The 72,089-nt window shown below is 32.8% G+C and overlaps 5 protein-coding genes and 1 long non-coding RNA gene across 9 annotated transcripts; 3 read left to right on the top strand and 3 right to left on the bottom strand.

Annotated features, from left to right (window-relative positions):
• Positions 1–3,280: 3,280 nt before the first annotated feature.
• LOC132639829 (uncharacterized) lies at positions 3,281–4,231 on the bottom strand. The gene has a single exon (XM_060356230.1). It carries the CDS (start codon positions 4,229–4,231, stop codon positions 3,281–3,283), a length of 951 nt encoding a protein of 316 aa, XP_060212213.1.
• Positions 4,232–16,964: 12,733 nt separating this feature from the next.
• LOC132641599 (uncharacterized) lies at positions 16,965–19,555 on the top strand. Its single transcript, XM_060358640.1, has 5 exons — positions 16,965–17,323; positions 17,410–17,497; positions 17,592–17,662; positions 17,793–17,849; positions 18,882–19,555. Exons 1-5 carry the CDS (start codon positions 17,231–17,233, stop codon positions 19,131–19,133), a joined length of 561 nt encoding a protein of 186 aa, XP_060214623.1. The 5' UTR covers positions 16,965–17,230; the 3' UTR covers positions 19,134–19,555.
• Positions 19,556–27,389: 7,834 nt separating this feature from the next.
• Positions 27,390–27,845, top strand: LOC132639828 (uncharacterized). The gene has a single exon (XM_060356229.1). It carries the CDS (start codon positions 27,390–27,392, stop codon positions 27,843–27,845), a length of 456 nt encoding a protein of 151 aa, XP_060212212.1.
• Positions 27,846–43,057: 15,212 nt separating this feature from the next.
• Positions 43,058–43,914, top strand: LOC132641598 (uncharacterized). Its single transcript, XM_060358639.1, has one exon. It carries the CDS (start codon positions 43,327–43,329, stop codon positions 43,798–43,800), a length of 474 nt encoding a protein of 157 aa, XP_060214622.1. The 5' UTR covers positions 43,058–43,326; the 3' UTR covers positions 43,801–43,914.
• Positions 43,915–45,957: 2,043 nt separating this feature from the next.
• LOC132641597 (uncharacterized) lies at positions 45,958–54,975 on the bottom strand. Of its 4 annotated transcripts, none has more exons than XR_009582903.1 (6): positions 54,829–54,975; positions 54,339–54,391; positions 50,229–50,324; positions 50,110–50,145; positions 48,659–48,764; positions 45,958–46,691 (listed from the first exon to the last, which is right to left on the bottom strand). It is a non-coding gene; the product is annotated as an uncharacterized LOC132641597 (long non-coding RNA). The 4 variants fall into 4 exon arrangements; XR_009582904.1 differs by having other exon boundaries at positions 50,229–50,315; XR_009582902.1 differs by lacking the exons at positions 45,958–46,691; positions 48,659–48,764 and having other exon boundaries at positions 49,905–50,145.
• A 2,962-nt stretch (positions 54,976–57,937) lies between these two features.
• On the bottom strand, positions 57,938–65,125 carry LOC132641596 (protein WVD2-like 7). Its single transcript, XM_060358638.1, has 11 exons — positions 65,107–65,125; positions 64,712–64,794; positions 63,057–63,447; positions 62,141–62,649; positions 61,548–61,772; positions 61,023–61,084; positions 60,826–60,918; positions 60,647–60,743; positions 60,493–60,564; positions 59,897–60,004; positions 57,938–58,670 (listed from the first exon to the last, which is right to left on the bottom strand). The coding sequence occupies exons 2-11, from the start codon at positions 64,751–64,753 to the stop codon at positions 58,200–58,202; spliced, it is 2,070 nt and encodes a 689-aa protein (XP_060214621.1). The 5' UTR covers positions 64,754–64,794; positions 65,107–65,125; the 3' UTR covers positions 57,938–58,199.
• Positions 65,126–72,089: the final 6,964 nt, after the last annotated feature.

Below are 72,089 nucleotides of genomic sequence, written 5' to 3'. Positions count from 1 at the left end.
GTAATTAATGCAACTCCCAAAACATGAACATGTAAAATAGTGGCACTTGCTACCCATGGTATATCATGAATCATAACTTGCTTGTACATAGTGTTCATGAATCATAACTTGCTTGTACATGGTTTTCATGAGATAACTTGTCATAGTCTTGCAAAACATATTTTTGGTTCATGAGTAATAACAATAGTTCGTAATCATATATATATATATATATATATATATATATATACTTGACTTGAAAACATGCTTGTAACTTGCTGGATGAAATCATAAAGTTTCATATAAACATAATGAGAACGCATGAGGAGGAATTCATGATTCATGGATTAAGCTAGGATTCCTAATAACCGTAATGGAAGATTAGGAATACAATAACGAATATAGATACAAAATTCATGTACATAAATACGGGCTACCAATATGTTGGGTTTAATGACCTAGGATTTGAACTTCATGGATTTTAAGAAACGGATCATGGGGAAGAATGTAGAGATTCCCACATGTGGATGGAAGTTCAACATACCTTAATTGCTCCAAAACTTGAATTAAAGACTTGAATTTTGGAGAAGATTTCCTAAATCTTGATTCTTGAATCTTGAGATGGGTTTTCTTGAAAACCCTAGATTAGGAATGATAATTACTTGTTTAGATTACAAGGATATATGATTGAATTGAGTTGGGATAATTAGAGTGGGCTTACCTTGGTGTTCTTGATGATGGAAGAGAGTAGGAGGTTGTTCTAAGGTTTGAAGGAATGAAAAATAATTAGTTGAACTGATATGGACGAATATATACTGCCCTGTGAAATTGCAGTTTATGTCCTGAACAATGCTGGCCGTATTTTGAAATACGGACCGTATTTTGATTTACGGTCCGTATTTTGATTTACGGACTGTACTGCCTCTCTTCAGTAAAATGGTCATAACTCTTTGCACAGATATCCGTTTGACCCCCACAATATATCGTTGGAAAAGGTATTTCAAAGATCTACAAATTTCATCAAGGAAGTTTTCCCAAATTCCGAATACATTTTGAAATACGGGCCGTAAACTGAAATACGGTTCGTATTTAACCATGTGACATCAAAATGCCAAATTCCATAATGTTCAGAAATTCTTGGTTCCAGTTTACGATCACTGTTCATGGGCGTAAACTGAAATACGGTCACTATTCATGGGCGTAGACCACCATCTTACAACTGAACATGGAAATTCTAACTCTCACATTCTTTATCTGATTTTCTAAGCCTAGGATCATAATCAAAGTTTAAGTTAAAGGTACGTGGTGTTATAGGTTACTTCCTTTAAAGAAGATTTGGACAAAGTTGACCATATCATCCTTGATAATCTCCCAGCATTTCTGATAAAACATACCGCTGAAGCCATCTGGACCTGCTGAGCTAGTAGGGCTCATATCAAAAATAGCCTCCTTGATTTCCATTTCCTCTGGAAGCCTAGACAGTAGCAGGTTATCCTCTTCAGAGAAGCATTTGGTAATACATGAAACCACTGTTTCGTCCACTGTAGGCTCTGTTAAATTGAAAAAATTTATAAAATGTTTGACAGCAGCTTTGCCAATTTTTTCTTCATTATGAATCCACTTCCCTCTATGGTTTTGGATTCTATGAAGTTGTAGCCTTCTCCTTCTATGTTTAATGATATTATGAAAATATCTTGTGTTGGAGTCTCCTTTTTCGTACCACTTTATTTGAGCTTTTGTTTAAGAAGAGACTCTTGCATAGCCATCCAAGTGACATATTCTGCCTGTCCCTTATTTAACTCTGCCCTGGTTTCTTCAGTGTTGTCAAGTGTGTCCACATCTTCTAATCTCTGGACAGTTTCTTCCCATTCTACCACCTTTTGGAACACATCACCAATGACTTCTTTGGACCAAATACTTAGCTGCCTTCCTAAGTTCTTCAACTTTTGTTGTAGAATCCACATTGGGTTCCCCCTAATATGAATATCCCATTCCTTCTTTACTATATCATAGAAACCCGGTTGATCACTCCAAAAATTCAAAATTTTAAAATATTTGATGCCCTCATTCATATCATCATAACATTTAAGTAGTAGAGGTCTATGGTCGGACCCTGTCCTACTTAAATGCCTAACCACGCTATTTTGGAATTTGTGTAGCCAAATATCATTAAAAAGTACCCTGTCCAACCTCTTCCATATCCTTTTGCTTGGTCTTCTGTTGTTACACCAAGTATAGGTAGAGCCTACATAACTAGCATCCTCCATCCCACATCTGTTCATACAGTTAGCAAAATCCACACTCTTGTAAGCCCTGTAAGGTTTCCCCCCGCAGCTTTTCAGAAGCCTCCAAAATCACATTAAAATCCCCCCTATGCACCAAGCATTCTGCACCTGAGGAGTCAAGCTATCCAGATTATCCCACGGCTCTTCTCTTTCTGACGCAGTACACCTGGCATATATCGATGTAATATGGACCCCATTGGCCCCAGACCCATCATCCAGGTAAAGGGTGATTTGTTGATTTTCATTAGACGCCACAGTAGCATAAAGATGCAAAGACCAGAAACACCAGATCTGCCCTATATCATTGCTAATACAATGCTGAAAACCCAAGAATTTTTTGTATCCCTCAATCTTGTTTTTGTTGATAAAAGGTTCAAAGATAGCTACAAACTGAATGTTATTCAATGTTATCAACCTCTTCAGTCTGTGTATGGCCTTTTTTGACCTTACTCCTCTTATGTTCCAAAAGAGAGCACTGATCATTAAGATATTATGGAAGTTTTTGTTTGTGTCCTTCCTTTGGTCACATGGGCTGAACTTCTTTCACTTTTTTCCCTGGTCTTTCTTTGTTTGCCTCTCCCTCTCTTTACTAGAGAGAGATCACATTTTTGTAGAACTTCTTGTAGATGTTGTTTTCCTGGATCATCCGAATCCTCTTGTTCTGCATCTTCAATTGGGATTTTCCCAGAACTTGTGTCACATTTAGCCAGCCTGTTGTCTAAATCTTCTGCCAATTCTTCCTCCCCTTCAAGTTTTTGTTGTTCTTTATAATTGTTCATGTTGAGATCCACCACAAGATCAATACCTCTGTGGTTTATGACTTCAGTGTACCTGCTTAAAATTCCATTCCCATCCTCCTCCACTACCCCATCCTTGGTCTCTTGGCTTTCTATATGCTCCTCCTTTTCTATACTTTCCCTGTCCTCTCCAAATTCAATGTTAATCTGAAGACTTTGATCTAATTCCATGTGGTTGCCTTCTAAGCTTTGCTGCTCCTCATTATTGTTATCCATAGACTACTGTCCTGTTTCATACAATGATTGTCCGGCTGGTGTAATCTCCTCATTGTTGTTACTGGCTGTGTCGCCAATTTGTTCTGCCTCACTGTTTTGAGGTTCGTCTTGATCAATATTCTTCTCCACATTCTTCTTTTCCACGGGACTGTACTGTTTATGACCCTTCTGTTGTTCCTTGATCACCTTGAAGGTGACTTTGGTCTTCTTTTTTAGAGCCTTCTTAGTATTATGCTTTTTCTTCTTCCTCCTCTTTTGATTTATTCTAAATACCATACTTTCCTTTTCCTTCTCTTTACTGTCCGTATCTATTTCATTTGCTTCTTGCTCTTCTTCCTGTCCCCTATCATTGTTATATTCCTTGGTAATCTCCTCCGCCTCTGCATTTTCCATCACTGCCTTCTCCTTGCTGTTGCTGTTATTTCTCCAGTTTGTTACATTTCTTTCCTCCTTTTCCATCTGTTCATTCACTTTTCTACTTCCGGTCGTGTGTTTTCTCCCTTTTGTGCTTTCACTTGCTTTTTCTCGTTCCCCATTGTCTTCGCCCTCTATATGTTTTTCTTTTGCATCTTCCTTCTTCTTTTCAGCATGTCTACATTGTAGTATTGAATGTCCAAGTAGTTTGCAATGTCTACAATACTTTGGCACATTCTCATACTCAATTTTTTGAGTGAAGCCTTTTAATGGACTATCATCATCCTCTACTCCAATCCAGACTGAGTCGATTTTTGGTTTAGTCAAATCGATTTCAACTCTAACCTTAGCCATACTAGGTCTAGTCCTGTTTTCAGTAGCTAAATCCATTGAAAGAGGTGTACCAATTGTGCCTACTATTTGTTTCACATAATGCCATGAGTGACAGTGTATAGGAAGAGAAGGTAATAACACCCAAGTCGGTACTATGGGAGAATCCACATCCGGTCTAAAATCAGGGGTCCACTTCTCTAGCCACATAACTTGACCTTCGATTTCTATAGATCTTCTGTACCAAGTGTTTTAAAAATCTTCTTCATTGTTGAAATCAAGCATAACAATTCTAAAATTGAAGGCACTTATTTTGCAAGTACCTCTTACCGGAACTTTTTCAGCAAGCTTAGATCTGATTCTCTCAATTTAGGGCCTTGTCCTTAAGAATTTACCAACTATAGTTAGTCTATAGTCTTCAGCCATCACACCCTAGAAATCCTTTTTCTTGAAAATCACGGTCGGAATTCCATTGTGTCTGGAAAGTCTAACTTTGACTTCTGGATTCCCATAGCGTTTAAGAGTGGGGATGGGTGGTGTATTTGTTGGGGCTGTATTAAGAATTGCTCCTGCATAGCTGTTCATTTGTGGAATTGGGTTGTTCCCATTGCTCGTCGCAGTCTGCTGAACATTATTTTCCACTTGACGCGCCATCTCCGGCGCTGCCGGCGTCCCCATGGGTCGGAGCGTGAGGCTCAGGCGCTAAGAGAGAGAAAAAATATGCCCGTTATTGGAGAAACGTTTGGTGTTGTACGGAGAGAGTTTTTAAGGGGGCGGATTAGTGCTTCTGTTTTAGAAGTCAGATACCGCCTTCATTAAGCCACATGATTCCCGGCCTAAGTTTCCAAAATCTTCCTCTAGAACAAAAATATCATTGTATTCCGAGATGAGTTTTTTTTCTAGGTTCTCAAGAAAGGAGTTATATGTATAAGCATTAGAGGTTTGTATACCTTTAAGTCGAGCGAGAATCCTCCGTTTATTTTTGAAGATATCCCCAAAGGTGTGATCTTTCCGGTGCATGACATTCTCTCTAAAACTTCTAGTAGCTCTTTCAAGAGGGTTGTTTAGCCAACTACTTTTAACAACATTGACAAAATCAGGATGTCTTCCAATCGAAAGGGTTTTGCATGGGGAATATTTGGCTTAGGGATTAATTTAATAAGTATTGGGTTAGGGTCAGAATGTGTTTTTGGTAGGAGAATAACAGTGGCTTTAGGGTAAAATCCTAGCCATTGCTCATTACACAGGGCACGATCTAATCTTTCTATAATTAATCATTTATTCTTTTTCCTATGGTTTGACCATGTGAATTTGCATCCCTTAAAGCATAGGTCTAGGAGTTTACACGCATTTATTTTTTGCCAAAGAAAAGAGTTTCTTGATATGTTCGTTAGGTCAAAAGTGCATATTGTGACATTCAAATATAAGATTTTACTTGTGTTTTATCAAAGGAAAAACTAATTAACATTTATAAATTAAATTGAAAAGGTATAAGAAATAAAAGCGTAAAATATAGAAAAGCGGAGCATTTAGTGGTAGTTAATTTACTTCTAAGGTTGTTGAAGATAGTTGTGAGAGTAATAAGAGGGTAAGTTTTGTATTTTGATTTTACAAATATAACTACTCCCTCTGTTTCAATATACGTGAACCTTTTACTATTTGGGAGTCTACGAGGTGCTTCTTTTGACCACGTTTTTCTTACATTTTTTTCTAAATTATAAATTACCATGACTTATAGTACTTTTTATGTAATTTCTAAATATATAAATTTTAATTTTACAAACTTGAAAAATTATGTCAAAATTCACAGTCAAAGTTATAAAGTTTAACTCTCGTACTCCTAAAAGGCTCACATAAATTGAAACGGAGATCGCATTAGTTATATCAAAAGATTGAATTAATGCTAAACTCTAATAATTGGATAAGGAATTATGTTTGCTTTTGACTATGTCACTCAAAAGTTACGAGAGTTCACATTTGTGTAGCTAAGTCCAATTTAAACACTTTGATCCTTAATTGATTTTCTTAATTGTTATTCCTTTCCATTTTTTACTTGTTCATGTTTGATTTTGCACACCCGTTAACGAGTAATAAATAAAACGATAATTTTACCATATCAGCCTTAGTTATTATAAATCATATATAATTGTAATTTCGATCATTTTACCATATCAGCCTTAGTTATTATAAATCATGTATAATTGTAATTTAATCAAAAATACTTTAAAGGTTGTGCAACGACAAACAATTTCTTGATGTTTTCAAACTCAATAATTAATAATAAGGTAAAATAGATATGAAATGGTAAATTATCTCTTAATTTTTCAAACTGAATAAGTAAAAATGAATATCTATTTTTAATATACTGGATAAGTAAAAATGGATAGAGGGAATAACAATGAAGCATATTAAGCTAAGAAGGGAGTTATATCCATTTCTAAAACTCACGTTTCTATATAGTTAAAAAATAAAATCAGGGGTGTAATTTGGTCTTGGTTGAGTTTCATTTGATTAAGTTGTTGGACATATATGAATAGTGGGTTAAAATTGTAAGTCCAAACTTGGTGTTAAAGGTGGTGTTTTTTTTGTTAAGTTGTTAGAATGTTAAGAAAGCAAAACTATAACAAAGTTAAATAAATATTTATCAATTGCATTATAGTAAATATTTTTATGTATAAAATAAATTTTAAAAATGTATATTTATAATGTCGGATTGATTTGATCTCAGTTTGACCTTTTTTAGTTAATACCAAACCAAATCAATTATGTTTGGTTTTTTTGTCAATACCAAACTTAAGTAACCAATCACTAGTCGAGTTTTTTCAGTTTGACTCGATTTAATTATCGATTTGGTGTGGTTTGTCGGTTTTATTCATATAATGCCAGCGAGTATACATTGTGGTGATGGTTTTATATTGTGGTGATTGTTTGAGATATTCACGAATATGATTTGAGAGATTTGGGGAGATGATTTGGGAGTGTCGAAGATTTTCGGAAGAGAGAAAATAAATTCAAAATTTTTGAATTTATTTTAACGGGAGACTTTGATGGTTTGAGAGATTTACGGATATGATTTGGAAGATGATTTGGGAGAATGGAATATTTTCATAAAAGAGAGAATTTTTACAAGTTAGTGAATAGAAAGTTGTATCCCAAAACGCGAGAATGGGCCATCCCTTGCCAAAAGTTCGAACTATGACTATTTTACGCCATTTATCTATCCATGTTGATACCCGGTGCTGAATTTCATATATGTATATTCACAAACAACAACTTTTTGTTACTTAACGAAAATCCAAAAAATATACTAAAATTATATAACGATGATCTTGATATATAATATCCGGAAAAAAATATTTATGAAGAATTATATATGGAGCAACTTGTAGGGTTTTGTGGTTCTTGGCAATAAGAAGAAAATATCCAAACTCGTTAAGTCATTGTATGGATTAAAACAATTTTTTATTAGTGGAATGAGAAAATTAATATTATGATATTACCAAATGATTTTTAACTTAATGAAACTGATAAATATATTTATTTAAAATTCACAAAAAATTAGAAAAATACCAGTATGTCAACTTAATATCTCAACATTGACAGGTTAATGTTAGGACCGCTTAATAGCTGCATGTTAGAGTGCTGTTCTAATCTGTGCCACTCGTCGGAATGGCGAAGAAGGTGGTAGACAATAACGCCAGCCCAACAGAAAGGGAGAAAACAAATGTCAGTGTAAATAAGAACAAAAACCAAACCCAGATGATGGTGACGACAGTTGAACAAGATCCAGTCGCATGGCCTCGATTAACAAGCAAAGATCTGAAATCACTAGCTGGGGGTGCTACTGCAAGTGTAGTTACAACCCCATTGATTTTGAGCAGCGTGAAGAATAGGCTAGTTGACAAAACAGGGGAGGTGGTCGTTGGATCACAAATGCAAGAGGCTCAAAGGGAAATTGAACCAGGAGAAGACAAGGAATTCGTTATAGTGGGACATTCCACGACCATTGCAGCACTTGGGAGATTCATTGCTAATCAATGGAATTTTGCCTCAAAAACTAGTATATACTACCACAACGACGACTATTTTCTGATTCAATTCAAAAGCTTTGATGATAGAAACGAAATCCACTATACAGGTCCCCATATGCTAAATAACCGACCAATGATTGTTAAGCCATGGACCCCAGAATTTAACTTTGCTAATGAAGTACTAAAGAATATTCCACTTTGGGTGAAACTCCATAATTTGCCACTCAATTGCTGGAGCATGAACGCACTAAGTAGAATCGGAAGCATTTTGGGTACTCCTCTATATGCTGATGAATGCACATCTAAGAAGGATTGAATAACCTATGCGAGGATACTCATTGAAATGGATATTACAAAGGACCGGAGTTACCAAAGACAGTGAAGGTTATGGATTCCAACGGGAGATACTTTGCTCAACCTGTTGATCACGATTGGAAACCTATTTATTGTTGCGCTTGTCTAATGGTAGGGCGTGACTGCAAGTATGACAAGATGAAGCAGGTTATTGCACCTCCAAAGCAGATGAAAAGGGATTAGAAGTCTAAACCAGAACCTATGAAACCTGCTCCAATAATTGCTCAAGCAAATGAAGGGGGGAATGTCAAGGTTGCTGGACATGTTCAGGCTACTATGAATGTAGGGACACAAGTTGTGAACCTTTCACCACCGCAAGCAATCTCTTCTAAACCACAAGAGAAAGAGGCTAGTTGGAATGAAGTACCCAAGAAATCTGCTGCAAAAGGAACTCAAATACTGCAAAAACCACCAGTGAGATCCCTAAATGGTTTCAGTCCGTTAGCTGATAATATTGGAATAAATCCTCACATGGTGCAGAATGCACCAAGCAGTAGTGGCCATGGTGATCAGGTTAGAGAAAGTGAGGTCGGGATTCACCTACACGCTATCAATAAATCTAGTGACATGGAATGTGAGAGGCTTGAACCAAGCCTTCAAACATAGGGGTTTGAATAAGTTTATTACAGAGAATAAAGTAGGTATTATTGTTATAGTAGAACATAAAGTGCACCAAGCTTTGGCTGGAAAGTTGATCAAGAAGATTGTTAACGGATGGCAATGGTGCTCAAACTACAATTCTGTTGGCAGGGGCAGAATCTGGGTTCTATGGGATCCATCTTATATTGTATACACTGAAATTGCTAGTACTGAACAATTCATACATGGTTCTGTCTTGGTGAAAGATATGAATAGTAGATTCTTATTTACATCAGTGTATGGGTTGCACACTATTGAAGACAGAAAACCTTTATGGTGTGATCTAGGGAACTTGTCAACTATTATACAGGGCCCTTGGTTGATAATCGGTGATTTTAACACAATCACTCACACTCAAGACAGGATTAATGGTAGTGAGATGAAAGATCTGGAAGTTCCAGACTTCAGAAAGTTTATTTTTTATCATGCTCTCTCAGAACTATTAACTGATAGAAGACTGTATGCCTGGAGTAATGGCACTATATGCAGCAAAATAGATAGAGCTCTCATTAATGCTGAATGGATGCTTCATAGCCCATTTCTTAATGTTACTGCTAGAGAGCCTCTATTTTCAGATCATTCTCCAATGTGTTTGGAAATTGAGAGGCATCCTGAGAAAGTAGCTAGGCACTTTAAATTCTTTAATTGCCTTGCACGCCATGGTGATTTTCTGAAGGTTGTGGCTACTGGATGGAACACACAAGCAAGGGGAAACCTCATGGAAAGGGTATGGAGGAAATTAAAAGCTACCAAGAGGGAATTGAAACAACTTAATACCAAGGAGTTCAATGATATTGCATCCAAAGTTTAACTTGCAAAAGATCAGCTGCTAGAAATTCAAGAACAAATAAAAGATGGTCAACAACAACAATTACTTGAGCAGGAAAAGGAGTTAAGGAAATACTTTGAGAAGTGGACTAATATTGAAGAGAGTGTTATGCCACGAAAATCCAGAATTCAGTGGCTGAAACTTGGTGATTCCAACACTACATACTTTCATGCAAATTTGAAGATCATGGAAACATTGAATTATAAGATCAGATTGTTAGTAAATGCAGATGGGGAGAGTCTGACGTCTAAGAAAGACATTTAAGAGGAAATACTCAGTTTCTATAAAGGACTTCTGGGGACAAGTGCTGAGAAATTACCAACCATACTTCCTAATGTTCTAGAAGGGGATTATGTACTTAACAGTATACAACAACTCATGCTGATTGAACCTATCATTGATGAGGAAATCTGGCAAGCTACGAAAGATATAGATGATTTGAAAACACCAGGAATAGATGGATTCAATGCTATATTTTTCAAGAAAGCCTGAAGTATAGTTGGGGAGGATATGAGTGCAGCAACTATAGAGTTCTTTGACACACAACAGTTGTACAAGCCAATGAATTCTGCTAATGTCACACTTATACCTAAAACCAGAAATCTCACTACTATCAAGAATTTATAATTCTGGCATTGGAATTACAAAAGGAGAGATTTTGCTGTGAATGGAGGAATTAATCGATACGAAAGCTTGTTAATTTTACAATGTACGATATTGTACACTTTGATTTCGTGACATGAGTAAATCATCACTATAAGAAAGAAGACAATTGCCAATAATTTTTTTTGGTGTTGCCATAGATAGACTATTGTTGCAAAAAGTACTTTTGACAATAACTTTTTTTTTTGTTGCATAAAATTTTCCCAACGGTTGTTATTGCAACGACGTGCAACAACAAAAGCCAAAAGTACTTTTTGCAATAATAGTCAATACTATGACAACAAAATTAAATTGTTTTGCAACAAAAAAAGTTCATTTTTAAAAGATTCATCATGTCAACAATAAAACTAAGTTATTGCCAAACATTGAATTGTGCCAACTATATTATTTTTGTTGCCATAAATGCTATTGGCATGTACTTTCTTGTAGTACATTGAGCAGGCCCAACATGCTCTAAGGGGGAGAGACAACAGATCGTAAAATGCTAAAAACAATGGAAGTGCCAAACCACGCGTTATTAGTAGTTTCTATCAAAAACTTACACAATAATAGTCCGAAGATGATGAGACCCTATGTCCATGTTCGGAGGGAGGCAAATGAAGGTCACAAGCATACACGAGATTCGATAATCTGGAAAGTTTACATGAAGGAAACGGAGTTTCTTCTCCTGACAGATTCTATTCAAATAGTTTATGAAATATTTTAAGTAATTTATTTTGTTTAAAAAGTCCTTTTGAATGTACAAAAAAAAAATTACAAATAGAACAACACCCACCCACCCACGCACCCCACCCCACCCCAAAAAAAAAAGAGAAAAAAACAAACATGGTTTAATTTATAATGTTTAAAAGTATTAAAATTTAATAAAATAAACAGCAAATACATACATTTGCACATTCTAGTAACTTTGAGGATCGTTTGGTTCATAAGATAAGTAGAAAAGATGAGTATAGTGGTAAATTAATTTACTCCAAGCTCTAATTGTTGAGATTCGTTGTGAGAATAATAAGAGGGTAAGTTTGTAAGGTTGTTGAGAATAACAATGATAGTAATAGCTCCTTTAAGTAGATACCAGAGGTTGCAATAATAGTTGTGAGAATAACAATGATAGTAATAGCTCCTTTAAGTAGATACCAGAGGTTGCAATAATAGTTGTGAGAATAACAATGATAGTAATAGCTCCTTTAAGTAGATACCAGAGGTTGCAATAATGCAAGACAATACACTAAACTCTAAAGGGAGAAGGAATTAATTTTCAAGTTGTTGACTTTATGGGGGTGGCTTTTGGGTGTAGCCTCTAATGCCTAGGTTTTAGGCCTCTCATTTTGGGAGCCTCATTTTTCATCTATATAGATTATTTTTGAAAAATTATAAAGTTTTTTAAGTACTTTTTGTCATTAAAAGAAAATAGTTAATTAATTTATAGAAAATATGACCCCTAAATCAGTAAGTAATGTATAATATATAAATACTCAATCTATATTTAGTATCATATTATACTAAAAGTGGAAAGCCCCTTGAGTGTAATATTAGTTTACTAAAATACCCTTTAAAAGTTAAATGATCAATTTACCCTCTACCTAAAAATAAAATTACCTCCAATAAAATGATTTATTTGAACTATTTAATTCCAGCCTAAGCTTATTACTCTGTCTGTTTCGCCGGATAAATGTACATAGACTGTAATTGACTATTAAATTGAGATCCTATTAAATGGTGATTATGCCTTCAGTGAACGTGCGAATTGGAAAGGATTTAACCGCAATATAAGTCTTATTCCCTTCTAAGCTAAAGACTCCCAAGTGTCCAATAGATTTTTGATTTTCATTGTTTTCATGATCCAATAAGAAAGTCAACCGTTACCAAATTTGATTTTCATTCTTACTTGAATACTGATAATTTTATCATGAAATTATTTTATTGTAAAGTCTACAGATTTTATCCTTGGAATTAACTATAGAAAACTTCTCTATTCAAAATGTAAGGCTCCAGTTTATATTTTCTATGGTTAATGAAATTTGTAGGTTTATTATTTGAATTTGAATGATTATGGCTTCATATATGAACATTAAAAGAACCTACTGTTGACATCTATTGGATGTGTTAAAAATGATTTCAGGAATTTAACAACATTTGTATTAGTGTCAACAATAACTCAAAAATTCCTGACACTTTTAAAAAAGTCGCAAACAATAAGCTAAAAACGCATAATGCTGACATTTGATAAAGGTCACAAAGACATGTCACTATTTGTTTGCTGACATTAACCTATATGTCGGAAATTTCAATGTGACATTTTTACAAATGTCGTAAATAAATGTCGCAAAATTCTTACCGACATTTACATAAATGTCAGAAAATTCCCGACATCTAAATTTCCGACATTTAAGCTAAATGTAAAATAAATGTCGGTAAGCGATCTTGTGACATTTATGTAGCTATATGCGACATTTATAAAATGTCGTCGTATGTCAACTTTCTTGTAGTGAAATTAAATTACTAATTAATCATCTTATATGCTCAAGAATATTATCAGACCGTCAAGTAAATTCTGGTTACATGAACTTATATAAATGGCCCTTTAAATTAATAATATGCATAACCATCATCATTGGAAGAAATGGTAGAAGAAAGCTACAGATTTACCATGTAAGTTTAGTTTCCTTCAGTATTTCCTATGAGTATTCATTGTATCAGAATCTTTTTTTTTTTAAGATATAGCAGCATTCATGAAGTGTAAGGTATTTATATTGAAAGGTTTCAACCTCTCGGAAAATTTCTTGTACTAGCATAGTAGCATTCTACTTCTTCCTTGAGCATGTCAGTGTCATACTAACGACGGATCATTATGACATTTCATTTTGTCAATTTTGGGATTGTTTTACAACACACACATGAAATTGGTGTCAATATTTTGGTTATAAAAAAAATTATTGAAATTTAACTTCATGTTTTTTATTGACTATTTTGCACCTAAAATTATTCAGTATTTTAATTTATAGACCATACTTTCTTTGATCATACTTTCTTTAGATGCGGTTAGCATTTTTATAAAAGTGAAAAAATAAATGAAGAAGGACGAGGAGCAACAATTACAAATGAAAGGCCAGTCACTTTGCACTCGTGGATGAAACTTTACTACATGTATGGTATGATCGAAAAACTTTGACTCTATAGGAAACTTAGTTGTGAATGATGAGGAATTGCTAGAGAGCAATGAAAATCCCTAATAAGTGGTAGCCTTTTAACATTGTTCTAATTACGAAGGCCTGACTAAATTTAATTTTGTTTACTTTTGCAGGTTCATAAAATAGCTAATTACTTGTAGTTAAACAATCAAATCATTCGAATATGCTAATTGTTAATCAACTTTAGCTTGTACATTTCCCTTCAAATATTGCATTATTACACTGTAATTCACAATAATTCATTCCGTTTGTATGACTTGTATGGGGCACACGTGCAACGCACGTGTCCAAATACTAGTATTGAAAAAAAAAAAAAAAAAAAGACCCCTGATTTGTTTATCTACAATGCTCAATCTACTTTTAAATTTTCTCTAAATTTTAGTATAATTCTATGCTTTCATATTCTTTTTTATTTCTCCAAGAGAATCTTTGACTATATTGCTATGAAAGACAAGAGCTACAACGTATGAATTTGCTATTTTTATTTTTCTTGGACACCAAATATTGCAAGAGGTATATTGAAGCACCAAATAAGTAGTCTCAAATCAAGTTATCAACTTCTTAAATCAGGTTCTATTATTTCAAATTTTTTGTTTTTTTTTTCATCTAAAACTGGAAAAAAAAAATGGAAAAAAAAAACTTCTCTAAAACTTCCCCACACTATGGGATTCAACTGGGTATGTTGTTGTTGTTATTGTTATATTTCATCTAAAACTTGCTTGTTTTTGATATTTTACTACGTAATATATATTTTCTCTATAACTATTTATTAGAATATAAAATATGTCAACGAGAAAAATATGAATCCGGTTGTTCAAAACTCAGAAGGAAGAATTGAATCTTTGGTACAATCTCAAAAATGAGCTCTTGAGGAAGTAAGTGAGATATCTGACATAAATTCTCAAAAAGTAGACCTCAAATGAAAAATAATTATGAATTCTTTTTTCTATTCTCAATTTTGTGATTAAAAAAAAAAGTTAAGACCCCTCATTGAAGTTTGACTTTAGACCCCTAACAGTATTAGTCACCCCTGACTTTATGGCCAAAAGTTATAACTATCCAAATTCACATTTGTCATTTTTGTAGTTTAAGTTCCACTTAATCCTTAATTAAAAATTGTATCTGTGTGAATACAAAATTTTCGATAAATTAAAAATGAAATAGTGTGTCAACTGAGTGAAAATATCTTTAAAACAAGCATCTACTAACGAGGGGCTGAGCTAGAATAAAGGATATGAGTTCGGTTTAATTCAGTAATTTTGATAAAAACTTGATATTTATCTTAAGAAATTTATTGAATATATTTAAATTATTAAAATTTAAAATTCACTAACTAGAATTGAAATTTCAAACATATAAGTTTTAAATTTTAGTTCTGCCTCTATTACTAACATCATCATTTTTCTATGCTGAGCACTTATCTGCACTTGGTATTTATACTTTATTGATTAACTTACATAGGTTAAGTAATTTAGTTAAGTGAAAATATACACTAACCAATGATTGCTAAGTGATAGGTGAATATGTTCTGACACATATTTATTATGCATATGTTAGTTAAATATAAACAGTGCAAATTTTTATTGCGGTATATATGCTAAGCATTGTTTTAAAAGGCAGTGTCAGGACTCGCCTCGGGGCAGGGCAGTGGCAAAACGCTCTGGGGCTAACGTGCGGGGCTTAGTTCCTATGAGGCTTACGCCCTAAGCGCCCAACCGTACGCCCTAAACACGCCTAACGCCCAACGCCCAGGGCTCGCCTAACAGTTCTTACACAAATTATATTTTAAATTCCTTAATTAAAATCATTCACCCTCATAATTATTTAACAAAATAATGATACTTAATAGTTTTTCATCTATAGAAATAGAAGATTGGGTGTAACTCATATAACAAGTCGTAGTATTGGATATTTACTATTTGAGAATGTCGTGAGGGTGAATATCACTTAATTTTTTTAAAAAAAACACATAGCGGAATTGTATATTTTCACTTGTCATTGGTCATAAGTCATATGTATCAGAATTATCATATAATTTTATTTTTTGTTCATGAAGGAGTTATGTTTTAATTGTAATATTGATAAATTTTATTGATTATTTGCTTATAGGAAGATAAAATGAATAGTATGAGAGTAATAGTATTTTAAGAAACTGTGTTTTTTTCCGTGTTTGAAAGTTAAAATGTTAGAATTGTTTTGCATTTCATAATAGCTTTTATTTCACTGTATTGTTTATACTTATAAAATTATGTTATATATAATTACAAGTTATAAGCGGTGTATAATGGATTGCTTTGATCATTTTTTGTGAGGATCAAGCGCGTGCGCGTGCGCTCACACACACACACACACATATATATATATTTACAGTTTTCTTTCATTTTTTTTATGTAATTTTACCTATTTAAAAATATTTATTGTAATTATATTATTTTAAGAAATACTAAAAATTAAATACTCATGAGGCTTACGCCTCATCAAGGCGTATGTAAAACGCCCCGTCTTACTCCCCCGCCTTTTAAAACATTGATGCTAAGTACTTATGTATTTATACTTTATTGATTAACTTACATAGGTTAAGTAATTTAGTTAAGTGAAAATATACACTAACCAATCATTGCTAAGTGATAGGTGAATATGTTCTGACACATATTTATTATGCATATGTTCGTTAAATATAAACAGTGCAAATTTTTATTGCGCGTATATTAATATACTCTCTCTATTTCATAATATGTGATGTTTTAGATATTTTAATTTTTTTTTCAAATAAGTGACGTTTAGAATTTTAAAAAAAACTTTGAATAGATTCTTTCAAGATTATTCTTATTTAATTAGTCAAGACTCACTAACTATTTTTTTATTTTTTAGAAAATAGTAAAATTTAATTAAAAGTAAATTAGTAAAAACACTTTAATTTTTTATACGAGTAAATAATTTTTTCAGGAGAGTGTATGAGCTTAAAAAATTACTTATCGTAGGACGGAGGAGTATCATGATTAGGTGTAACCAAAAGTAAACTTATGTGGACACGTCATTCCAAAAAATCTGTCGTGCCCAATCATTATCCAAATTTGGGACCAAAAAGTCATAAACACCTCAAGTTCGCCAGAAATTTCCAAACAAAATATCTCAACTCACAAAACTAAAATATCTTCTTACAATTATCAAACCAAACCACGTATACCCTAAAAACCGAATTTTTCCTTCAAGAACCTTCTTGAACCTTTGTACTTCTATCTTAGAACCCAATGGAAGCTTCTAGCCTTTTACTACATTTTTTAGGTCATAGATATTTTGTAACAAACAAAGTTCCATTGGACCCCACTTATCACCGACCTTTCAAATTACCTTAACTATATATAGGATTTATTTAACAACCTTTTCCTGTCACATTTTTTGATTTTGAGATATAGAAAAACTGAAAGAGTTGAGGGGGTTTAAAGTCTTGATATTTTTTATTAAATATTGAAATTAGATGATACCCTTTTGAGGAATTTTGGTTATGGAGATGGAACCATCATATTATAGTGTTCTTGGTGTTAATGTAGACTCTTCTGATGAAGAAATTAGAAGGGCTTATAGAAAGCTAGCTATGGTATGTTGATGAAAAAAAATTATATTTTTGTTATTATGAGAGTAGTTGGATTTGGTTGATAATGGAAATGGTGATTTTGGTTGCAGCAATGGCACCCTGATAAATGGACAAGCACACCATCATTATTAGGTGAAGCTAAGAGGAAGTTTCAGCAAATTCAAGAAGCATATTCAGGTAAATTTCCCATTTTTCAATTCCATAATGCTCTTTATATAAAGAAAAATAAATTAATAATGCCATTTCTAATGTATATTTTTTGTTCGAACAGTGTTGTCGGATCAAAAGAAGAGAATGATGTATGATGCAGGATTGTATGACCCTGAAGAAGATGAGGATGAGGTATGCAATTTATTGTTCTGATATTTTTTGTCCACCTTTTTGAGTTTGGAAGATATGTTCTGTTTTTGGAACTTATTGCTGAGTGTCTCCATGAGCTGATTTTTTTATTTTTTTATTTTTTTGTTTACAGGGATTTGGTGATTTTCTGCAAGAAATGGTATCTCTAATGGAAGATGCAAGGAAAGAGGTATGTATTGTCTTTTTCCTATACTTTCTTGCTAATGAATGTTAGAACATTTATCGAAGGAACTTTTGTGTTGTGATCTTCTTGTAATAGTAAATGCACGGCGTTAAGCCGTTAACTTATATGCATCGATAATATAAAGAATTTTTATGCTAGTTTAGATTATCTGAGAGATGGCGACATTACAGCCTCTTGGAGTGCAGTCCTTCCCTGAACTCTTGCTTGAGCACAAGATGCTTCTGTCCTAAGCTGCCTTTATATGTTATAATTGCAATTATCTTGGATAATGAACATACTTAAAAGGGATAAGTGGCTTGGTGTTTTTTGTGCTTAACCAAAATGAATTATCTTGCATACTAGTCTTAAGTCGACCAAGGCTTGGGCCTTTGGCTTTTGTGGCTTCATTGGCCTGAAATGAGGATTAAGTGCTTTTTGAGAGGACATGTCTGTAATAGTGTAATGATCACGGAAGAATTTCAGATTTGAACTTTATAGGTTCTTAATTGGATTTTAGGACCACGAGTTAAGTCATAATAATTGGATTCTGAATTTAATTTTTCTTCAGATATAGAGCATTTCTTTACACATACAAAGTTAGCACTTAGCAGGCGTTTGGCCATGGAAGGAAATAAAAAAAAAACATCAGTTTTTTTTTTTTGGAATTTTAGAGTTGGGGTAGGAGTTGTGTTCAACTATAGTTTTTGTAATTTTTTTTTTTTTGTTGAAATTTATTTGTTTTAGCTGTGAAAAAGGTGAAATTTTTAAAAAATAAGTTTTTTTTGTTTTTCAAATACAAGTTGTACTTGGAATTTTTATGACCAAATATTAATTTTTTAAAAAGTAAACAAAAAAAAAATGAATAATTCTTATGACCAAACGGTCCTTACACTAAAGCTAATAGGCTCTACAGAACTTGTATGTCAAAGCCCTACTTCTGCCCTTAATTATCTATCTTATGGAACCCGCTTTGTTCTGTTGGAGAAGCGACTGATTTGATATTGATTTTTCTTTTTTATTGCAAATTCTTGAAAACAGGAGAAAAATTATAGCATGGAGGAGTTACAAAACATGTTCTGGGAAATGGCTCAAGGCTTTGAGACTTGTAATTGGTCTAGCTTCTCTCAACAGCAAAACTTTTCTCCACAATGGTTTTGTAGTTCTTCTTTGGCTTATGATAACTCCAGAACTTCAAGGACATCTCAGTTTGATGCGAATTTCGCAGGGGGAAATCCCTTCTTTGATTTCTCAAGCATGCAGATGCACGGAGCTAACCGTTTCTGCAGATAAAACTACTTCAAGAAAGTATTTTATCTTGATGAATCGATGCAAAAATTGTTGCTTTCGATGGTTTTTACATCATAGGATGCTGGTGACCAGTTTGAGAGTAGCGATGTGAGATAATGAGGTTTTGCAACGTATTATAGTGGGATGCGATCATATTAGCGCTGACGCACTGTAACCAAGAAATGAAGGTACAAATTCTTTTTGGTTTTTGACAAGCTGTGTTGTTGGAGGCAAGAAAACATGTATCATTCTGCCAACTACATTTACGATTAAATGTCCTCTTTTTTTTTTCATTTTCGGTAAATATAAGTGGGGAATGTTTAAGACTTTGGCAAAGATTGTAGTAGCCACTTGAGGCTCCTGAGGTTTACTATTTGTAGTGTTACTCCTGGAAATGAGATTTTGAAGAAATTTTATGCATGAAATGTCTTTGATTTTGTTTAGTGTGGGGATCTCATCCCCCTTCTCTGTGTCCATCTTATATGTTCATTAATGACTGTTTTCGTACTATGGGCCTATTTCGCAGGCTGCGAGTAGAGCCGGCCCAGAAGAAGTTTTTCTGGTCCAAGGGGCAATTGCCACTGTTGTCCGTCATACGGACTGGTCTTTGATTTTTTTCCCTCAATTCACTTGTCTTTTAATTTTTGTCTTTCGTTTAAAAAAAATATCGAAATATTTCATTTGTTGCGCGGATTTCCCTTATTTTGTGGTGGTTTTTAAATTTTGCCTCTCATATTTGTAGTCTTTAAATTTTGTTAAGGTGAGATTTTGGGTTTAAATTTTCGCTCTGGCATAAAACAAAAAAATAATTTCGCAAGGTAAGGACGAGAGGCGTGTATGTCGGATATGCGAAAAATTAAAGTTATGTTGGATTCGGTATAAATAAAAGTTTATAATTTTTTTAAGGCATAATTTAGTTATGTTTTATGAGATAGATTTTTAATTAAGGTATAATTAAAAATATGTCTCATAAGGCAGAATTTTTCCTTAAGGCATACACTTTGTCTTATAAGGCAAATTTGTAGTTATGTTTTAAGGAAAAGTTTTACCTTATGAAGTATACTTTTAGTTATGTTTTATGGGGCATATTTTTAATTAATGCATAACTAAAAGTATGTCTAATAAAGTGAAATTTTTTCTTAAGGCATAATTAAAAGTTTGCATTGAAAAGTAAAAAAAAAAAAAAAAAGTATATGCCTCAAGGAAAAGTATGCCTTTTCGGGCAGACGTTTAATTAAGCATAATTAAAATTTTGTCGAAGGGTAGAGCGAAATTCAAACTCTTATCTTACGAATTTTTAATTGAGCAGGGGTTTAAACTCGGAATTCATGAATTTTAAGTGAAGGGTAAACTTTAAAGACCACAAATATGAGGGGCAAAATTTAAAGACCGCCCCAAAAGAAGGGCAATTCTCACTCCAGCAGAGTTGAAGTTGCATACAGAGACGACAGATTTTGCCTTGTAAGATAAACTTTACTTTTAGGCAAATTTTTAGTTATGTATTAAGGTAAAGCAGAGGCGAAGTTACATACAAAGATGGTAGATTTTGCCATGTAAGTAGGGTCGGGCATAAAATATTGAAAATCGAATTACCGAATCGAACCGGCTATTTCAGTTTTCGGTTCGATTTTCGGGAATAAAAGATAAAATTTGATATTTTGATTTCTGTATTCGATATTTACAAATATATTGTTGGATACCTCGGTAAATATCGAATACCGAAATAAATACACTTAAAGCTTAAAGGCCCATTGTAATTAAATTACTAGTTCAACTCATACCCAATAGGCGAGGCCTACCCGGCTACCCATCACTCATCTAAAAGGCTAAAATCTCTTCACAATGATAAATTTTCTTCTAACAAAATCCCCTTCTTCTAAGTTCTAACAACAGCATCGTCACTTCACTTAAAAATTCCTAATTCTCCAAGTCCTAACAAATTACACACACACACAAAAAGCTCTAACAAAATCACAAAATCCTTAATCCCTCCGGCTCCAAGTCTCCAACAACCCTAATTCCCACTTTTACAATTTCAAGGTACAACTCCATTGATTATTCTCTTGCAATTCATTAATTCAGATTTCACTTTTACAAATTTTGTGATAATGTTTCAATAAAAGTATGTTGTTTGTTGAATTGTACAATAGTAATATAAGCCATGTCGCTGATTTTAAATTCTAAATCCACTAACTTAGGTAATCTTTACTAATTTAGGCAATCTTTTAAACCATGTGATATATTTGCCTCACAAAATTATGGGCAAGTCAAAGAAGGAATTCTTGAAATTGTTCTTCTGTGTATTGAGATGACTGACGAGCGTAAGGGTGTCAAGTGGGCCAGGCCATCCCGAACTCGGCCCGGTAAACCCGGCCCACCACCGGCTCTGCCCAGACCCACTAAGAGGTGTAAGGGTTTGGGCTAGGTGGGATTTTTTAGGGGGCTGGGCCGGATAAGGAGGACTGCCCACCAGCCCGGCCCACCAGTAGCCCGGGTGATAGCCCACAGGGGCACCGGCCCGGCCCGGCCCATTTCAAATATAAAAAAAATAAGATAAGTACTACATTTATTACTAATATTAAGTATTTTAAAAACATTGTATCCCAATAAATTAGAAATTTCTTTTTACGGAGCACTTAAGTTTTCTTTAAAATTGTATTTTAAAACTAGACAATCTTGTTTTCTCAACAAATATACCTTTGATACATTTTTAGTATATAGTATATATTAGATTGTGATAGTACTTATCTTAACAAATATATCTTTGATAAATCATTCAGTTCAATTTCATGCCTTTTCACAAGTGTCAACGCAACACACCGGTACCCCCCTCCACCCCCTACCCCCCCCCTAATAGGCTAATACCCGACGCTCCGGACTTGTGGAGATATATGTCACCACAATGTTGACATTTAACATGTTCCTCATTTACTCGCTCAAAATGCATTCACACCGCACTTGAAGTTGATCTTCGAACTCGAGGAGAAGGTGGAGGTGAAGTAATGTACACTAGTTGAATAACAAATTTAGATAAAGAGAGAATTGTCGAAGAATTGTGTGAAAATGAAGAAGAATGGAGGAGTATTTATAGTTTGAAAATATGACCAAAGTGAAGTTATTCATAAATTTAGGGGTTCAAATAAAATTAGCAACGACTAGTTTTTTAAATTTACAACAGTTAGCTTTTTGAATTTGACGACGATTAAACTTTTTTTTTAATTTAGCAATTTTATCATTAGATGTAAATGTTAATTTTATTATTATTAGTAAATGTAAATGTCTATTTTTGTATTAGAACTTAAAAAAAAAAAAATAAATAAATAAGCCCGGCCCACTAACTATAACCCGGCCCGGCCTGGTTAGCCCGAGGTGTAGCCTCTATCTGGGGTGGGCTGGGCCGGACACCCTTTTCCCTCTCAAGCTTGGCCCCCAACCCGGCCCTCTAACTTACAGCCCGGCCTCGATCCGGCCCCTGTGGCCCACGTTTAAATAGCCCGGCCCGACCCACTTGACCCCCTTAGACGAGCATGTGCTTTGCATTGAATTGTAATTTTCCATGAAATCATTTGTTTCAATGCTGACTAAATATAGTGACTTCTTTATTATGTATTTGGCTTTTTTTTTGCCTGCATATGCTTTTAATTTCCTCTTATATTCCTTGAAGTACTCCAATTCCCTCTACAATGGTACCACATGCTGCAAAGTAAAAGAGTTTACTTCTTGGGGGCTTGATTGCACAGAATACTTGATTGATACAGTGGAATTCGATTTCAATATGGTATTACTGAATACCGTATCGAACCGAAGTTTGATTTACCGATTACCGAACCGAAGTTTGAAAGTTTGGTATTTGGTGTATACTTTCAATTACCGATTACTGAATTACCAAACCCGAACTTTGAAAATACCGAACCGAATAACGAACGCCCAGCCCTACTTGTAAGGTAAACTTTACTTTTAGGCAAAATTTTAGTTATGTATTAAGGTAAAGTCTGTCGTATAAGGCAGATTTTTTGAAAAAGTTTTGTTCTATGAATATTTTTATTATTATTGAGCGAGGGTTCGGATCCAGAATTTCGAGATATTTTTTATCACCTTTTTAAGCGAAGGATAAAAATTAAAGACCAACAATTTGAGTGCAAAAAATTAAAGACCACCCAAAAGAAGGACAATCCGCGCAAAAAAAATTAAAGGAAAGATTCAGTTCCCTATTTTGGGGGTGGTCTTTAATTTTTGTCCTTCAAATGTGTAGTACTTAATTTTTTCCCTTCAACATTTTTTGCGTGGCATAATTTAGATTTTGCAAGGTATAGTTTACGTTTAACATTGATATGTGTATCATACCTCCACACAAATTATGTCGGACAAGACAAAACTTACAAAACTCAACATAATTTGAAAACGATGAAATTTTAGATTTCACAAGGCATAGTTTACGTTAAACTTCGACCTATATATCATAACATCCACATAAATTATGCTGAACAAGGAAATACTTTCAACATAATCAGAAAATCGACATAATTTTAGATTTCACAAGGCATAGTTTACGTTTAACTTTGGTGGCATATGTATGGTAACATCCACACAAATTATGTTGGAGGATAAGGCAAAAATTTTGACACTCAACATAATATGAAAATAACTACACAATTTATACCGCATAACTTAATTTCTACAAAATTTATGTCGAGAAGCCAAAAGTTCAATTTCCAAATTAAACGTTACAAATATTATGCATTACGAAGTAGATTTGATTATTTTCATTAAATAAGTAGTAAGGGGAAAAATTAAAGATCACAAACATGAGGGCCAAAAATTAAAGACTAGTGCGTTTGAAGGTCAATCCACAAAAAAAAAAAAAAAAAAAAAAAAAGAGGATTCAGTAAGGGCAATTTGCACGATGCCCTTATTCGGGGGTGGTCTTTAATTTTTAACCCTTCGGTAGAACTCCTTGGTTTCGGGTTCGAACCCTGCTCAGTTAAAAATTTATTAAAAAAAATAATAATAAATCGCAAGGTGAAGTTTGGATTCGCAAGACAGAAATTTGCCTGGAAAACTGCTACCTTCAGGCATGTCAAAAGTTCTACCTTGCCTTAAGGCCTAATTTTGGCCCGAATAGGCTCAACTTTGCTACAAAATTCTGCCTGACGATTTTTTTTTATTGAGCCGAGGTTCGAATCCCAAACTTCATGGTATTAGGTGAAGGGTAAAAATTAACGACCACCAAATGAGGGACAAAAATTATAGACCAGTGCATTTTTAGGACACTCCGCACAAAAAAAATGATTCAGTTAAGGGAGAGGAAAGTGTTAAGCCCATAATGACTTTACTTCGTCTGGTGGGCTACGAGTACCCTTGACCCAAATGAAAAGGAAATGTGTTCAGTCACTTGCTAAGGGGACGACACTATGATATATCTCGTACAAAAAAAAACATGATTTCTCTGGAGACGTAACATTTTTCAATATAATTGTGCTTCAATTTTAAATAAGTTGAAATATGTTATATAAGCGAGCCGCTTGGCCATGAGAATTTTTTTTAATTTTATTTGAGAATCAGTGTTTGACCATGAAAAATCAAAATACAATCTAAAGTTGTATTCGTAATTTGAAAAACACCTCAAAACCTGTTTTCAATTTTCTCCATCTCACTTTTTGAATTTTCTTTTTTTTTGTTTCAAAATTTTCCCTAATTTTTTAGTTTTTATAAAAACGACCCCATTTCAATTTGGTCAAATGTGTCACACCAGTTTTTTGAGGTAGGTCGGGTCGGATTGTTCTAATTGAGTATTTATTTATTAGATATATTAAAAAAGAGTAAAATATTAATCATGATATTTGAATTAGTGAAGCAATTTTTTGTACCTAAAAAATTATATGCGATACAATTTATAACATTATGTGATTATTATGAGATTTACCCTTCTAGAGCAGATTTGATTGTACCTTTCAGCGAAATTAATCAAGTTGGACGGTTTTTCTAGTTTTTAGAAATTGAGGGTATAAATCATATTTTTTTGTTTTTTAGGAAAAATACTTTCAAACAATCAAATATTTTTTGCAAAAACTATAACCAAACATATCTAACCAAACACAACTCTATATTCAACTCCAACTTCAAAAATTCCAAATAAATATGAAAATATTTGATTTCTATAGCCAAACGCCTACTACTTCTTGACTGATTAGGTTACTCCATTTAACACCTTTTGATACCATCAAAGGATGTGGCGCAGTGGATGGAGTTGCTCCTCCCTTAACCAGAGGTCTCGCGTTCGAGCCGTGGTATGGAAAAATTCTTGGTAGGGAGGGCTTCCCCAAAATAGGCCCTGCGCAGTGTGAATTCAAATATAGTCGGTCTCTAATGCGGATAGCGGACATCGGGCGGAAAAATAAAATACTGAAAATAAAAATTTAGAAAATTGCTGTACACAGTTTTAAACATCCAATACACCAGACTTTTTTATTAGTTGGACTCTATTGTATTATGGTTGACTAAGTTGCTTTCAAAGTCGTCTACGACAGCAACACGTCTCCTCCATAATTCAATCCAGTAGACCCAATAGACGGACCAACCTTACAAGTTTCCAATTTTCAATTAAAGTTTCACACTGTTAACTGTTAAGTCGACCAGCATTTTGACTTCGTCTAATTTCTTATGATCATTGCATATTCTCGTGATATTAAGGCATGGAGAGCAAAATAGGGGAACATTCAAGATTATAATGTAGTGCTCAACTTTGTGTAAATTAAATTTAGAAATAGTAAGTTGTACTTCTGAATATTTTTTGGCCAGCAAGGCGATCCAAAATTTATAGTTTATAAATTTTTACGGCGAATATTACAATAATAGATGAGTTTACAGTTAAATATTTATATATATTTAGTAAATTTCTAAATATATTTCTGTAAACCCATATGCAGGCTTCTAGATCCGCCCTTGCTAGCCATATACAAAGCCATCTTTATTTTTTCTCCCCCTTTTGTTTTCCATCTTTGCAAGAATATTTATAATTGGTTTCCCGATTCCAATATTTTAGTATAAATAAGTAAAAGAGAATAAATATTGTTCCCTTTAAATTGCAAGAATTTCCTACTTTTGAGTAGGACGAGATAAAAGGAACGTCCCACATGCACCAAAGCATATTAAACCATCACTTTGACTTCCAAAATGCAAAAACTAAGTAAATTAATTGTAGTCCCCATTATACCAAATTCAACTACCCAAAATACTCCAAATTTCATTGTTCATGTTCAATAATTGGGATTGCCACTTCTCCAGACACAGGATACTAGATTAAAGTATTTAATTACCTAAAAAGGGTACAATTATTGAAAGCATACATGCTTCGTAGATGTACAAAGTATGTTGATTGACAATTAATCAAACGAAATAACCGGCTTAAAAAATTAAATCAACTCCATAAGAATATTTAGATATAGAAAAGGAGTCTAATGGTGGGGACACAAATTGGACCATCCACATGCATTTGTTAATTGCCTTATAGATTAAGCCAATAAATCCCACACATATGAGAGACACGTCATCATCAAACTCTTCTATTACTCTAAAAATTAATAATGTAACAACCCCTCCCCTTTAGAATTTAATTGGGTTAATATTTTATGATTTACATTAATGGTATAATATTTACTGTCTCTTTAGTCTAGGAATATAACGTTTACTTTTTTTTTTAATCTTGGCTACGTTTCTTTTGAGTCAAGCTAGGGTCTATCGGAAACATTCTCTCTACCCCATAAAAGGTAAAGGTATAGTTTGCGTGCATCCTACCCTCCACAAACCTCACGTGTAGGATTACACTGAATATGTTGTTATTGTTTGTTACTTTCCTTTTAGTTTACTGTCTATAAGGAAAATAATATATTTTCTTTTATTGATTCTCTATTTCTGTATAAATAGAGATGTAGTATTTTTCAATATAAGAATCAATACAAAGAGTTATAGTTTATTTTTTCTTCAATTTTCTCTCTGGTTTCTTCCATTTCATAACAGCCACCCCCAGCCCCACTCCCACAACAAAGTACTCAAAACCAACTACTTAAATTCCTTTCTCTTGCAACTTCCATGCAATATTCTCAAGAAGCGTAACAAACAAGCCCTCTCTCGTTTCTCCAATACACTTTCATTTCCTCACTTCTCACCTACTTAACATAATATCTTTCTTCTAAGGAAGAAGAAGAAGAAATTCACACATCTATCAAGAATTCGAAGGTTTTCACCAACAGGCCTCTGAACATGCCGCGACTCGTGATTTTTCTCTTATTTTTTGTGGTGGCTATACATATAGCCAATGGATTGAATCCACGAAAACTCGATGAGGGTGAGAGCAAGTGTGGAGGTTGTCCTTGTGACAAACCTTGTAATCCACCTTCACCACCACCACCTCCACCTTCACCACCACCACCTCCACCCGATCTGCCACCACCATCACCATCACCGCCACCACCAAAGAAACCGCCAAGCGGCCCTAACTGCCCTCCTCCTCCTTGTTCCGATGGTTGCGGCGGAGGAGGAGGAGGTGGTGGGGAAAATGTTCCCTATTCTCCAAATTCACAATATATCTATATGACTGGTCCACCAGGGGATTTGTACCCCGTTGACCATGACGTTGGTGGTGCAAAAAGGAGCTTTTCTAGTGGATTTTCACTTTTGATCAGTGGATTCTTCTTGGGATTGCTTTTGTTTTGGTGAAATTGAGTACTTGATGAAAGATCAAATCAAATTCTGTGTGTAAAACAAGAAGAATAAGACGAAGAAGAAGAGGAGGAGAAACGGCAAATTTCAAAGACCAATAATTTAGTGGCTACGAATATATTCTAATTCTATTATTAGTAAGTCGGTCCTTAGCTGTAATCTTGATATTCATGTGCTTCATATAGTTCCATAACCTTCTAAATTTTCTTCCACTTGTGATTGTTGCAAAATTAAATGTCTATCCTATTTCAAGAGACAAGTTATTGATTGTTGCAAAAGTAAATGTCTATCCTATTTCAAGAGACAAGTTATCGATCGTCTGCTCATGATAGCTATTTCCTATTTTTTTTTTTTCCCTTTATTTTCCACTGTACTTTTTCTTGTGAATATCGTCATCTCCTTATGGGAAAATTGATTAAAATAAAGAGAGAAAAAAAAGGTTATGGGTTTCAGTCAGAAGATAAGGTAGTTATTGAGTCTTCAATTTCAGTGAAGAATTTAGTGTCTATTAATTTATGCATTTTTTTTTCTAGTGCACTGGTTAGAAAAGTCTTTTTCTTTTGGCTCCTTTTTGGGCACACTAATTGGTTAGGCTGTACTAAGCAAATGTTATCGCGTATGATCGTGGCAACATCAGCTCCGTATGTTATTATTTTCTTAAAATAAAAATTGTTTAATCAATTTATGTGCATCTGAACTATTTCATTAAATATCATTACATTATTACTGATGATGACGGTCTATTACTATGCCTACTACAATCAAGGCAGATGATAAATAATAACTTGCTACGTATTATCTTTTGTCTGAATTATAATTTTTCATGATTTTTCTTCACTTCATTGACGTTAAACTACGTCCTTGAGTGTTTAGTATTGATACTTGATAATTAGTTAGAATTGTTTAATTACTGAAATGATTGAAAAAACAAACGTTAATTAGCATTTGGGAGGTGGGCTTGGGGGATTGGAGAGGAAGTGGATTAACAAATTAAATAACCAAACTAATAATTAAATAACCAAACAAGATAATAATAATGATTCTATTGCAATTGGACCCACACTATCTATTGGGTTGACACGTTTAATTCGTCGATTTTGACAGGAAACTGGATTGGGGATTTTGTGTAAATTATTAATTAAATGCGACCACAAATATCTCAATTAGTAAAGCCTTTTATAGTTGTATTGATACCAATTTTAAGCTACCCTTCAAAATTGTTATCTAAATGACAAACTTTTCTCCCACAAAAATCAACGTTTGATAACTATAAGCTAATTTCATGATGTAATGCAAATACTACTAGATATATAGATTACTTAATCGCTTCATAAAGTTGGTTAAAAAAGAATGAGACCCAATTCGCGAACTTTTTGGATAAAATATTCCGCGGGGTGGCATAATGATTAAAGAAGTGAGATAACAATTAGATTAACATTGTTATGAATCTCAATAACAATAATAAAATAGGTGGTTATAAGTGCTAAAATTTTGATGTGATATATGTGCTGGCGAAAAATAAATACTTAATAAAATAGTTGAAGCTTGCACAATATAATTCCAACACTATCATTGTAGAAATAAACATTTTTGTGGTTTTTTAAAAGAAAAGAAGGTTCTAAAAGTTCTTTTACCATAAAGATTTTGATGTCAGAGTTTGTTGTGTGGGGGGCTGAGATCAACTTCGGTTTTACAAACTCTAGAATCCACTTTATACCCCATTATATTCCAAGAAAGGTTGGGTGCCCCGGGGGCGGGGGGTGGTCCCAAAAGCTACAATAAACTATTTGAAGTTTCAATTAAAGCACGACGTGTTTAGGTGGCATATATCATTCATTGAATCTCGAGACTTGGTAGAGTGAATTTGTCAAATTGTGTGCCTATAATTTTACACTTTGGTGGCTTACTAACCCATGTGCCGGTATTGGTTCAGTTTTTAATTTCATCAGGAAAATGTTTTTCTGGCCATGGAATCATTGGAAAGTTTATCTTTTTTTTTTTTTTTTTTTTTTTGGTGTTTAGTTATCTAAATTTTGATTAATATAAATTTGCATCGCATAAAGCTTATCAGAGGAAGAAGTTTTCTCTGTCAATTTATACTTATGATTTGATTCGCGATCACTTGTTTAGGATGGATGAATTTTTATCTCAACAACAAATCAAATTAACCTACATAAAAGTGAGGAATAAAAATCAAGAAAATCAACTTACTGATTTCGATGTCCTACAATTTTGCCACTTTAAAAACAAAAGAGAAGAACAAGGGTTGTCAGGTCAGAAAAGAGATAACTAAAAAATCTCCCTAAATAGGATTCGAATCTACAATCAATTGGTTAAGAGCCGACCGCTCTACCACGAGCTGTTGAGGAACAGCGGACTTGATGTTAGAAGCTGACTCTCGTTCTTGGACCAATCTATGATCGAATAAAAATGAGTTCGCAATTGGTTATTAATTAATCGACAACAGAACATGGACAACTACAAGTTCTGATTTGATGTGAAACAAATGGGTATCTGTAACATATTAACTCTCCTATGATTTGTCTATTTGTCCAACTCTAAAAGTTGTTTCACTTCTCTGAATTTTCGAAAATGGCAAAGACGGTTCTTAAGTTTGGGAAAGGCTTAAAATAATCCTGTTATTATTCTTCTTAATAGTTTGGATCCTTTAAATTCGAAAATATGAGTACTAATTCTAATTATTAAATTTAATCAAACCGTGGAAAGAAAATTTATGTGAACATAGCAATCTGGTCCCAAGATATCCAAAATAAATAAATAAAGGGAAAGATACCGAAAGGATAAAAAAGAATAGGGAAAGGGAGTAAATTCTTTCAAATCCCAGGAAACTATAAGCTTCTTTGTTTGTTTTTTTTTTTTTTTTTTTTTTTTTTAAGATGCTATGTTCTTTATCCATCTATTTTTTGGTTGGAAAATTCCACTTTTATTCCCTTTGAGTTTTTTTCAAGAAGAAAAAAGGTTTATATAATACTACTAATATTCTAACTTTAGGAGAATTTTCCAGCTTGTTGCATAAAGGCTAGCACTTTATATTATATTTTGAATGAGATACTCATTTTGTTGGTTGTCTACGACACAAACCACTTAACGTTACCATGAAGAAAGTGTGTAACTTTGGGGTGGTCATATGTTTCCACATTTCCGTGCAATTGCTTTTCCTTTTTCCTAATCATATATGTAATTTATTTACTGATTTTATTAATGACTAAATTGGCTTCATTGAAACTCATATAGTAACTAGCATTTGTCAAGGCAATTCATGTTGACGACAATCTCTTTATTCACGATACTCAAATTCAAAATTTTTAGTTAAGCGTGAGAAAATTTTGGTCACTCTATGACACTCTTGAATGGTCCATGTAATTGCTTTATAAAATGCAGAAAACACTACTCTCCCAGTCCCAATTTATACAATACACTTTCCTTTTTAGTCTGTCTCAAAAAGAATGATACATTTTTATATTTAGAAATAGTTTAACTTAAAACTTCCTCTTTTATCTTTAATGAAATAATTTACAATTCCAAAAATATTAATAATTTATTTTAAATCATAAATTTCAAATATCTTCTTTTCTCTAAAATCAATTATATCACATATTGGTACTGAGCAAGTCAAAAAGTAGGATTAGCTTACGCACTGAAATTTAGAACAAAAGCATCCTCAATTCACCTAATCTTTCACTTTATTTACCGGCCCGCGGAATATTGTACTTACTGATTTCCTCTTATCTCATATAGTTTATTTAAGGGGCAATTTACAGAATTGCCCTTCTTTTGGGGTGGTCTTTAAATTTTGCCCCTCATATTTGAAATCTTTAAATTTTGCCCTTCGGCTAAATCTCATGGGTTCCAGGTTCGAACTCCCACACAGTTAAAATTTAAAAAAAAAAAATCGCAAGGCAGAGTTTAAATTTCGCTATGCCCCCATCGGCATACACTTGTGAAGGAATTACCAAAGTTGTGCCGGACCCGGCATACTTATGCCTTATGGGCAGACTTGGCATAAGTATGCTGGGTCCGGCATAACTTTGGTAATTCCTTCACAAGTTTATACCGGGTCCGGCATAAGAGTTTGCCCATTAAAAGTATGCCCCCACCGACATAAACTTGTTAAGAAATTACCAAACTTATGTCGGACCCGGCATACTTATGCCTTATGGGCAGACTTGGCATAAGTATGCTGGGTCCGGCATAACTTTGGTAATTCCTTCACAAGTTTATGCCGGTGGGGGCATACTTTTAATGGGCAAACTTTTATAGTATGCCATATAAGGCGGAATTTTTCCTTAAGGCATAACTAAAAGTTTGTCTTATAAGGCAAAGTCTATACCTTAAGAAAAAGTTCTGCCTTATGGGCATACTTTTGGTTATGCCTTATGGGCATACTTTTGGTTATGCCTTAATTAAAAGTCTGTCTCATAAGGCATAGTTCCTTTAGGAAAAGTTTTGCCCCATAAGGCATAACTAAACTATACCTTGAGGAAAAGTTATGCCCCCTCCGGCATAACTTTAGTTTTTCCTTAAGGACTTTATGCCGGATCCGGCATACACTCCCCCAGCCCTGCCTTGCGAAATTATTTTTTTATTTTATGCCTGAGCGGGGGTTCGAACCCAGAACCTCAGGTATCCAAGCGAAGGGCAAAATTTAAAGACTACAAATATAAGGGGCAAAATTTAAAGACTACCCCAAAAGAAGGGCAATCCGTGCAAAAAAATGTTATTTAAGTGGGGAAGAATGACGATTTCTCCTAATAAAATTCTTTTTGGAGAAAACAAATTAAATTAATAATTGTACTTGCATTTTTGAGTTTTCCATGGTATACCTTTAAACTAATATCAATAACGTTTCACCTTTAAAAAGAATACTCAATACAATTCTTTTAAATTATTATTTCACTTATATATTCTTATGATGCATTTCTAAACTAAATGACCGAGACAATTAATTTCTATATGCATTCAACCAAAACCATATAACAAGTCAGGACTATCATAAATCTAGAATTTTATTTTTAATCTTTCATCAATGTTCTTACTCTTAATCCCCACCTACCCGCTTTTAAATAGACAAGACTATACTACATAGCTACTACACATCAATGTGTAATAGGTTAATTGGATAAGACAGATGAATCATCCTAGTGATAAGTGAATAAAGAAAGATGAAAAAGACAACTCAACAAACAATGAACCTTAGGCTTGGTGCTTTATGTTAATTGGTATTTGGTGCTTTTTGTTAATTGGTAGTTAAGAAACTGATAATTTGACAGTTTTGGACATATTTTGAGTTTATTCCTTTGAGATGAAGAACTTCATGGTGCCTTCTCTTTTCCCTTTTGGCCCACATGTCTCCACCATCAGGGCATCTCTCTCAATCTTAAATGAAATCAATAATACCAATAATTTTTATATTCGTAATGCAAAAAAACAAAATATTTGTCCCAGTTGTTTAAGAATAGTAGTGTTTTTCCATAGAGACAAATCCCTCCCACGAAAACATTTTCTGTGTCACTATAAACTGAACTTGATGTGAATCTTTTCAATGATAATAGTAACGACTGGTAAAGTAACCATTAGCAGCAGCACTACTATCAAACGAGTGTATTAGATGAATGACATTTTTTATATACCTGTAATTAACAGTATTTGATTCGAATTGTGGAAATAAAGAAGATTTATGACATAGACTAAATATTACTTAATTTTTTCATGCATAATATAGTCATTCCTCATTCATGTTGGAATTGTTAGGCTTTAAAGACCTTGAATTTATTTGATTTTAAAGATGAGGTGTAATGTGAATTGCGAAATAGCGGAAAATACAATGAACAAGTGAACTTTATCCATCATTGATGAAGGAAAGCAAGACTTGTTTACTTATATATAATTGGGAAAATACATTAAAACCCCCAACATATAGCCGGATTAATTATGACGCACCCAACCTTTGCGGGCGACTTATTACCCCCCCCCCCCCCGTCTTAGTTTTTCAGTATTTTAATAGCATTTTTGGCTGACGTGGCAAAAAAAAAATATGACGAGTGAAAATGGTCCAAATGTGATATTTTAATAAAAATTAATTTTTAAAAATTTATTTATATTTTATCCTCTCACCCACCCCCACCCTCCCTCTCTTTCTTATTTTTCTCTTTTTTCTTCTTTCTCCTCAACCACCGCTGCAACCGCCGCCACACCTCCGCCTCCACCGCTGCCGCCGCCGCCACCGCAGCAGCAACACCGTAGCAGCAGCAGCAGCAACAACCACCGCCGCTGCCGCCGCCGCACCGCCGCCGTCGCCTCCACCGTAGCAGCAACAAGGCAGCAGCAGCAGCAACCACCGCCGCCACCGCAGCATTTTCAAATGGCAGTGAAATGAAAAAAAAAATCAAATGAAAAAAAAATCAAAATGCTACTAAAAAAATCAAATGAAAAAAAAATCAAAATGAAAAAAAAAAGTGGCAGTGAAATCAAAATGCTACTAAAAAAATCAAATGAAAAAAGAAGTGGCAGTGAAATGAAAAAAAAAGTGGCGGTGACGTGACTGAGAGTGTGCAACACTCTCCACTGTGCGACTGGGCTTCAATTTTTTTTTTTTGCCACGTCAGCCAAAAAATGCTACTAAAATACTGAAAAATTAAGACCGGGGGGTAATAGGTCGCCTGCAAAGATTGAGTGCGTTATAATTAATCTGGCTATACGTTAGGGGGTTTTAATGTATTTTCCCTATATAAAAACATATCTTCTAGCTCATTCCTAAGATTTAAAAAAAAAAAAAAAAAAAAAATTGGGCAAGAAGAAATGATGACTTTTGTCGAAGTATTAGATAGATTAGCAAGTGATTGTAGAAAATGTGAGGAAAATTCCGTACTGCAGATGCTAGAAGGTGGATAATTAATGGATACAGAAGCTGCTATAATTTTTTTTGCGACTCTTTTTAATGAATTACGCGATATGGATCAAAATTAATCGAACCCGTAAATATCAAATATCAGATGGGTCTAGTAGGGAAAGAAAAAACACTGGCGCCACGTTTCCAATTTGTGTTGCGTGTGGAATAATCAATTCTTGAATATTCGACCACACACTTTTTTTCAACAGTCAACAAATGGATGCTTGAGCTAGCTAGCTATTTTCTTTTCGTCCACATGCAACTTCGTATATGCGAATTACACATATGCCAAGAGTACGATTTAACTTAACACTACAATTTTTTATTTTTTTTTATTTTTTAAAGAAGCTTGCACATTCAATTTATTTAAACTCATGTTATAATAAGTAACATGTCTTATATTTTATGTTGCTAACCTCAGGTTTTAAGTAAATATTACATGCAATTATCTTTTGGGTGATCATTGATATTGTAAGAATTATTTTGCACGACAAGTACCTATTGTATAACTCCAAAATATATATGTAAAAGTTACATGACTTTTAGGGCCTGATTTGACAATTGTATGGTGATTTTCAAGATAAAGGAAGCAACCAAGGAACTACGAAAAATTAAACAAGATCCAAGAAAATAATTTTAAATCTCGAGCAATAACCTTGAAGTCTCAATTTGACTTATTATTATTATTAGTAATGTTGAATGCAGGACATCAGTTTTTTTTTTTTTTTTTAAATGGAGTACATCATGATTTAGCAAGAAGTGTCATTTTTGAGAAGTTTCCAAATTGAGTTGTTGTGTCCCCTCCCTACTTCCTAGCTTGTTGATTTCTTCCCTTTACAAAATGCCCGGGGGGATTTAGGTTAGGCCGAAGGGTGTCACGGGACACTGCTTCGCCAGAAAATTTTAATAAATACGTATACATAATTGGAAGGCAGAAGCAATATAACGAGGATAAGTAGAATAAGTGGCAGTCCCTGACACAAATAGTGACAGAGCGCAGTTTGTTAGGCGCCTCATTTTCTGGTTAGATGTCGTGAGTTCGAGACTAACCAGCTTCATTCTTTTTTAAAAAGAAAATTCTCACCCTCGTGTGTACAGATACAGGAGCATCTTCTTGTCCAAGATCGGTAAATGCTTAAGGATGCTGCATCCCTACTTAGCTGTGTGCTATATTTTTTTCTTCTATCTTTTTTCTCATCAACAAAAATTGATTAAGACAATTTGCGGAATCAAATGAACAAAGAGTTTCTAGTGATCATTTGGCTCCTTATATAGAAAAATGACGCGTCCAATATTATTTCTAGTGAGGTTATTTTAAATACATTTCAAAAAACGAAAATTCATCGGGGAGAGTTATAGGAGTATAGAGTTGTGTTTCATTTATATTATGCTACTTTTTAAATATGACGTTATTTGTTTTCATTTTAAAATGTGACACCGCTTACGAAAAATTCTGTGTACGCCATGGGTTGGCCGGTTGGCAATATTGTTCAGTTTAGAATAAAGGGGGCCACAAAGTACAATTATCTTGATATAATAATAATAATAATAATAATAATAATAATAATAATAATAATAATAATAATAGAATTAACATTGTGCCATGTTTAATCGGTCCGGCAAACTTTATGAATAATTAAACAGCACATGCATTGTCTATTATTTTGTGAACAATTTAAAAAATACAGCCCTTCTTAAATTTGTCATTCAATAGTGTACCAGATTTAGACATCTAAGTAAAGCCTGTGAGCAATTGAATAAACGTAATTATTCTGTTCTTCCTATTGTACGCCAAATTTATTACTCCTCCCGTCCCGCTTTATACGATATAGTCCGAATTTTGAGAGTCAATTTTTTTTATTTTGACTATTCATTCGGACATGCAATATTTAAAGTTTTTAAAAAATAATTTATATATTTAGAAATTACATAAAAAAAAATATTATAAGTCGCAAGAATTAATGATTTACAATATTTAAGGGACATACAAATAAATCGCGATAAATTTTTTCTTATTTGACTCTTGAAATTCGGATTATGTCATATACAAATTAAGAGGGGAGAGTAATATAAATTTTCAAAATATAAATAATAACCTCAACTCATTGTATTTGTGAAAACCTCCACAATATTTTAGATGCCTTTTCAAACGAAAGGCGGAGTTGAGACGACAAATATTCTTTCTACTAGACGGCCTAGTGCGCACGGGTCCAACACTTTAGATTATAGTGCATCTATGTGTATGTAATTGTCTTTGAATAGTGATTATATATATATATAGACTATATATTATGTTCAAAACACGATTAATATAACATTATAGTTTGTGCTCCGTATCTAAAATTTTATTATATTAATGTTTGCTACGAATACAAAATCGGCAAATTTATTAATATTTTTTAAAAGAGAAGACTTGTTTAAAAGGAAACTATTTTCCTCTCTCTGAGATAAAACAATAGCAATATTTAAGCATCAGTTGATACTTTCAATTTTAATTCGATTAATTTAAAGGTGTAAAATATTTATTATTTTTTATCAAATTTTGATTTGGATAATTCTAATTCAAATTATTAAATTAATTTTACATGTTTAAAACGAAACAAAGTAGAAATTAATTTTCTATTTAAACGACGAAATACTATTTTTTTAATTTTTGGTAAATATTCTTGGTTTAACTTATTTTACTTGTCATGATGTCTTTTGCATGGTTTTTTAATAAAACGTCGATTAGAATTATAATTTGAATAATTTACCTTATTCATTATTTGATCTCTATTTGATATATTTTTTTTCGACATTAATCTCTTTTTACATTATTCTATCTTATTTTAAAATATAAATATTTTAAGTATATTTATTTTAGTGAACATAACAAATAAATGACATGGCGGAATAGCAAATACAACAGTTTAATATCTAGATTAGATCTCAGACTAATATTAAAAAAAAACTGTATGGTTTGACTATTTAACTTTTTGAAGAAAAACAGTTTCATTTGCTCCCACTAATGGATTGATACGCACGTGGCAATGAATCCATCATTATTGACTTAATGAGATACTTTGGAAATTAGTGTTTACTACGAATAAAAAGTCTGTTTTTTTCTTTTACATTATTTTTTTTTAATATGAGGTTTAGTTTTTTTTTTTTTTATATTGCTTGATTTTGTTAATATGGGACCCATTTTTTATATTGCTTGGTGTTGTTTAGTATGGGGCACACCCTTTTGGACATTATTAGTTTGCACTATTTTTATGCATATAATATATATATATATATATATATATATATATATATATATATATATATATATAACATTGTAGTTTGTGCTCCGTATCTAAAACTTTATTTTATTAGTGTTTGTTACGAATACAAAGTCTGCACGTTTTTTTTTTACATTATTTATTTTTTTAAATTGGGATTCACTTTTTTTTTATATTGCTTGATTTTGTTAATATGAGTTCACTTTTTTTTCCTGTGAGTTTGGAGATGGTGGTTTCACTTTTTTTACTTTTTTTTTTAAGTATTGGTTGGTTTGTGTTTAATATGGGGACCACACTTTTTTTTTAATATTGGTTAGTTTGTGTTTAATATGTGGGCCCACAATTAACATTGCAGTTTGTGCTCCTTATCTAAAACTTTATTATATTAGTGTTTGTTACGAATACAAAGTCTGCACTTTTTTTTTGACATTGTTTGTTTTTTTAATATGGGATTCACTTTTTTTTTTATATTGCTTGATTTTGTTAATATGGGGCCCACTTTTTTTTCCCGTGAGTTTGGAGATAGCGGGTTCCACTTTTTTTACTTCTTTTTTTTCTTTTTAAATATTCAAAACACGATTAATATAGCATTGTAGTTTGTGCTCTGTATCTAAAACTTTATTATATTAGTGTTTGCTACGAATACAAAGTCTGCACGTTTTTTTTTTTTTTGACATTGTTTGTTTTTGTAATATGGGATTGACTTTTTTTTTATATTGCTTGATTTTGGTAATATGGGGTCCACTTTTTTTTTTTCTCAGTGAGTTTGAAGATGGTGGGTTCCACTTTTTTTACCTCCTTTTTTTTTTTTTTTAATATTGGTTGGTTTGTGTTTAATATAGGGACCACACTTTCTTATTTTCTTAATTTTTAATATTAGTTGGTTTGTGTTTAATATGTGGGCCCATAATTTTTTTTGGGCCCACAAACGGACGATGAAAAAGTGCCCTACTATGTTCAAAACACGATTAATTCCGTATCTAAAACTTTATTATATTAGTGTTTGCTACGAATACAAAGTCTGCACGTTTTTTTTTTACATTGTTTGTTTTTTTAATATGGGATTCACTTTTTTTTTATATTGCTTGATTTTGTTAATATGGGGTCCACTTTTTTTTTCCTGTGAGTTTAGAGATAGTGGGTTCCACTTTTTTTACTTTTTTTTTTAAAATATTCAAAACACGATTAATATAACATTATAGTTTGTGCTCCGTATCTAAAACTTTATTATATTAGTGTTTGCTACGAATACAAAGTCTGCACGTTTTTTTTAATATGGGATTTTTTTAATATTGCTTGATTTTGTTAATATGGGGTCCACTTTTTTTTCCCGTGAGTTTGGAGATGGTGGGTTCCAATTTTTTTACTTTTTTTTTAATATTGTAGTTTATGCTCCGTATCTAAAACTTTATTATATTAGTGTTTGCTACGAATACAAAGTCTGCACGTTTTTTTTTACATTGTTTGTTTTTTTAATATGGGATTCACTTTTTTTTTTATATTGCTTGATTTTATTAATATGGGGTCCACTTTTTTTTTCCCCGTGAGTTTAGAGATAGTGGGTTCCACTTTTTTTACTTCTTTTTTTTAATGTTCAAAACACGATTAATATAACATTGTAGTTTGTGCTCCGTATCGAAAACTTTATTATATTAGTGTTTGCTACGAATACAAAGTCCACGCTTTTTTTTTTTTTGACATTGTTTTTTTTAATATGGGATTTACTTTTTTTTTATATTGCTTGATTTTGTTAATATGGGGTCCACTTTTGTTTTTCCCCGTGAGTTTAAAGATAGTGGGTTCCACTTTTTTTACTTCTTTTTTTTAATGTTCAAAACACGATTAATATAACATTGTAGTTTATGCTCCGTATCTAAAACTTTATTATATTAGTGTTTGCTACGAATACAAAGTCTACACGTTTTTTTTGACATTGTTGTTTTTTTAAAATGGGATTCACTTTTTTTTTTATATTGCTTGATTTTGTTAATATGGGGTCCACTTTTTTTTTCCCGTGAGTTTAGAGATAGTGGGTTCCACTTTTTTTACTCTTTTATTTTAATGTTCAAAACACGATTAATATAACATTGTAGTTTGTGCTCCGTACTAAAACTTTATTATATTAGTGTTTGCTACGAATACAAAGTCTACACTTTTTTTTTTTTTTTTGACATTGTTTTTTTTTAATATGGGATTTACTTTTTTTTTTATATTGCTTTATTTTGTTAATATGGGGTTCAGTTTTTTTTCCCGTGAGTTTGGAGATGGTGGATTCCACCTTTTTACTTCTTTTTTTAATATTGGTTGGTTTGTGTTTAATATGTGGGCCCACAATTAATATTGTAGTTTGTACTCCGTATCTAAAACTTTATTATATTAGTGTCTGCTACGAATACAAAGTCTGCACGTTTTTAATATGTGGGCCCACTTTTTTTACTTTTTTTTTAATGTTCAAAACACGATTGATATAACATTGTAGTTTGTGCTCCGTATGTAAAACTTTATTATGTTAGTGTTTGCTACGAATATAAAGTCTGCACATTTTTTTTTGACATTATTTGTTTTTTTAATATGGGATTCACTTTTTTTTATATTGCTTGATTTTGTTAATATGGGGTCCACTGACGATTAATATAACATTGTTGTTTGTGCTCCGCATCTAAAACTTTATTATATTAGTGTTTGCTACGAATACAAAGTCTGCACGTTTGTTTTTACATTGTTTGTTTTTTTTAATATGGGATGCACTTTTTTTTATATTGCTTGTTTTTATTAATATGGGGTCCATTTTTTTTTCTCCGTGAGTTTGGAGATGATGGGTTCCACTTTTTAATTTTTTTTTTAATATTAGTTGGTTTGTGTTTAATATGGGGATCGCACTTTTTTTTTTAATATTTGTTGATTTGTGTTTAATATGTGGGCCCATAATTTTTTTTTGGGCCTACAAACGGACGAACGAAAAAGTGTACCAACTGGTGATTATATACAGTAGTAATGTATTAGAAAGCATGATTTCAACATGTACGCTTATAGTCAACGTAATATAGTCTTTGATAAATTTTGCAGATGAGCTTTCACATTTAAAATGTCATTGAATATAGGTGCGCCCACATAACTTTTTAAATTGATACGCACTAACGTACGATAATGTCATATTTACTTTAATTTCCTTCATATATATCCCATTTGAATCTGGTGAAGGATAAAAAATTTCCTCCGTATATTTCCATTTGAATTTGGTGAAGGGTAAATCCTATTGAAAAAAAAAAGGGCGAACGAGGTGATCACCAAAAGAAATTACTGAATAACGTAGAAAGATAAATATTACGATTATGAATGGTCCGATATTGAATAAACGAGAATCTCCAGTATATCTACATCCAAGTTTATATCAAATTGGGTAAATTTAATATAGTTAAGTGACTTAATGAGGTTATAATTCATATTAGTTAATCATGATTAAATACTAAAAGTAATTAAATGTCATATATTCCTTTTCTTTCTTCTTAATTGTCCCTTATACAAAGAATAAGTTTTTCTTTTTGCTTATTCATTTTAGCAAATCAAGAGAGATTTATTAGTTTTTTTTCTAATCTTAAGGGTAATCATTAAGTATACATGTTGAAATCATCCTTTCCAATATATAGAAAAGAGTAATCATTAAGTAACTACATAAAATATTAGTGAAAATCAAAAAGTTCAACTAACATGTTAGAAAATATATAAAATATATATTAGGCTGTGCATATTTTTATCGTGACATTTTGTTTTGACAAATATATATATTTATATATAGTTTCAATTTTCATAATATTGGGTACGTGCTGGCACGGGCCATTGCGCCCTACTAGCTAATAGAGAATGATCCTTTCAGAAAATTTAAATTCAAATTTAATATTTACTCATACATTTCGCAACTTTACATGTAAAAATTAGACTATCATTCATTATTTGAATAATTACATAACTTTATACCGTAATCTAACGTCTTCTTACAAGATTTCAGATTGCTTTAAACGATCTTTAAATTGTGGTCCAAAAAATTATAAATTGCAAGAAAAATAAAAAGTGAATTATATATTATAAATAATTATCTCTAAAGAAATAACCAATGAAAATATCAGCAGCTTGACAGGAACTAAATTGGGCTGGACTGAACTAACGTGTTCTGAGGGTTCTAGAGGAGTCATATTCAGAGTACCACGCTATGAAGTTTCCACTACAAAGTGATGAAAACATCCCATCACCTAAGCTTACCATTAAACTTTTTATCTTATTATAACAACACGCACTCACCAAAAAGACACCTTCTTAACAAATTCTTATTTTAAAATTACTTGAGCCACCTAATAACATTAAATAAATAACAAAAAATATTTGCAAGGTCGACAATATTCTCCTATCTAAAACATCAAAGCGGCCAAAAAGCCTCTTGCTTTTGTTCCATACTTTTGCATCTCTTTTGCCTCTTTCCTAAACCTTAAGAAAACCCATCAATACTCAAAAGTCTATTAGCTCCCCTTTATTGATTCCCCTAATAGCCCTTTTTCTTCATTTCCCTTTCTTCTTTTTCCTTTCATTTCTTTCTACAATCTTGAAGAGAAATCTACTTTGTCTATGTTTCTCTAAAAGGACCCCATTAACTCAACTCTACTTCATTTCCTTAATACCATTTTTCTTCATTTCCCCTTCCTTTTTTACCTTTCATTTCTTTCTACAATCTTGATTTAAAAATATATAATATATATATAAACCTATTTTGTCTATTATTCTCTAAAAAGGTCCCCACTAACTCAACCTCTACTTCATTTCCTTAATATTCATTTTTTATTTTCCCTTCTTTTTGCCTTTCTATGTTTCTCTAAAAGAACCACATTAACTCAAACGTCTACTTCATTACCTTCATACCCTTTCTTTCATTTCCCCCTTTTTTTTTTCCTTTCTATGTTTCTCTAAAAAGGCCCCATTAACTCAAACCTCTACTTCATTTCCTTTCTACCTTTTTTGTAATTTCCCTTCTTTTTTGCCTTTCTATGTTTCTCTAAAAAGACCCCCATTAACTCAAACCTCTCTACTTTATTTCCTTCTTTTTAATTTCCTTTCTATGTTTCTCGAAAAAGACCCCCATTAACTCAAACCTCTCTACTTTATTTCTTTAATACCCTTTCTTTCATTTCCCCTTCTTTTTTCCTTTCCATATTTCCCTAAAAGGACCTTATCAAATCAAACCTATACTTCATTTCCTTAATACTCTTTCACTCATTTCCCTTCTTTTTTCCTTCCATTTCTTTCCACAACACAAAACATGCCTTCTAGACACACACAACTCCTCTCAATTACTCTACTACTATATGTTCTTCCATTACTAATATTACTTAACTTTCCACCAAGAATCACAGCCCAAGAATGTCCTTACCCTTGTTATCCACCACCAACCAGCCCCACAGGAAACAACCCTCCTCCAGCAACTACAACCCCACCATCACCACAAGGGGGTGGGGGGTATGTCCCAAACCCTCCATCAACCATCAATCCAACACCACCAGCTGGTTATAATAATAATGATCCTTATATTTACTCTCCACCAGATTCTGTGAATGGTGAAGCACCACCACCACCAGAACCAATAGTCCCATGGTTTCCATTTTATTATAGAAAGCCACCTCATGCGGATGTTGATCAATCTTCATCATCATCACCCTCTCTTCAAGAATCAAGAACCATGAAGATGATGATGATTACTACTACTATTTTTCCTTTGATTTTGCTTTTTCATTAAGTTAGGTATCTATGTGAGTTTTGATGTAATTAGTAGAGAACGTGTTAATAAGATTGTTTGAGAATTGTTGTAACATTTTATGTCTATTGAATGATCATCAGTTCCATTTTTCTATGTTTATTGATATTATGTGGACAGAAGAGTCCTCTGTTTTATTGTTTTGCAAAATTAGTTTTCAAACAATCAAAGGGTGTGGTGGAGTTGCAACTTGCAAGGGTTCCTTCTCGTGATTAGAAATTTAGGCTTGGACATCAGAAATGAAGTTCTCTCTGGTAGAGAACACGTAATTCTCAAAGTGAGATTTCTCGGTGCGAATTTAAAGTATCAATCGAGCCTTAAAACAAATGCTATCAAAAACCACGTGTGAGATGAAAAAACATGTATTTTCAAAAGTCCTGGCTTTACATTTGGTAATTGGATTCTTCTATATGGTCATTTATTTATTTCTTCAAGAATCAAGAACCATGAAGATGATGATGATGACCACTATTGCCTCTGATATTTTCATTTATGTCTTTTGATCACTAGTTTTATCTATGAAATGGATTTTGATGTAACTTAGAACATGTTAAATTAGATTGTTTAAAAATTGTACAGAGGAGTTTCTCTGTTTTTGATCACCACTTGATCTTTCACTAAGTTCTATAAGCGAATTTTGTTGTACTTCGTAGAGTCATGTTGATTAGATTGTGTTAAAGTTGTTGTACGATTTTAATGTCTAATTCATGTTCAATTTTTTCTCGGTGTATTCATTTTAAATGGACAGAGGAGTTCTTGTCAGTTTTTATTTTATTTTGCAGAAGACAATGAAAATTATATTTGGTGATAAACACGGGATGAAAGAGATATGTGGATGGATGGATGTTGGTGTTTTCAAACCACATTAAAGGTTGTCATAGGGTGATAATTATCTCTTTATCTTGAATAAGACTTTTTGAGTTTGAGCTTTGAGAATAAAATCACTTTTTATAAAGAAATGTTTTATCTCTAACTTCTCAAATTAATCGATTCCCAAAACCACGAGAAACAAACTTATGTTTTCAAGAGTCTTGGCGTTTACCTTTGGTAATTAGATTCCGCATGATGATTTTGCATTTTTAGAAAGGAAGATTCTGGACACGTACACATACAATTGGCATTTGGACCCTTCTCGGCTTCAACTAATAAGGTCGATATAGACTTATCATTTTCTTAGACTATTATTATCCCAGTATAGATTGTTCATTAATACGACATATTCAAATTTGCGTCGCATTTAGTCTATTAAAAAGAAGAAAGCTTCCCATAAAAAAATTTAATTTTATTAAAGCTCGAATTTAAAATTTTTAAGCGAAGACTTCTCATCGATTTCACCGAATTCTTAATAGTAGGTAAATATAAGTTTCTACAAGATCACAGACACCACCTAATTTTGATCTGTCTTTTGAACAAGTAGCTTCGCCTTTCCCATCATCTTTTTATCACGACAACCAACTTTCCCAAAAATTCATGCCAGTTGCATCATTTCCCCTTTAAATTCTCTGGTGACGCCACTTTTTTGCTGTTTTCTTTTCCTCTTTTTCCTTTGGTTTATTTGTGTTTTGTTTAGTTACAACAAATAAGACTAAGTAACCTTCTCAAATATATTAAACTAGGTAATTTAGCCGCGCTTCACGCGGTGATGATTGAGCTTGATGGGTATAAATTATTCATGTAATTTTATACATAAAAAAATAAATTTTAAAATAAAACATGAATAATTATATCTTATTATCTCCTATTTTCTGATAGAATTTTACAGGAAGAAGAGTATTGCAGAAGAATAGAGAAGACCTCTTGCGATTGGGTCAAGACCTCTTGCGATTAACCCTTAAAATCACTAAACTCATTTGAGTCAGTCCAGCCGCGAGAATTAAAACTGAAAGAAATAAGCTAGAGACTCCTCAAATCATTAAACTTATTTGAGTCAATCCCTCCGTGAGAATTAGAACCGAAGGAAATAAGATAAAAAATTTAAACCAACAAAATTATTTGAATTAATCCCTCCGTGAGAATTAGGACTAAAAGAAATAATATTGAGATTTTTGAATCGATAAACTAGTTTGAATTAATCCCTCCGTGAGAATTAGGACTAAAAGAAGCAAGATCAAAGATTTGAATATTAAGACATGAAAAAATTAAAGTAAAAATAATATTATAGCATCATACCAAGCTTCTTCAACTATCCAACAAAAAGAAACTACTCTATTAAGGAGTATGTAAGAAAGAAATTTAAAATAAAATACTACTTCTACAAATATAAAAAGAAGAGAAATAGAGCAAAGACTATTTCTTATGTCTTTCTCAAGATTGGATTATATTATATCCTTTGTAAGCAAAGTGATGCTTCGATTTATTAGAGAATGTAGTCTCTCCCTGCGAATGCATTCTTTGAAGTAGTGCTCACATCCGTGATCTTACTTGATGGGTGAGAGTATGACAACGGTAGTCGCACCCATGAATTTTGCAATTCTTTTTTTGATGCCCACAATTGACGGGTGTGAGTATGAAGCGGCAACACCCGTGAATTTCAACACTTGATGGCTGTGAGTATGAAGCGGTAACACCAGTGGATTTCAACACTTGACGGCTGTGAGTATGAAGCGGTGACACCCGTGGATTTCAACACTTGACGAGTGTGAGTATGAAGAGGTGACACCCGTGGATTTCAACACCTGACGAGTGTGAGTATGAAGCGGTGACACCCGTGAATTTCACAACTTCTCCTAATGTTGACTTTTCTAATTCCCACATGTAAAACTCCACGGTTATAACTTATGAATTCGTGGTTGCACCTATTGAATTCTTTGCTTACTTCTTTGACAATTCGTTTCTTCTCTATTCTTCTGCAATACTCTTCTTCCTGTAAAATTCTGTCAGAAAATATGAGAGAATAAGATATAATTATTCATATTTTATTTTAAAACTTATTTTTTATGTATAAAATTACATGAATAATTTACTTCCATCAGAGCTCATTAAGCCTACTTTAAAAAAAAAATCGAGTATATATTAAAAATAGTGAAAATTTGAGATATTTATAAGTCTAGCAACTGAAAATCTTAAAAAATCTTGTTTCTGTATTAATAAGAATAGGAGAGGTCTAGTAACAATCGAGCCATTTAGACTTTTCTTAATAATTGGTCAGAGCGATGGAAAATCCTTCTTGAGTGAAATTTAGAACTATCATTTGGGTAAAAAAAAATTATGGCAGAACCTTTTGCTAATAAATCCAACTTTACAATTCAAGTAATAGAAGAGAAATCGTGTGACGTTCGGTTATATGCTTTGCAAATCATATGTAGTAGTTCTTAATGAAATAAATTACCATGCACAATGAAAAATACAATACTGCCTTGGAGAAGAAAAAAATAAAGAAATATATAATATGACCAGGCTAACTGCCTATATGTGACACCATAAAGCATAATCCTCCAAAGGTACATCAAGTTACATTTCAAAACCCAAGCACTCATTACCTTTCAGGACTCAAATACTCAACCTATTCTCATTTAATGTTCAGAATTTTGAGCCTTCCGCCAAATTTACAAATTCAGACATGATTCAAATCCTGCAGTTAAACTGGAATTCCTAAATCATTCTAGTCCTAGTATCTTACTTGAAGTTTGATAGGGTTACTAACATACTATTACCATTTCAGCTAAACGGTGGCATCCATGTGAAAAAAGAGAAAAATTTACAGGCACAACATAATTAAGGAACAGAATCACCCAAAAGAAGGGGACTGGGAATTAGGCAACCATGAAGAGCTTATCTTATTTTGGAAAGAAGCTAAAACATCTTTGTAGTTCATTATGTTCAAACCTTGTTTGCTTTGTTAGATCAACATGCTTCCTTGTTTCTTGCTTCTACAACGTCATTCTTTTTCAAGTACACAAATCTTTGCTACAACTCTTCTACTTCACCTTCATTTTCCTTTTTGAGTTTTGAATTCTAAGAATCTTGAAGCAAAGTAGTAGTGGAGATTTTACGCCTACATATTTGGCCTTTTACTGCACTTTTGTTTCTGATGCAACTGTCACGCATGTCCATTGTTAAAATATTAGAGCCTGATTGGATGGGCTTATGCCTATAAGCTGCAAATAGCTTATAAGCTAACTTATTTTTTTTGGCTTATAAGACAGCTTATAATCTGCTTTAGATAAGCTAAGTCAAATTGGCCTAATTATTTTTTTGAGCTTATTTTAAGCACAAAATGACTTTAAGCTGACCAGCCAAACACTCAAAAAAACTGAAAACAACTTATAAGCCAATCCAAACGGGCTCTAAGTCTTTTTCAGTTCCCAACTTATTTTTATAACATTCTTAATGCTTGCGTATAGGTTGTGAGGTCTTCACTTCTATGGTTGAACTTCATTTAATTAGGCAACCATCACAGTATAAATTTCTACTTTTCGTTGAGCAGGAGATCAAGTTCATTTATTAGGAGAACACAAATTATGTGTCCTCTTTGCTACATTCAGCTTTATTGGGAAACCGCTAATTGTAGAAGTGTCCTGGTTAATGTTACTGAGGCAGAGCTAGGAATAAATTCCTATTCTGCTTATGCAAATCAACACCTGAATTCACATGTAACAGCAAAGGGAAAAAAAGGAAAAATCACATAAGTAAATGCCACCATCTTCTCAATCTTAAAAAGACTAAAGACATGCACTTGAAATACTAACATTTCATACTACAGGAAAATAGTTTGTCAACAACCAATCAAAGATGAAATGTGACATTAAAGTACATGTAAAATTATCTACTAAGATCATCAACTAATCTCACATGGTTAAAACAAACTTGTTTGAAGTAACTTAAACGTACACTGCTTTACCTGTAAATCTACAATATTGAAGCGGCAAAAAACTTTCGTAAGCAGCAAAATCATCCTTTCTAGTTCTTAATGAATGATCATCATTACCGCAAAATTCATTTGTAACCTGCATCAAGTCATTTTCAGAGACTATCCTATAGAAGTAGATGAAAACTGGTTTCAGGAAAATCAACAGTAGACTGGAGAATTGATTGGAAAATTATTGAACCTTTATCCCTGTCTCAAGTATTGTGCTTTAATTCAACACTTAACATTTCACTTACTATTTCAAGTGGTTAAAATGCTAGACTTCAGCAGTCCATATCTAACAGTAGGAATATGAATAGAACAAACAAATTAATTAGAGTACAGGCTTGTGATGATGCACAGATTAACGAATCAAACATTATCATTCCAAGATTTTACTCACACTTGTCTTATCTTTTTTTTTTTTTTTTTCCCCTCCCATTTTAGGAGGATTTATAGTGTTTCCACACTTCCCCTCCAGTGTGACTCGAACCCAGGACCTACCGGTCGTGGGTGGAGGTGCTTAACCACTGAGCCATCCCTCACTTGTCACTTGTCTTATCTTGATACCCAACGTAGAGGCAATAAAATCTGTCACTTGTTCATGATATTTCCAAAAAGCCATATTTCGCTAGATAATACGTAGTTAAAACTGTGAAAATATAGAGAAATTAAGACAGTTGGTATTGTGCGTAAAATATGCTGTAATATTGTCAGAAACAACGGTTTCATCAAACCTTGTTGAAACACTTGTTCCATATACGTTAGAACCTTGTGTTGCACTTGTGTAAAAAGGTGACCATTTTTCTTACAACTTTTGGGTTATTATAATAATAACATTGAATAAATGGAAGAATAGGAGAAAACCCAAAAAATTATGAAAAAGATAAATAAAAATCCTAATTAAGAATCCTAAACCCCGTCTCTCCTCCCCCACTTCATTACTTTTTTTATAATCTCTGTTCACCCTAGTTTACTACAATTAGTTACTATTTAGATTTTTAGTGTGAAAGAGGAAAGGGAAAGAGAATAAGTTCTTAACTGGGGTTATTTCTTACTTTCAATAGTCAACAACAACATACCAGCAGAGTAAATAAACCAAAATATACAAAGACGACAATATATAAAAGTTTCATTTTTTTTTCACAAGCTGAAGAAAATCTAAAATAAAAAATAGTTGCTTCCAAGAAGATACTAGTGCACTATTTTAGCCAACCATTGAAGTGCAGCGGACAAAGAATCAAGACTTCGAAAATTGCTATTAATAGACTCTTGCTAAACTATCAAAACTATAATGACTCAAATCAAGCAACATATGGAGCAGATAATTATCAATTCGATCTTCCTGTAATCAAGTTATTCTCCCAAATCATAATTTCACTCTTACGAAAAATATTGTGAAAGCAAAATCGAAAGTAAAAAAAAGACAACGAAAAAAGTTTCACCAAATTCTCATACTTGGACTCATACGCTGCCAAAACCTGATATAAAAAGGGAAAAAAGAAAAGATTTAATATAGATATACATGAAATAAAGCACCAACCAAAAGATGAAGAACTTGTACCTTCAGATATTTCGCAAGGATGATAAACTTCCTCCCTGATATTGTTGAAGAAGCCAGTTAATGGAAGTTCGAACGTTCAACTTTTCCCTAGAAACACTTTAACAATACCTCAACAATAATTGAAGGTACAGAGCAAAGTACTTATCGAGCAAACATATACAAGAAAACAACAAAATAAATATTTTGGTGTCATCATCAATGCATAAAAACATTAGACGAAAAACTCATTAAGTGAACACATTCAGGATTAATCAAACCTCACCAAATGGACGACAAAATAATGAAAAGATACAAACTTTATTGCGACGTAATTGGAAATAAAAAAACAAAAGATACAGACTTTATTGCTACGTAATCGAAGTAGTGAAGATTCTTTATCGCCCTAATTTTGGAATGCAAGTCTAAACTTTTAAGTTATTATGATCAAAACATAGACATAATTCATGATTTTAGAAAACATATAGTACTTAGCATTTAAGCCATTCACATAATTGTATCTTAGAATGCTACAAAATAAGAAGACAAAAAGGAGTTGGCTAATGTATATACTATCGACTTTACAAATTTTACAGGAACAGGCTGTTATGGTTCACTTTTACGTGGGCACATAAAAACTACTACAAGGTTGTAGTTGCTCTAATTGGATTTAGTATTTTTTTTAGAGTCGCCACCTAATTTAATAAGGGAAATTAGGAAAAATGGGGTTTAAATTTTTTTTTTTCAAGCGAGAGAAAAAGTCTTATTGGACCAAAATTCGAGATAAGGGTTCTGGTGATCCCCTAGGGAAGGTTTTACGCACCTTAGTATTAAAGATCCGTAGAATACGATTGACGTACGAGCTTCAATGTGTGATTTTGTAATTACTTGCTTAAATATTGTTTAAAATCCCGCAAAGTGTCATTTCATTCATATCATTAACTCAAGAAAATTTTGGCAAAAAGAATTCTTTAAAAAAGGGTGTTTGGACTTAAAATCCGCGTAAGTGTTCAACTCACTTTATTGCCAGACTAGGACACACCCGGGATTTCTCCCAAATAGAGTCACTACTATTCTGATCTTAATAAGATGAGTTTAGTTCTTACGGGTTTTTATTTTTTATATAAAAATATGGAGTATTCTCCTATATATATATATATAAGGGAAATTATGGAGTATATCTCCTATTTTGATACATATGTATGAAGAAAAGGCAAATTTCATTAAGTCCCAATTTTACTTACTTGAAGCTCATATCAAGTCAACTCGTAGTCTAGTCCAAAGTCCATCTCATCTCAAACTTGGCCCAAAAAACTATCTCGTTTTTAGTCCAGATTCAACATTGGGCTTCTAGGCCCAAAATGCTCGTTCTTTTTCAATTCTCCAGTTCGGTGGGCTTTTGGTCCACTAATCTCAAAATCCTTTAAAGTTCAAAAGAGATCCATTTCCATTTTTAAACAGAACCCAGTTCTTAACTTCCCAAATCATCTGATTTTCACAGTGTTTAAAGTGTTTGCTATCAAAACAAGTTCTACCATCTAAACAATATTTAGGCTAACCCTTGAAATCCCATTTTTTGCTTCAATAAAACAGTTATTTTTAGTAGTGGGCGTAAGGCCCAAAACAGTGCAAATACTTGTTATTGTACTACTGAATTCTACAAAGGGGCTGCAAGCCCGAACCATTTTACTTCTCAATCTTTATTTTTGAAATTGCTTTGCCCTTTATTTGAAACACTGAACCAGTTTTACAATTAGCCAAAATCGGGTTAAGTTCCATTTTCATGCAAAGTTGATCACTATTTGACCTTTTGAAAACAGTTTGGCGACTTTCCTAAGATACTAAATGTTTTTCCTAAGTTCTACATCCACGTGGATTTCAATATACTACAGATTTGTTTACATATACAATACATATACAACACAAATATACATATAAATAAAGGGAGATAGAGGAACGAGAATTTTATTTGGTGGGACTACCAAAGCCCACCAATGACCATTTTCACCCATAGTTGGGCCTTCAATATATTTTCTTCCCTTATTTGCTTTCCATGGACTCAATTAAAAAAATGATGTTGGGCCAGAACTTAATGCAAGAGATGGCCCAAGTGGCCCGAGGTTGAATCACATGGAGCACAAAAAGAAAAGAATTAGCTTGTGTCTAAGGCCTATGTGTTATATCAAAGTACTTATAATCCATATTTAAGTGATTTAATTATACTGACAAACAACTAATAAGAAAGTAGTGCAAAACAAAAGAAAATAGAAGATAAGTCTTAGGCCCAATTTCAATAATGTAAGCATAGTCTTGACCCAGGCAATTTATTCAAAGTCTACAAACTGGCCCAAATCACAAATCAAAATATGCCATGAAAGGCAAACTCGCCCCAAACAAATTCTAATGAAAATTAGACCCAATAAGGCACAAGGACTAAACTCATCAATAGATCAATTTAACATGTAGAGCTTTTGACAGTTACGACATTTCTCATAGGTGATATACCTATGATATACCTGATATACCAAACTTCTACATATGCAGCATATGCAAAGTTTGAATATACGAGGTATACATGGGTATATTCCAGTATATCATGATGAAGAAAACCAACTTATTTTAGGCAATGGCACAACACAGGAACACACAAGATTTCAAGACATTTTTGAAGTTATTTGAATGCCTATTCACAAGGAAAAATGCACAAAGGAAACAGACCCCAATACCATAAAAACTAGAAGCTCACATGATTAAAAAACATACACCCAGAGAGAGGAAGTGCTGCAATATCAGTTTGATGAAGTGCTGCAAAATCAGTTTGAACCTTCAAAGAACAACTCAACACCTCTTTTAATTGCTTTAAACTTTTGGAAGGGTCCCATGGAATGTGGATTTCCATGAGGGAACCCCATCAACTCAGAAGATAGACATGGGGACTGAGTTAGCTAGAAACTCCAAGGTCCTCTATACTTCTTCTAAGTCCTAGGTAAGTCACACTCATAGTTGTCCACGTTTCAAGTGTCGTCCTCCTTACTTACACCTTTCAACACTTAAAGAAGTCACAGACCCAACACATAGCACCACAATACAGATTCAGACCTCTGATTCACAAAGAAACCAACACATAGAGACCAAATAAAGCAATTACTAAGTTATTCCCAACAAACTGGATCCTTATTAGCATATTTAACCCTTTTCCAACTTCATCTGATCCTAACCTCTTAGTTCATAACAGATTTCAAATATTGCATAGTTAGGGTAGTTGTCAACAAATAGTTTTCAAACAAAAAGATTCAGTTCAGCAAAGGGACACATATATTTAATCTCCTTTTACTTAAGCACGCAGGACATCATTTCCAATTTTTAGGTAGTTTTAGTTTCAAAAGTGTATTATAGGGCAGTCTGAGTATTTTACTGTGACTTAGTATACCAAACAACATCAAACAATACCAAACCAAGACTTAGTAGAGGAAACTAGAATCTTTACAGTGTACTTGAGTAGAAACATGTGCAACTTTGAAGCAATAAGGGGTACACTTTCTTTCTAAGACATAAGTATTAAAAGAACACAGAGATTTGGCCATAGGTGATTCCCCAACTTACAAAGGAATGCTATGTATTCAACATTAACAGATAGCAAAGTCATATAACTCAACAGACCTAGGCAAATTTAGAAAGACAAGAATAGGACTAACAGTCTAATACTACTAAGCTTCAGGGCACAACTAAGTATTTAAATAATTATCAATTCATAATCTCTCAAATGGACAGGTGAAGGATAATATTACATGTTACCAGAGAGTTAATCAAGTTCAAGTATGACTAGTTTATACCATATCAAATAAAGCATTACCAGGCAGGATTTAACAATCTTCTACATCTCTAATGCTATCTAAACAAGACTAAAATGAGCTAATAACCCCTTTTTTTATAACTAAATAACTCAACTTGACTTAACTAAGCTAACTAAATGATTATAGAAGCATATAATTAACAAAGAGATAAGCCTATACTAAACCATATTAAACACGAATCACACATAAACAACAAGTTAATACATAACAAATGAGAACATATAACTAACATATAACCCCCCCCCCCCCCCCCCCCAAAAAAAAAAGGAGGCAAATTTACCTTTTTGTTACGCAGCCTTGGTCGAGTGCTGAACTTGGTGAATTCCTATGCTCCTTCAACTCGAGCAATAATTAAACTTTAAAAATATAACTTAAAAAAAAAATAAAAAAAAATTAAAGGTTTTACGCGAAATGCTAGAAACCCTAGGTTTTTTTTAGATTTTTTGAATATTGTGATATATTCGAAGTTGCAAACTCTTTGTTACAATGCAAGTTGGAGTCCTTTAAATACCCCAAACCCCTAATTTGATTTTGATGTGGGACAATTCCCGATTTCTGAGAATCATCTCTTCACACGACAATCAATGATTGAGATCGATCACAACAAAGCAAAGAAGGTCAGATTTAACCCAAAAATATCAATAAGACTTGGTGCATCTTAAACCAATGGCAATCGAGGATTTCGAACACAACGCAACAAAAACTATTAAGAAATTACAGTGTTTTGACCGTTGATGCACAAAAAATAAAGAACAAATAGAGAAATGTACCGTGTTTGGGTTGTGTTTGGTGAGAGACGGGGGAAACAATTAATGCTTTGCCTCATACGGTCACACATGCCTGGAAAAGCACGGTTAGGGATTCCTCCCCTCCTCTTAGGGGTTGTTTGGTACGAAGTGAAGAGGAAAGGGGTATTACCCCCTTCCTTAAATGAAATATTGGGCCGGGTCTAGCCTTAGTGGGCTGGACTCGGCTCAACTCAAAAATAAAAGGGGGTAGGGGCAATATACGCATATACACATGATATGCATGTATACACATGTATATCTGTGTATATGTTTGTCTATGTGGGACAACTTTTTAAGGAAATGGCCCTAATTTAAGAAACTAGTTAATTATGCCTTAATCATGACTAAATCACGATTAATTAACCAATTAACGAAAATAAAGGTGCGGCTAATTATGCAACAAGTCAAAATTTGAAATCATGGCCTTAATTGATTAGGCCGTTTCAATTTATGGCCACATTTGCAACAATGACTTCAATTGACCTAAGCCATAAAAATTGGCTATGTTAATTAAAGCCGGAATTAAACTAATTAAACAATTAAAGGTGAATTTTACAATAATGACCTTAATTGACTTAAACCAATGAATTTGGATATTTCAATTAAGGCCAGAATTAGGCTAACAATTGATTATTTCGGTTGTAGCCACTATTAGCCGTATAGCAAACAATTTATGAAATTTTAACCACAATTAAAATACTTAATTAATTATGATTAAATTCAATAAATTGGAGCATGCAAAATTTAGAATTGAGGGGTGAAATTGATCAATTTATTAATCAATCAGATTCCTTGAATTTAAACAGAATAAAATACTTGCTAATTTGGACAATTAATTAAACAAGGTAATTGTTATAAATTTATCAAATACCATAACTGTTGCAACGATATGTAAATTAATTCCCAAATGATTTATAATATTATAGAAATTATTTTACCAAATAAGAATGGTAAAATATTATCTAAATAATTTTGTTAACTCATTTGACTTCTAAAAATGCATATTTCACTCCATTTAATATCTAAAGACTCTGGGTAATTAAATAAATTATGGGAGGTCAAAAATTAGGTGTCAACACCCTCAATATGACATATAGTTCATCTTTGGGCAAAATAACGAATAATTCTCATGACAAACAGGTCCTAAGAATTGCCATCCTACATTACACATTAATAGAATAGATTTGAATGCCAAGTTGATCTCATAAATATAGAGAAATTCAAGCAAATCTTCAGATTAAGTTTGTTCATTATTTTTGCTGTTAGACTGATTCTATCTCTCTTTTGCCAATTTCAATTAAAAAAAAAAATCCATCGCAAAGCATAGATATGACAAATTGAGATGATAATTATATCTAACATGTTAAAAGAACATGTTACTAAATAGAAGGAGAGTTAAAAAAAATATATTAAAAGAATATGGAATGACACTCACAGTATATAATTTTACAAAGTATAAACAAAGTTTATTAGTACAACTGATGCAAGGCATATACTCTTTTTTTATTCATGGATTTTTTTTCTTGATAATTCTTTCGAATTCAACTAAACTAATGAGGAACCAAAAAACACAAACATTATTTTCAATAAACTTGAAAGACTAAATAAATTAATGTGATAATAGGAAAACGAAAGAATTAAATCAACTTTTGAAGAGAGAAAAAGCTAACCAGTTAGGGGAAAAGTGATTAACAGTAAGAGCACAATGATCTTCTAGGAAGGAGAACACCCGTTCGTATGAACTGTTGGGTTGAGGCGTGAAAGGTTGTCTTTGTATTAGGGTAATTAGGATTTTAAGAAGGGTAATTTAAAATTTGAAAAGGCAAAAATTTGACAAAAAATTTAAATGGTAATATTGGCTTTTAGAGAGTGTCACGTCACCGGGCCAAAGTCATGCAATTATATATATATATATAGATAGATAGATTATATTTATTTTTTTCACAATAGATATAAGTTACAAAATCGTTATTAAAACGAATATTACTATTATATACGCGGACAAACTAACTACATGATGGCAAAAAACACGAGAAAAGCAAAACACACCACAATAATAACCATCTGTTTTCTGTTTCTGTCTATTCATTTTCTTTTTTCTTTTTCTGGTTTCTGATGTGTTAATATTTTGGGTGGTGAGAGATAGTATTAATGATTGAAGAGATAAACACAAATAACAGGCTTTGAGAGATTTATATGGTCATCAAAAGAGAGTGATATTTCGTCTGGTAGAGGTCACAAACTCATAAAATATTCGTTCTTCCTCTATGTTTGGCCATTAATGACTTGACAGATTGATATTTATCTCAAATTGTGGCATGAATTGATTTGATGATTTGTACGTGATGGTGACTCTTTAGTTTTCATTAGGCAATAAAGTAAGTTAATGGTATTTTATTACGTGCATGTTTTTAATTATTGGAAGAAATTACCAGCTGTGCTTTAATGACTAGTAGTCTATGGGAGATACCACCAACAGTGGTGGTCCTATTACTATATGATTCATAGTTTTAAGATAAAGAGAATTGGCGTTAATTCTAATTAGCCATTTCCTTTTATTCTAAAGGTGTTTTTCTTTGCTGTGGGGATGTTCAGTACAGATTTTATAGTACTTTTAGGGGGAGTCCATAAGCTAATGTATATAGACGTATATCCACCAGCTTGCCCACTTAAATTGAAGTGGTTGTAGATGCTATCACAAAATTCCATAAGAAAATATCTCGGGAAATCTATGAAAATCGACTTTGGTCTCGACGAATCAATATTTTATTAAGCGAATCAGGGTTTTATTACCAATCATAAGTTTCATGTTGGACGTTGTATTCATACGGAAAATTACAATCCAGTAGTTCTTTATCAACCGACACCTACTTTAGAGATCCCTACAAATTTTTTTTAAAAAAAGTTCAGTATCTTCCCATGCTATTCAGACTTGACGTAATCGATCAAATTAGCATAGCTTTTAATATTCTTCTGGCTATTGTCTCAAGACTTGCTATCAAGATAATAATGCTATACCAATCTTTGGAACATTTGGTCAAATAGAGAATCAGTATTTACCACATTAGCAGGAACACTGCAAAGTACTGACTACAAATTAAACTGCAACTTAACATTTTATTGAAAGTGTGATAATCTTTAGTAGCACAGCATTCGTGGTCTTTCAAGAACTCTGCTTAAAGAGGTCCATAATTTTTATCTATCAGAACTACACATAATTACATACAGCATATCTAACAGAAATGCTAATTAACCTACACACTAAGTATACCGTCTCAGATACATGATCGATTACCTTTGCTGGTCCATCTTGCAGACATGACAGGTCATAAAAGACGTAGAAGCCGATGTGTCTAGGAAGCAACACCAACAGCTAAACGACCCACTCTTGTACTACGGCTCAAATCAATACTTCTAATATCGTTTCCTATTCTTCGCGCAACTACCTTTGTTTTCTCTTCAGCTTTGAAGCTGTTGCTCCTTTTGTTCGCATCTGATGTTCTCGGCCTCGGAGAATTCACGACCTGCCTTTTCTCTTGCACTCTCTTTGGAGTTGCTGCTTTATTCGATGGGGTCTGGCGGGAAGTTTTGCTTATTGGAGCTGAAGATGGCACACTGCTGTCTGATAATTCTGCTGAAGCATGATTGGTTACTTCTGAAACCTGTGGCGAATCAGCCACGTTTAGATGTTCATTAGTGGAACATCCGTTATTAATTTCCGCTCTTGAACAAGGAACAGTATTCTCTGTTGAACTAGTAGCTCTAGCCCCTGGAGATGAAAGCCTGCTTTGTGATTTACTTGATTTAGTTTTATTTGCTAACTCCTGAAAAAATAATCAAAAAAGAAAGTTATATGATTTATCGAAGAGGGAGGGAAAAACAATCACTGATTAGGAGGATAAGGATGAATTTAACTGATGACAAGTGCAGACACTCATAAGTAAATAGCCAGACAGATAATTAGTAAGACATTTTTTTCCGGTAGCAGTAGGATCGCAAGATTTATGTAATTTAGGAGAGAGATCAACTGGTTTAGTCCACCTTCAGATCAATACGAACTGCTATAACATGAATGAAAAGTTTGGCATCCCATTTGGCTGGCTTCTCAAATTACTCCCCCCAACATGAAAGAGCAATATTCACTATGCGTTCACATTCAGCTTTCAGTCTTGCGAGGATCGATGTTAGAAAGTCAAAAGTTTAAGGACGATCAAAGTTTCCAACCATATCATTACAGAAATCAACATCTGAGGCATCCAAAAGCCTTACTCAGATAAGCAAGTTTTACTTTGAACCAAACCTTTTTAGTTTACTTCAAACCAAACCTGTCTAGTATACACAAAAAATCACCCATAAAACGAGATTGAATCTAAAAAGGGCACCAAGGAAGTATGCTATTCATCACCCATAACTTATAGCATTGAGATAGGCCCTAAAGGATATCATAATAGAAGGACCAATGTACAAGATATTCTGTTCCAGCCATCAGTGTCAATATCACACTTGATCAAGGATAGCAAGAGAGAACATCCCTATTCTTTTTTCTTTTTTTTCGGTTTTAAATTTTAAGAAAGTTAATGTCAGTTGTCCAAGAAAAGGGATTTGAGTCCATATAAAATGACAGAGAAGTGCTTCAACCAAAACCAGTAAAACAACTTGTAAACAAATTTTCTCAAGTTTTACTTTCATGCAGGAATAGGAAGTGCATGGTTTTGATGCAATATCCTAATTTCAACATAGGAAAAGCACCCCAAGGGTGAGGTGTGGTCTAGTCGCCAATGAAGTGGGTTGAAAACAATGATAGCGTCAAGTTCAAATCCCAAAGGAGGTAAAAACACTAGGTGATTTCTTCCCCATCCTTTCATGCCTCGGCGGGTAGAATTATCCGGTAGCTATGCAGGTGGTATGTAGTAGAAACCATGAAATTAGTTGAGGTGCGTGAAGCTGGCCTACGATTAAAAAGTAGGAAAAAGGGAAATAACAGAAGAATACAGTTGAGAAAGCTGAGTTTTGGTGATCTGAATTCTCATTATTTGAGACTTGTTAATACCTTGATTTTTTCTGATCGCCGACCAGGTTCACGGTAGAACGCAGGCATGGGAGTTGCTTTGAAATTGAGACTTCTCCGTAGCTGTTTGATCTCTGCTTCTTTCTTTTCCTACATACATCACAAAGTAAATCAAACAAACAGTAATTAATTCTAGCGGCTGATCAAAAATATTGTCATCTAACCCTGCAAATGATATTTTATATATTACTACCTCCATTCAAATTGAAGTGTCTTCGTTTGACTCGACACGGAGTTCAAGAAAATAAAGAAGACTTTGAATCTTGTGGTCTTAAACTAAAGATGTGTGTAATGTACCAAATGCCCTTTGAAAGTTGGGTGTAAGAAGTTACCGCATAAAGAAACATAAAGAAAGTGGCATTCTTTTTGAAAGAAGCTAAAAAGGAAAGTCAGACATTGAAACCGAGGGAATACAAGTCTAAACATAAAATTAAAAAGAAAGGAAAAGAAAAGCAAACCTAACAAAATATATGCCATGGCTTTTCAGAGCTAACATTCGAAAGACTGCAGCCTAATGATTCTCCATATTAATTTAGACCTGTTTCCATTAATCAGAAGAATCAGTCCGAGTTTATTACCTGGGTTCTTGCTTGGAGCAGATGTGTTTCTTCCTCTTTGGCGTGCATTTTCTCCTCTAACTTCATAAGGAACTGAAATCAATATCAAAAACTTTGTTTAGGTTTTATATCACTTTTAAACTTCATCAAGTTGACACAATAAATTGGTCCTTGCCTCTTTCCTTTTCCTGGCCCGCTCTTCGCTTTTGAAAAGGAAACCAGATCCATTCTGTTTCACGCCTGGTTGACATGAATTTACACTCTGCTTATCCCTGTACAACAATAATATACATAAGCCAAAATTTGATGAACAGAATATGTAGTTAAAGCTCACACTGTTCCTATGATATATACCTGTTTACACTTTGGTGTAGTCTATGGCTAACTTTCTCTGTACAGGAAGCACGAGAAGCGACGACCTTTCTTGCTCTCCGTTGTTGTTCAGTGCTATACATCATTCAATAATAAACATGATCGGAAAAATTAGAATGAATCAGGGAAATCAAAATATCCTAAATTTTCAATATGGAAAACATAATTAAGCAGCATACCTCTTCTGTTGATTAAGTACATTTTCTTTTGAACCCGAACAAACCTGTATAAAGCAAGACACCTGGTACCATAAATTTGATAAAAAATTGAATAATCACTGAAGAACAATCTGACCCCAATAAGAAGTTGAGCAATAAGTCCTAACACATTGAAATAGCGAGTTCACCCCACACTGAAATTTGAAGATAACACTAAGCCTAATAGCCTGTTTGGCCAAGAATCTGAGAAGCTAAAAGCCCAAAAGTGCTTATTTTAGAAAGTTGAGGTGTGTGGAAAAAAAGCGCTTTTGAGTAGTAGCAGAAGCTGTTTCCTATAAGTTAAAAAAAATAGTTTTTCCCCCAAAGCACTTTTGAAACATTAGCTAAGCACAAAGTACTACTCATATTGACAAAAGTGCTTTTCAAATTGATTAGCCCAGCACAACTGTTGTACTTTTTCAAAAAATCGCTTTTAACAAAGAACCCTTTTCAAAATAAGCAGATTTTGAAAGCTTGGCCAAACAGGCTATAAAATCTGATAACTACCTCTGATTTTGGTGTTCTGGATGTTGGACGCAAATGGAGAGCGCCAGGAACTTCTATTCCAGTTTTTTCTCCTTTTTGTGTCAAAGAAACATCACTATGCCTTCTATTTGTTTTTTTTGGCATGTCTGTATATGCTTGTTTTGAGATAGGCCCCTTGCCACTAGCAACATTAACTTGGGACAACATTCTGGATTTCGTATCTCTAGATCGAGATGCAGTCCTCACCTGCATTTTAGGCACCCGATAGTCTATAAAGGGGCAAAAAAATTTCTTTTCTAGAATAAGACTACCATGCTTATTAATAGTACTCCCTTTGTCCTAGTTTATGTGACACCGTTCAGATTTCGAGAGTCAAAACATTTTTCTTTGACCGCAATTTTGTCATGTGCCTTTTAAATATTTTGAACTGTCAATTGTGGCTTATATTACATTTAGAAAACTTATAAATTTTATGTCAAAATTAAAAAAAATTGGTTCACGAAATCTGAAAAGTGTACAGAGGGAGTAGCTTACTACAGTAAGCGAGCAGGGCGGGAAACTGCTCTAATAATAGAAGATTAATGGAGTAGTAATAAATGCTAAAAGAGATGTACCTTCGAAGATGAACTTCGTTGAGGTTCTGAATTAACACTGCCATCTTTCTCGGTGGTATGAGCATTAGAGTACAGATCAACAGAGTTTGATGAAAACTCCATACTGCTATCTTGGCCCTCTAGTTTCTCTTTCACTTCAATCTCAGATACAGGATTATCATCAAAAGTTGAATTTCCAGCATCAAGATGAAATTTTTCTTCAGCTTCCCGATGTTCAGAAACACTTTGAAGACCATGGGAACTGTTGGTAGCTTGTTCAGTCTGGGGTCCACATTCTGTGACTTTGATGTCTCCATTATTTGATCCATCAAGACTCTCCTCAAAGCGTGCGGAATGACCAACCTCATTCACTCGCTCAAAATCCCCATAGTAACCCACATTCTCACTTACGTCATTTTCAATAGCTTGATACTTTCTGTTCTTCGATAAATGGATTAACCTATCATTATTTTCATCAAAGTGTGCAGAATGCCCAACTTCATTAACATGCTCAAAGTCCCCGTCATAACCTGTACATAAGGGTGGCAAAATTAGCTCATGAAAACTTGACCCGCCCAACCCCTTCAAGTTTGGGTGCGAGTTATTAATCGTCCATTTTAGCCCAATGCATTTCAGGCTATCTAAAAATTGGGCTGATTTGTATGGTTGATCCATAGAAACTTATCAAAATACTTTCAAATAGACATTTTTCTATTTGATATGTTATATATAGACCATAATAAAGATAAAAATAGTTTTACTAGGTACTTCAAAAATTATAAAAAAACAAATAAGGAAATTAAAACTTAGTAAGAATTGGACGGGTTGGATTATGACCCGCTTTTTAGCCCATTTCAGCCAAAGTAACTTTGGAGGGTCAACTCATCCCAATTTAACCCGCCCAAATCCAGCCAACCCACCCATTTGACACCCCTACCTGTACATTCAGTGACACCAATTTCACTAGCTTGATTTTCATTCTTCAGTGAGTTGGCTAATCTATCATTATTTTCAACAAAGCATGAGGAAAGGCTGACGTCATTAACATGATCAAAGTCCCCTTCATAACCTGTATGCTCAGGGCCATCAATTTCACTAGCTTGAGACTCAGTTCCGTTCTGCCAATCGGATGAGCTCTGGCTTAGAAGTGCCCTCCTTCTAAAACGCTCCTCAAAATATGCTTTCTTTTCAGTTACAGAACCTGGCTTGGAGTATTTCTTGACCTCTTCAAGATACCTGTTGTGTGTAAAAGAAGACCTCCTCTCCCAACATAAAGCTTCATTCTCAAATCTACCGAATGAGATAGATCCAGATTGCCACGAGTCTGCCTGTCAATTTCAGTGAGCAGATTAAGATCACGCATCAGAACCCAGTGATCATATATTAAGTAAAAAAGCCTCATAGATTTAGTTCTCGTGGAAAATCTTCACTTTCCCCTAATGGTTTAATTATTAATGTCTCAAGTAATATATACTCTATCCTAACATGCCAGTCAGACCTCTCTATAACAGTCATCTTCTGTAACAACATTTCACTATAACAACCATTTTTCCCGTGGAACTGATCTTTCATGTTATGTTATATCATATGTTCTCTATAACAACATTTCACTATAACAACCAAAAAATATCGGAACAAACTGTGTTATTCTATAGAGATTGACTGTATGGCCAATTTTATTAGATAACAAAACTATCAAAATCTTTTGCACTAAAATTCCATTTTGATAAAGCCTCAACCAATGAACAAGCATGCGACCCGGCATTTAATATATGATCTCATGGAAGTGTTATGGATCCATAACTAAGAAAAACTACATATATTAACCCAACGACCAGTGGAGAGAATGTTTTCCGATCAATCTCTCAGACAGAAAGAGCACTATTGTACAAGGAAGCATGGGCGGATCCAGAGAGTAACATGCGGGTTCACAAGAACCCAGTAGCTTTTGCCTAGACCCTGTATATGTATTAGAATATCCACTAAATACCTATAACTGGTTGATTGTGAACTCATTATTACTACTATATATTAATCTGAGGTCGTTTTAGGAACCCATAAACTTCAAATTCTTGAATACTTCTCTGCAAGGAAGCTACAAACACATTTTCAAACTGACACCGAGATCTTGCGACATTACGCGAAAAAGCTCATTTCCTTTCTCATTGATGTATGCAGCAAGGACTATTGAAGGGAAGTGACAAGCAAGATTCTCAATTCAATAAAACAAACAAAAGAAACTAGAAAAAAAACTTCAGTAACCGCCTCAAACAGCTAAGAAAAGGGTCCAAAATTTAATTTATAAAAACTGATTATATGCATTTTCTTTATTCATAATAATTAATCATATTGAACACCCTAAAACAGATAAATTGATACTGCAATATCAATCTACTAATGAACATAAAGATTCCAACTTTTTTCTTCCCAATTGACTAAAATAACAAGAACAAAGATTTCTCTACCAAATCCAGCTGTATGTTACATTTTAACAAAAGAAATTTAACCAAATAAATGCAGATGAATATGACAGTAACAAAGAGTAAAGATCCAAAAGGAATTAATTTTTTTTAAAAAAAACACAAACTTTACCTGAAAATTAAGGCTAAAAGGTTCTTCAATATCACCAGCCATTTGAAAACTGGTCCTTTTTAAAGCACCTCCATAAATATCATCTGCATTTCCCAAAAACAAAATCTTAAACATAAAAAATAAAAAAAATATATCAACACCCCATCACTTAAAAATAGACTCTTTTTACTATTCCATACATAAAAATCATCAAAATGGACCAAAAATGAAATTTTTAAAGATAAAAAGAGCAAGAAAATTACAGGTTTATAATCTGCATTTCCCAAAAAAACAAAATCTTAAACAAATAATCAACACCCCATCACTTAAAAATAAACTATTTTTACTATTCCATAAATAAACATCATCAAAATGGACCAAGAAATTTTTACAGATAAAAAGTGCAAGAAAATTACAGGATTTTAAGGAAGAAATTGATAGAATCTTGAAATTCTAGCAAAAAAAAATAAATCAACACCCCATCACTTTAAACTAAATTCTTTTTACTATTCCATACATAAACAACATCAAAATGGACCAAAAAATGAAATTTTTACAGATATAAAGAGCAAGAAAATTACAGGTTTTTAAGGAAGAAGGAAATTTGGGAAGATCTATCTGATAAAAAAGTGAGAGATAAAATGTGAAAGAAAACGTGTGAGAGTATAGAAGAATCACTACTTTGCTTTCAAGAAGAGAAGATTAAAGAGTGACAAGGACTGCTAAGGGTGGTAGTTAAATTGGAGTGAATATGAATTGTAAGAAAAATTGTTTAAATGAATTTTTATTTAATGTGAAATAATTAGTTTTTGGATTAAATAATTAATTAGATCTTAAAACCAAACTGAATTGCAGTTACATCCTTCTAGTTTAGCAATATTATAAACATATCCTAACTAGTTTGCATTACAATTTGCTAATACCTTTCTCACTTGTTTTATGGTAAAATAGTTAGATCAAAGAAGACTATTCTACTCTATGTTAGTTCATTATTTTTAATAATTTCTTCTTCTTCTATTCTTAGTTTATCCTTACTGTAAACTTATTTTTTAAATATATTTTTGATTTCTTTAGAACAACTTTGAATAATCTTACAAATATTTAAGAAGGTTAATGGTGTTTTATTTTCAATTATTAATTATGAAAACGTAAATATATAATTGGTGAATTTTAAATTACATTAAATAGATCTAAATTAGAATGGAACAAAACAAAAATTTGATTATATTCAAGCATCTCTATTACTCCCTTTGTCCTAATTTATACGAAGGTTGACCAGTTTGGGGAGTCAAATAATTTTTTTTCCCATTCAATTTTAAACATAGATTCTTTGAGTATTTTACACTAAAATTTACACATTTAAAAACTATAAAAAGTACTATAAGTCTGCATATTTAATAATTCACAGTTTATGAAAGAGTTGAAGAAAATCTTAGTTAAACAAAGGGTTGTTTGACTCCCCAAACTGATCAACCTTCGTATAAATTGAGATAGAGGGTGTAGCATTTTCTTTGCGTAAAAACTGGTGAAGAGACGTGTCCATAACCTAAAAATTGAAGCTATTAAATCTCCTTTTTGTTTCATGTTATATGTCACCATAAGCCATAAGGTATTAATATGTTCTAATTAAAAATAATTCAACTTTTAACTTCGTATTTTAGTTTTAATTAAGAGGTTCTAACATTAATTTAGAAGTCAAAAATTGCCACATGCATTAAAATGGAAAGAGATGTTTGTACAATTTATTAAAATAAAGAAAAGGGAGGAAATATGTAACATTACAAAAATAGAAGGAAGGCAACTGCAAATCACAAAAAAATTATGATCCAATGGTTGAATGGTGCACCAGTAATCATGTGCCTGTGTTCCCCTTTTTGTCTACTTCTGCTGACTGGCCCACGTAACCCGGGTCCCACTTTAAACCTTCCCCACCTAAATCGTTCTGATCTGACCCTTGATTTTCTTGATCTAACGGTCAGGAATTAGTTCACACTATTCCACGTGTCCTTTAACCTTACCCCCTTATAAGGATCAAAGAGTTATATGGGCCCTAACTAAGGAAATCTTAAAAGAAATTTTTACTACAAAAAGCGAGAACAATAATTGACTAATTAGATTTCAAGATTATGTGGTTGGAAATGATTAATAGCTTTTCTAGTGGTGGAGCCATTATGCGGATAATATAAATTAGCCTTTTTAAAAAAATTTGGTGAAGGAATTGTAGTTTATTATGTTAAAAGATGAGTAAGTGCTAAAAGGAAATAAAAAGTGGGGTTATATTATGATCTTATAATTGGGACAAGAAAGATGTTGATTTGCATTGCTAAAAGGCATTATTAAGATAATCTTTGAGACACAAAGGTAGAATGTCATTTTTAGTAATGCATTCTCAAGTTTATTTTAGGCCAATGAAGGTGCGCGCGGGCCAGTACGTAACTAATTAATTTCCATAATTCCCTTTATTGTTATCTTTGTGATACTTCTTTTATAAAATCAAAATTAAAAGGATAAAATATGATTTAGTGAATAGCAAAGAGTAGAAAAGATATTATCAATTGTGAATTTCTCATGTATGGTGGATAAAGAAAGGAATATATATATAATTGTGTACATTTAGACGTTGCTTCTAACAAGTCAGAGACGAATTCAGAATTTTGAATATTATAAGTTCGACTTTCGAAATCTATGATAATTCATTTGAAACTCTATTATTTATATTTTTGGTGAACTTTTAAATATGAGTCAAGCTAAAACTAAAGAATTCGGATGAACTCATAATTGCTTCAGTACATCCGTCTCTGCAACAACTTTTGTTCTTCACTAGTTGTGATGCATTTTGGACTTCCGAGTAAATTTGACTTTGAAATTAATAACTATGTTTCTTTTCAGTTGATTTTCTTTCCCAAATGAGTATTTACTATCCATGATTGCATGATAATGAAATTTGCATGCTTAATAGAGTAGTTTATTTAAGTGAGCGATCTTTTTACTGTCGTTGTCTCATTAAGATTAGTAAGGTAATTAAATTCTAGCCCCCTTTGCTTGTATTCCTCCTTTTTTAGGATTAGTTTTTATTAAATAAAAGGCCGCTCTATTTAATGGTATAAATTCGTGGAAAAAAATGTGTGCTTTTCTATTGGCCTAGCATTATATTTATGTTAAGTTAGATTCCGTTAAACAAAAGGACCCGAGGATGTTGTTATTGATGTTGTTAATATTAATTTCAACGACTGATATCGACCTTATGACATGTAGATAGGCGATGTGCATTCTTTATCAATTATTGCATATTAATGGAATTTAATTAATGGAGTAATTAAAATCGTATAGAGACAGCTCATAATGAGCTTTACTATTGGTATGCTCGTAGTAATTAATATACTAATAATCTAGAAAGGTGTTCTTATCCAAACGATTTTAAGTGCTGGCCCATGCATCTCATTAATTACTTAAACTCGCCCACAGATTAATGCTTGAAAACACTTAAAATAACTATATATGTACTCCCTCTCTGTTCACTATTTTAAAAATAGATTTTCATTTTTACTTGTCATTTTTTTCATATCAAGATAAGACAACTTTTCTTTTCCTATTTTACCCATAGTATTAAATACTCACTTTAAATTATTTTTTCAAATCCAATAAAATATGCACCAATTAATATGGGTAAATTGATAAATTATGCGCTTCATTTATTATTTTCTTAAATAACGTGAAAAGTCCAAAATGGACAAGTAAAAGTGAACGGAGGGATTACATATTTTTAGTGTCTAGTGAGTAGAAGCCACTTGTTAAGGGACAAGACATAGTAATCAAAATATGAACAGCCATAGATTAATTACCTGAGATTCTTATAAGAAAAAAGGGAAAAAAACTCAATAAATTAAAGTACATCAGGCCGTCCATTAGCTAAGGTTGATAGTTTTGACATCCGAGAAAAATCTTTAATCCTACAACAATGAGATTTTGGTGGCTTTTGTTTTAGAGAACTCGTAAAAATTAACTTCTTAATATGTTTGTTGAAAGACTCGATGGTTTATAGAATTTTATAATTCTCATCAAGTATCGAATTTTGTTACATTTAGAATTTTATAATTTTCATCAAGTATCCCATTTTGTTACGTTGTTTGTCGATACAAGTATCAAATCCATTTGCTTAAGAGTAGCATTTATTTTAAGAAGGAAAAAACACATCCTTCCGCACAGTGTGTGAATGTCCATTTCGTTACGTTGTTTGTCGATACAAGTATCAAATCCATTTGCTAAGAGTAGCATTTATTTTAAGAAGAAGAAAAAAACACATCCTTCCGCACAGTGTGTGAATGGGGCACGAGAGACAAACTATCTATTTGTATTCTTTGACGCTTTTCACCTCAAGATTAGTTTTTATTTTAATTTTCAACCTAGTTTTAGTATTTAAAAGTATACTTGCATGAAGTTAGAGACTAAACAAAGCAGAGTATTTATTTAGAAGTAGCTAGACTAAAAAATAAAGAGACGTACGTATTTCAAGTAGAAGTGCTGACATATTGTTTCACGTATGAATTTCTCTTTTATTCTACTATGCTTCCGAAATGGATCCTATCAAATCAAAACTAGTATTTTCCTGAAAAAACAATTTAAGCTAGTTCTTATATTTTCAAGAAAGAAAAAGAAAAAGATTCCCAAAGTAAGCTTGCGTCATTATTTTGTAAACTCAATTTTCGCAAACTCTGAAGCAAACATTACCTAATATTTTTGTTGCTTTAAGCATCATCATTTTGTTAGCCTTTAGCCCAAACATCATACTTATTTTGTTATTTGTGATCACACAAAGAACAAGAACGAAAGAAGACAACAAATTGGAGTATTATTACATAGTTCTCTTGAAGACAATGCATGTGCTTGTCTCCATAGAATCCGACATGTTGAATTTCAGGTGATTTATTTACTTCCTCCGCTTTTTCTTTTACAAATAAGTTTCATATTATATTTCACGTTGATTCGTATTTTTCTGTTTATTTATCAAACACCAAAAAATTGGTTAAAAGAATACTTGCTTTTTAGGAACACACACATATATAAAGCATTTTCCTTCCTACCAAACACACCCCTAATGCAACTTTTCTTTTTTCTTTTTGCCCTTTCCAAATTCAGTTGATGAAGTTTGCGAATAAATTCTACATACCTTGTACCAATTTTGCGGTGTTATATTTAAACAACAATTATCAGCTCATTTTTTAATATTATTTTTTGTTTTTGGCTACCTACCAGTACTGCTGTGGTCCTGAAGCACAAAATGTGGCGCTGAATTTGGATTTCAGGCCAATTGAGAATTTCTAATACATTCCCAAAAAAAAAAAAAAAAAATTCCTATTACACTTTATTTATATTACGAGAAATTAATCTTCAAAAGAAAGTAACCTAAGTTTTCCTCGTGCAACATGGTTTGGCCCATTGGTATATGTCTGTTCTGGATAAAAGGAGTTTTTTTTTTTTTAAAGCTCAATTATTATTAAAGGTAGATATAGATATATATACCTTTCCATTTGTTTGTTGTCCTTAAGCTAAAAAGCTGAAAAATGAATGCGAAACCAAGAGGGTCAATATAAACGGCTTCTTTATTTTATGGATAAGAAATGAAAACCACGAGTGACATAACTAGAGGGGTATACATAGTTGGCATAGTTGTCTCCTAATATTTTACACATTCGGAATTATGTAAAAACGACTTTTTTGACTAAATATAAAAATATATATATGTACTCTGATTTCTGTTTTCTCTTCTTTATCGTTTCTTGTTTTTGTAGCCTTATGTTGGGAAAGATTAGGAAATGCAAAGGATGTCATCTAATCCTCAATTGCAAAAAGCATTGTTGAAAATAAGTTCTCTTCTAGAAAGTGTTATACTTCCCTCTAATTGGATAGCGTGAAAATTCTCAAAAGAACTTATAATGAGTGTTTTTTGATCAGGGGCGGAGCTATACTCTTATTTGAGGAAAAGTTAACCGATACTCTTTTTTGCAAAAAGATGCGATAAGTTAATTTTTTAAATTTATAAATATATTATATATATTGATCTCTAGCCTTTTTCTATTATATTTTAATTTTTCTTGACGAAAATTCTGACGGTGCCACTTAACTATTTAATGTCAATAATTGTTCTAACTTAATAAAAATAAACCTTTGAACTGGCCATAATTCCCGAATGTTGGTTTGCTGCAAAATGGACTAACATACCATGAAAAAGGCATATCACAAGTATCATATTCTCCTGCATTGGAACTGCAACCTTAAGAATTTGTATTGACCTACTGTCCACTCTAGGAGTACATTTTTTAATCAAAGATAAGTTTTTGAAGAGATAATATTAAAAAATAAAAAGAAGATTCAAGAAGGAGAAGAGAAACCTCTAAAAGTAAAAAAAAACGTTAAATTATATTATACCCCCATAAAAGAAACTTAAATAAGTAAAATGGTTTAGGAGATTAGCCCCACGGCCCCACCCCATGTGACCTTGTGAATCGACTAGCTAGAGTCCAAGATTCGTCCACATTTTTGGTGAAAGGACTACATCATAAAATGGAAATGGAAGCATAAAAATAGAAAGGAAAAAAAAAAACTCATATCAGCTGCCAATATTATATTATTTCAAATAAAAAATAAATATAAGTGGACTTTTCAGGCGGGTGCATGGAAACTGCATGGATGGCGACATGACTGCTTGACTTGTTTCATGTATGTTCCACCTTATGTTTGAAATGACGAAATCATGAATTTAATTTTTGCCTCAAAAGGTAGCATCTTAAATTTGTTAGGATATTTATTTAGATACTCAAATTAAATTCTGTTTCAGTTGAATATTTAACTCCTAACAAAGTGTTTCAATTAGACACTTTCGCTTCATTTAAAAAAAAAAAAATTATATGTGTTTTCATTCGTCTATTATGTAGTTAAATTTATCATATGAAATATTTCATCTCAATAAGTCGCAAAATCCCAGATATTTTTTTCAATTGAGGTTGATGCATATAATTGAAGGATATGACATATTCTATATGATAAACTTAACTACCTGACACGCAAAGAAAGTTCAAAATTTTGAACCAAAAGTGTAGCTAATTGAGACATTTCATTAGGAGTTGAGATGTTCAATTAAAACATAACTTAGTTCGAGTGTCTAAATGAAATATCCTGATAATTTGAAGGGACTAACTATGTATTAAGCAATTTATTTTAGTTACACAATAGTTTTTTGTAATTTGTACTCATAGTTATAAGCCACTCTATATAGAATTTATTCATCAACCTGCTAAAATATTCGGCATAACTCAATGACACATCTTTGAAAAAATATAGATTTCACAAATTCCAAAGTTTAACATATATAATTGAGATGATTACCTTAAAAAGCAATTAA

The sequence above is a fragment of the Lycium barbarum genome, chromosome 5 (genome assembly GCF_019175385.1).
Source record: "Lycium barbarum isolate Lr01 chromosome 5, ASM1917538v2, whole genome shotgun sequence".
In the NCBI taxonomy this organism is placed as follows: domain Eukaryota; kingdom Viridiplantae; phylum Streptophyta; class Magnoliopsida; order Solanales; family Solanaceae; genus Lycium; species Lycium barbarum.
The sequence above is the reverse complement of the archived record's forward strand: the minus strand, read 5'-3'. Positions and strand labels throughout refer to the sequence as shown.

Excerpts from the sequence above, each read along its gene's own strand:
- LOC132639829 (XM_060356230.1), bottom strand. The coding sequence starts at position 4,231 with ATGTGGCTAGAGAAGTGGACCCCTGATTTTAGACCGGATGTGGATTCT.
- LOC132641599 (XM_060358640.1), top strand. The coding sequence starts at position 17,231 with ATGGAGATGGAACCATCATATTATAGTGTTCTTGGTGTTAATGTAGAC. Across the intron at positions 17,663-17,792 it reads CTGAAGAAGATGAGGATGAG|GGATTTGGTGATTTTCTGCA; the intron begins GTATGCAATTTA and ends TTTTGTTTACAG. Across the intron at positions 17,850-18,881 it reads TGGAAGATGCAAGGAAAGAG|GAGAAAAATTATAGCATGGA; the intron begins GTATGTATTGTC and ends TCTTGAAAACAG.
- LOC132639828 (XM_060356229.1), top strand. The coding sequence starts at position 27,390 with ATGCCGCGACTCGTGATTTTTCTCTTATTTTTTGTGGTGGCTATACAT.
- LOC132641598 (XM_060358639.1), top strand. The coding sequence starts at position 43,327 with ATGCCTTCTAGACACACACAACTCCTCTCAATTACTCTACTACTATAT.
- LOC132641596 (XM_060358638.1), bottom strand. The coding sequence starts at position 64,753 with ATGGCTGGTGATATTGAAGAACCTTTTAGCCTTAATTTTCAG. Across the intron at positions 60,565-60,646 it reads GGGCCAGGAAAAGGAAAGAG|TTCCTTATGAAGTTAGAGGA; the intron begins GCAAGGACCAAT and ends TATTGATTTCAG. Across the intron at positions 58,671-59,896 it reads GGCGATCAGAAAAAATCAAG|GAGTTAGCAAATAAAACTAA; the intron begins GTATTAACAAGT and ends TTATTTTTTCAG.